Genomic DNA, 55,477 nt, shown 5'->3' with positions numbered 1-55,477 from the left:
TGTTCCTCTCTACATGTCAAAAATAAGACATTTATTGGTTAATAACAAATTTGGCTATGAACAAAGGCTGACAAAGCAACTTTTACTCTCTGCAAGGCATGCTAAGAGGTTAGTTTGTTATAAAAATTTACCCTATGAATTTCATGATAATCTATTGCATTTGCATAAGTGATTCGGTGCACAAATTGCACACCAACTACATTAAACACTATCTAAAACCAGCCTATAAAATAAGATACTCTTAACTGATAAAATTATCTTTTAGAAATCTTAAAATAAGTTTACTTACCCAGTAATGAATCATTTTTGTGTGTGAGAATAGTAGCCTCCAAGAGGTTTTTTTTTATGAAAAACCCTTTTTATCCTGTAGGTGATCATGGGTGAAAATGAGAGATGCAAATCTTAGTCGAGATATTTAAAGAAATACGTTTTTTTAATGTTATTCAACTTACTCCTTTGATTGATTTGCGCGGTCTGTATCTAGCTAAGAATTAGGTTGACCCTAAAAGGCACAAGGTCCTATGTACCCAATTAAACCTAACTAAGAATTCTGTGTACTATAAGGGGCAGCAAACATTGGTGGCGATAAAAACGGTGGTCAGCCACACCATTTAGTTAGTCATTATATATATTTTTCACAGTTTTAAATTTATGAACATTGAATAGAGAATTATTAGCGTTCATATCATTGTACCTGGTTTTCAATTCTACGCATTAAATATGGGAGATTTTGATGCTATCTACTTGAGTTTTCGGTTAACATGATAAAAAATTATAATCACTTCCTGTATACAAAATACTTTTTTCGATCTGAAGTGGGCCGTGTTGTTGATTATTATTAAGCTCCAGGGCGAACCAGAAGACTTCTAAGTGCAATTAATAGATTAAAATTAATGTATACACCTTTTAAATCCACACCTTCCTAGCCGCTATTTTATTTGCTTCTTAATGACGAGAGCATAGTTTAAGTTTTATAATGGAAACAATATATAAAATTTATCCGGGAGAAGCTGGTTATCATTTTATTAAAATAGTGAATTCAAACGGCATTTTGACAGTGCGCAAAGCAAATATGCAATTTGCTATTCGATTGTTTTTTGAAAATTCTCATGGGGCGTTTTTATTGGACGCGTTCAACAGCATTAAGCAGTTGAAAGATGGCGAGCTGGGTGGTCCGGCTGAGATCGGGTAGGACAGGTCGTTCGCTAAGAAGTTAGTATACCATTTTAGTGTGTGACATGAGTATGAAAGACATAACTATTGTAAATATTATTTAATAAAATTTTATTTCGTCATCAGATCGGCGTGGCAGCGAAGATGATCATGTACACCTGGACTTCACTAAAGGTAGGACCAAAATCAAATTCTATGATTGATGTTACGGTGTTTTACTGAATTAGGTACCAATCGGTTGGAGTATGTTATATGTTATTTAATATCCTTGCCTAATTTGTATGTTAGAAATTTTTTGTTTTATGTCTGATTCAATGTCATTGAATTGCAGATGTGTGCGAAAACACAAACGAAATCCTTAGCAATGTTTGTAAAAAGCAAGGGATTAGTGAAGAAAAGAAGTTGGCATACTTGAATGCGTTTGTGAAGCTTTTATCCAAAGTAAAAAGTAACTCAAGCTTTGGTTACAGCAAGGAAGACATTCTCTGTTGGTTGGTATACTTTGTTTACAATTGTGGTTTTGAGTATGAATAGTGAATTACTTTTTTATATAACATATTCGGATTTATCTCAGTGCGCTCTCGTTACGGTGAGGTTAACATATTTTTATAATTGTATCCTATTATTCCACTTAAAGCCCTAAATTTAGAACTTAAACATGTGGAACTTTATTGACACCATGACAAGTTTCACCGATCAGGGAATTATAGTTGTTAAATTGAATAAATAATGCTATTTAAAATTCCAATTTTGGTGATTCAGTGAAAAATTACATATCCTGACAATCCAAACATAGGACAACGATATCACCGAAGAGAATTGTTTAGTGTTTGTGTGAGCGGGTAAATAGCTTTATATTCCCCAAAAATATACTTCAACCATACTTAAAATTTATTCGGCGAAAAAGAATCTGATGACCTACATTTCGCAAGAATTTTGGGGTAAATTAATGAAACATTGGGAAGTGGAATTAGTTTGACAATATGTTAAAAAGTTGGCGAAATGGTTCTAGGAGGTGACTCAGTGATCAATATGACGTACATACACCAAGATTAATGAAATAGAAATGTAACTGGTCACATCAGGATGGATTGCTGTATTTGCACAATGTCATATAGCCAGTTCTAGTAAATATGTCCAATTACCTTGAGCAGAATTAAAAGAATAAGGCGACTTTTGCAGTTGATAACTATTTTATTAGCATTAACTTGCACATTATTCTACGGATGACATACATGACTATCATATTGTTTGGCCTTCACGGTGCATTTCTCTTTTACATTAAGCCTAAATATCAAGAGGGAATAAATGAAAGGGAAGGTCTGCCGTTCGCCCAATTCAGCTACATAATTGTTTGATCGATGCCAGAAATATCGTTATACAATGCTTTGTTGGCATAAAGGTAAACTTTTGTTTTGTGCTGAGGATGAGGAAAATTTCGTTAAAGTGTGAGTGAATAAATATGAAGGGCTGCTCAATAAAAAGGGGACATATTCATTATCAATAATTTATTGTCCAATTGTATTGTTGTCTTGTTACCTTAATGTGTCATTATATCCAGTAACAAGATTGATTGATTTTCACATTATTTGTTAAGTGGGTCGATATGGATTGTTTTATTGATGTAAAGGTGATGTATGTATAAATATGTGTAAATGTTTTTATTTATATCCAAGATATCATGCAAATTGTAATGCTTTCACTATCACTTTATTTCTATTGTGTTTTGCCATTTCTTTTGTTCTATTTTGATGTTTCTAAAACCGAATGTGTCGTGCATGTATTGAACAAGGAATTTCCTTAAAACTTTTGGAAAGTTTTATGTTCTATCTGCATTTTGTGTGTTTTTGGTTGTTATAATGGGGAATTAGTTGGTAGAGTAGGATGAGGTGCAGGGTGTTAAAATCGTCATGTGTTGCAACAGCGGCATTTATGTTGGGGTGAGAAATATCAGGGAGGAAAATGGGCCATAGCTAGGCAAAACTTGGCAATTACGCTTTTGTTTAACATAAATTTAAATGCTGGAAAAAGTATGATAATTGCTTTTTAAAGCTTTAGGTGCCTATTCGAAAAAGGAATTTTGTAGCATAACAGGGGAATCTGTATGTTATGTGTTCATATTTTGCCTTGGAATGGAATGACGGTAAGTTACATTAGAAATAATTTATATTATCAATTTTAAGTTGTGGGGAAAAATGTGACATTAAATTAAATTTATATTCAAAAGATATGCTTTTCACTAATTTGTTTAAACTCAAGTTGCATTACTTACTTTTTGTAATTTATCTCATTGGTTTTTTCTCCAACATTTAGCATTGGTTTAAATTTATTAGTATTCATGAGATTTAAGTGTTAAAATAATGATTTAATTATTTGTTGGTAAATGTCTTCCCAATTTACCGAAATGATAGAATCAGAGAGGGGGGGGGGGGTGTTTATTACAGTTAACAACTTGCGCACCACTAGTGTTGAGATAATCCAGATAAAAGTGTTTGGTGTCCAATCATTTTTTCAAGTTTCAAAGTATGCACCTTATATAGACCATGAGACCCTAGCTTAAATTAATATTAGAACGAGGCAAGCCAAATTAACTGTCATATCTCAAAACAACAAATGGGATTACGTAATCGGTAGACATTTCAAAAGCTCCTCAATTAATTTAGGTGAATGCAGTTTTAAAATGAAGTTAAGGCCAAGATATCTGCGTGTACCTTTTACATTGTTTTATGTCTAACTCCTCAAGTCAACTATTCACTTCACCATCTAAGAGCATTAACACTCCTGGCTTTTTATGGGCATATAAATTCCTATGTATAGAAAATGTTAATGGAATTAGCGATAAGAGTACAAACTTAATGCTATATTTTCAAGAAGCATTCAGAGATACAAAGCAAAAGAAAAATTAACCTTACTATAAAAAAGGTTTTGTTGGCTCAATAATGTGAGTTACGCATTCATTTGGAAAATAAGCCCATGCTGAGGATAAGCAGAACTGTTTCTTCGTTTGTTCTGCAGCAATTTCATGCCAGTTAAATTTGTAAACAACAACATGGAGCCGAGATTTTAGGCAATCCTGAAGTTATCAGGGTAATGTCATGTGAAAAGGGAAGAATGCCCACCATCTATCTATGGCATTCAAAATACTGAGGATATTCAATGTAGTTTAATGAGGATATTCCTGTGTTAAAGGAAACTAAGGCCAATGTATAAAGAATTATTTTTATAAGTTCTGAGAAAATCCAAAAGAAAAAGTAGCTTTGCAGTTAGACAAGAATCCAATAGCTCATGTCAGGAGGGCTCAGGGAAATAAGTAAAAAGTCAACCCATGGAAAAATGGTAGAAGGCCAAAGAGAAACTAGCAGTTTGTAAATGGCCAAATCTCTGAACTCCTTCCTTCAAAAAATTTTTACAGAATGGTTACCATATATTTCAACTATGTTTTTGTAAATGGACTGAAGTAGGATTGCAATTGTGGTTGATTTGGCTTTGAGGAAGCTGTAGGGATTGAGGAATATTGTTGTACTTCATATTTTTATAATTTCTCAGCTTTAATTGATTATATCACAGCAGTTATGTATACACTGCTTATTTTTTGTCTTCTTCATCTTTTATTTTGTTTCTATATTTTAGTTAAGCTATATATTCAAAAAAAGTTTTTCTTCATCTTTTAACCTTTGGTTTTCGGTGTGTTTCAATATACAGCTGAATGTAGTGGCTGGTGCTATGTTATTGTAATTATATTTTTGCTTTTGGGTAACAATATTTGTTTAGTTTAGTACATACTTTTATTTTGCATGTCCTATTCTACAATTAATAACAAGTTGTACAAAAATAGTGAAGTCAGGCTTGCAAATCCTCACTGGTGTAATGTTTAAGTAATTGCTGTTATTACTTCATATTTCATTGATCAATTCTTGTATTTTTGTGTGTCTGCTATAGATCTCTTTTGTGTATAAAGGTTAAATGATTGTCACTCGTTCTTTTTCTATATTCTGAAACATCCTTCCCATGCATTTAAATGTTTATGCTGCATTTTTTTGTAAGTTGCTGAAGATTTTGAAAACGTTTGGTTTTGTAATGATTTCTTTCTTCTCCCTAGCCTGCGGGTGGCACTGATAAATGAATCCACCCAAGTTAGAGCAGGTGCTTTGAGGGCTGTGAGGCACCTTGTTACAGGAGAAAGGGATGTTGTTACTCTCATTAGATTAAGGTTTCCATATCTTATAGCGAGGTGAGTAGTGAAGAACAGGTGGAAGCTTGTTCTTTTGAGATGGTTGTGAGGTAACTTACCTCTGTTTATTTGATGTGATCAATTTTTGATAATGCATTTGCTATAATTTACATGCTCATTGAACACACAAGTCCTGGGTTACACATAGGTTACAAAGTTTTGTACTACCTTATGAGGGCGATGTGTTGCTAGTGAAGTTTCATCCTGGACCCAGTGGCCACCTGATTTATCTTGATGTTTTTAAATTTGATTATATTACTTCTCAGCCAAAAGTTAGTTCTTATTTAATGATTGCATTCTTCAAGTGTCTCTCTTTGTTCTTTAAATTTTATTGTATAATTTCTGTTCTCCCTTGCTAAGAGGGCTGGCAAATGGTTCTCGTTTTTCTAATGTATCAGGTTTTTCCAAAATTGGTATTTTGTTTTTGGGAATTTAAGGTTAATCCCTTGACATGGAAAATTGTGAAAATCTGGGAAGCTGGGGCTTTTAACTCATCTGGTGCACTTTGATAATTAAGTCGGTGTGGAACAGAAACATGTCATAGTTTTCCTTCTCTGTCGTCAACATTATACTGCTTATATCATTTTGATTAAAATACAATGATGGCATACATGTATCCCTCCACTTTCATTCACAATCCTCGTTAACCCTTGCATCCCAACTTGAATATTTGACTACATGTGGGAATTGGGATGGTGCGGAGGCTAATGTAACTGGCTCCCCCCCCCCCCCCCCCCCCCCCGAGGTCCTAGGTTTTAATCCTGGTTGCAGCAGATAATTTTCAGTGGTATCTCTATCCCTACCTGAAGTGCTTTGCGGAGTGAGTACGCTGTCTGTCAGATGGGACTTGCTGTGAACCGTTTGGCACCTTTTGCTAAGAGAGTTGGCTAATGCCAACACTGGGTTTCACTCCACCTTTCATGCTTTCTTGTCCATCCCTAATGGTGCAAATGACCTCAGCTGTCGGTCACCTTCCAAAAAACGTGACTACATATAGTACCTGCTGTTTTGAAAAACTTACCATTTTCTTAGTCCGTAAGAAATTTTCTTACCTTGATGATGGTCACCTGTTTTGCTGAAATGCCATTAGTTTAAGAGAATTAATCTTTGATGATATGTATCTTAATTATTCTCAGATATTCACAACTATCAGAATCAAGTGTGTTAGATGTATAACTTTGTTGTTGAATGTTTGAATTTTATCTATAAGTGCTATCTCTAATGTAGTCTAATTCAAGCATATTGGGGTTTTATAAAGGGTAAAAGAATGTGCCTTGAGTCGCTGATTGAAAGGAGCTCTTCTGCTTTACTTTAATAGTTTTCATTTTGGAAGATACTCTCTTTCCTGTCATATATGTGGGTGGTATATTGCTTTATTGAGTATGAACCCATTTAAAGTAAACATAACAGTTTCAGGTTTAACTTTGCGGAATTCCTTCATTATGAGGGTAAAAAGAAACTTATCATTTCCACAAAAAAGATTTAGTATTTCACGACCATGGTTTTGTTGCTGCGAATCATCATCAGGTGATGATGTGCAGTATCGAAACAATGGTCATGAAATATTAAATCTTTTTGGTGGAAATGTTAAGTTTCTTTTAACCCACATCTAAAGTAATGCTAGTTTTAAATCACTCACATTTTTTGGCAAATGATATGAGTTTAATACATGAAATTTATTGTTCAATTGTAGAAGTGTTGATTTGGTGTTGAAAAATGAAACAGAAAGGGTCCAAGCTCTTCGCTTAGCTCGGCGAATATTGTGTGAAGCTCCCAGGCTATTCCCGCCTGAATTGATATGCTGCCTTGTGTGTCTTGCCAATGGAGGGGCTGAAGAGAAAGATCGCCTGTTTAGAGCTGCTCTTGCCACATTAGCCGAAATTTGTAAGTGTAACACCCCTTTTGCAGGGTTAAGGGTGTTTTTAATTAAAATTTTCTTATCACATGACATTGGTGTATCCATACTATTGGATTTTTAGGGTCCCATTCACTCTTTCATTGTCTGATAAGTTTCCTTTGAAGCCTACAGAATGATTGTTTATCATACTGTTTTTTGAATTACTTTTTGTGCACATTTTTATTCATCTTTTCACATCTGTTTTTTCTGTTTGTGAGCAGCTCAAGTAGGTAAATAAAGAATTTTCTGTTTGTGTAATAACTTAGTCTTTAGTGATGAGCAGTAACTGTCATCGAAAAGTGGATAAGGATTTTTTCCAAATGCTGATGATAAGGTGTCATTTTTATTTATAAGAGTACTTTTGTTTGACATACACAACCTTATGGAATATTTTCTCCCCATAATATTGGACGACATTGATTGCCGATGACTTCTAAATGACTCCATGTGATGCAAGAGCCCCAATTAGTAAAATTTTCAAAAAATGTGGAGTAAACTTATTTAAATAAATTATACTTCTAATTTTCTCTAGAATATAAGTCATAAGGATTCAATAGTACCTGGGAAGAAAACAATGGTTATGCATACTTAAGTATGATCCCATTCGTTTAGTGTTTTCAGATAATTAATTTAGTTTAAATCTGATTAAAAAAGAGCTACATTTCAGAAAATGGCGTTGTTTTTCTTTTAAAATATTGTTGTAATGGCCCAGTGCATCGTTGCTGGTGTTTTCCAGTGCACTTTATATTTTATCCTCTGTCATGAAAGTATGGTGAAGCACGATTAATATTTTAGTGAAGCATCTAGAGATGAATGTTATCTGTTAAGTTTATCAGCTTTTGATCAAATGCTAACACCATGGGACCTTTTGTCTGCATTTTTTGTCATGTATCCTTTTAATGTATATGAATGCTTTCGGATTAACACTTGACTCGGGTCCTTATAAAAAAGAACTTATTTTTTCCGTAATAATTTCCAGAACATCAACTTAGTTTATCCAAACCTGGAGAATGAAATAATTATGGAGCCGGTCCATTCTGATAATTATGATTAATTTTGCACCAATGTTCAAAGTGTAAAAATTACCTTGCCCAGGATACAAACTGGGATCTCTAGATGTCCAGCTGAGTGTGTTAGCTATTGATGCTGCTGAGGCATCCTCTTACACTCTAAAATGTAATGCCCATTAGCGGATGATTATGTTAAAAGTTACTGTTGCACAATCTTCAACTTGTGGTTATGAATAGCATTAGCAGATAAATGTATAGATGACTTTTATTTGATTGTGTTTGATTTGTTTGCATGTACAGATGATTTTTTGTCAGTAAACCTCGTATTCACTTCATAAAACTTACATGTATTCAGTCAAAGCTTTTCAGTACAGTCTCAATTTTTCTATATATTACGTCTGAGATTATGGTAACTCATACTCAGTTATCAGTGCTTGCCAATGTTCTATGGTTCAAATGTGTCGCTCTCAGGACTTTTGATGTACCTTTGTGTTAAATGTTATATCCCCTCATAAATTGTCATAGCCGATCACTACTTTCAGTGAAGTTCACCACATGGAAGTATTTGGCTAGTTTTTTATCCTGGTCTTGTATCTCAGTGCTATGCTTTTCTACTCATGATTGTTTATGCCCATGCCACCTCTGGACATTCTTGTGCTATCTTTCATCTTCTGCTGATTTAGTTTTCTGAACCTGCTTTTCCATTTTTTTAAATTTAATTTAAATCCAAGAGAAAAATAAAAGGACCTTAATCTCCTCTTTTTAAATTGTTCAGTTTGTCAAGTGGTACTGAACTCCCAACAGAAACCTCTGCTTGTTTCTCAAGAAACTTAACTTAGTTTAGTGCTTCAAACTATGTTTTCTCTTACTACCGTCCATCTTTGGTGCAGCTGTTAAAAGCTGTTGTTTTTTTTGCCAGAAGATTCCAAAATCATTGAGTGCCAATATGTAATCATGATATTGTATGAAAGGAATTACCTATCCATTTTAAATGTGTCTTGTACACAAAACATGCGGTATTCGATGAACTTATGGATTATGTTTTTTATGGCATTAATGTATTCATAATTTCAAATGTACACATGGAATATTCATTGAATTATTATAATTATTTTCTATCATATTTTTGGAAACTAAATGCTAAATGTATTTTTTGGAAGTAGTGCTGTGTCTTATGACCCATAAATAAGCCACCCCAGCCGTACTCCATCTAAATTGTATAATTATGCTTATTATTACTTTGCCTAGCGGGATGATATTATAGTCTAACCTATGTTTTAAATGGTAATCTGTGTCTGTTTAATTGGTTTTTTTCTCGCAGGTGTATTAAATCCTATTGCCTTTGTGAATTGTGGAGGTGTTGGAACACTAGGGCGAAACCTGTTAGACTGTGGTGCTCCCAGAGTGTCTGAGTCTTTGGCAGGTTGCCTTTTACATTTGTTAGATCAGCCAGAAACTCGTAAGGAAGCCCATGTTTGCTTATATGCCCTGGCTGCCCCTTACTGTGATTTTCATTACCGTCATTCTGGTGGAAGTGGAAACCATTTGGCTGATAAAAATAGGTGAGATAAAATTCTTTCCTTTTGTATGTTTAAAGGCAAATTAAGGCAAAATGTCTACTTTTTCTTCCACTTATTCAATTGATTTTTAGGGACATGTTCCTTTTCCATCTCAGAACTGTGTCATATGACAGGCTATCTTTTTTATAAACAGCTATCATATCATCTAGGATTTGCCAGGCACTGTAACCTTTCAAATAAAGGAACTTAATCGCATTGCAAGCCCCTATCGTCTCCAAACTGCATGTTGCTTCAATCTATGTCTACCAGAATCAAAACAAATCAGCGTTAATGGCTGTAGTTTACAACATTGTGTACATATGAATCAATTAATTTGCAGGACAAATTTCATCCAGATATCTCAGTTATTTCTAAGTAATAATTACTTATAAACGATGCCACTATGTAATTATCTTCTTATAAACTTCATTTGTCTGCTTTTGTTCATACTAATGTGGTGGAAAAATGATGGTAGTAAAATTATTTATATTGATTATTTTTCTCCTGATGTTACAGTAATGTTTGTGTTTACAAATTTTCCCTCCCAGAATGGTATAAAATTTGATTTAATAATGGCTTGGAGTTGTTGTAGTTTACAGACCACATATATCCTTTACCTGAGTTAATTAAAAAATCCAATGACAATTGGTAGGTGAAGGGGGATTGGGGACAGTGTATCATAACCAACGCACATTGGGCCAAAAGAAGACAATACTGGAAAAAGTATTTTTAACTTAAAAGCAAGGAAAGAATGTTTTATTGTGTATTTGATGTTCAAACCGAATATTGCTTTAAAAAGGTTTAAAAGCAAGTTGAAATTAGTATCTAGTGAGTATCCAATCAACTGACTGTGCCCAGGTAAATTTTGTTTGGTATGATTGTGGTTTATTTTTGTTACTTTTACTTTTAAGTGTCATTTTCATAAAAAATTCTTTTAACTTTTTACCGTTTTCCTTTGGTAAACTTAGCCTTCAATTTTTTACTTTCCACTGCTGAATTTTTTAGATGACTTATAATTCATTGTGCACTCACAGCCTGTCTGTGACCTTTTAGATAGGAATGTAACCAGTTTATAATTAATACTTTGAGGAAATGTTTAAATGCTTTGTTATTTCTTGTAGGAGTTAGTGATTCACACTTTCAAATAATTTACTAAAGTCAAGCATAATATGAGTGATCACCATCTAATTATATCAATAGCCTTGGGAATACCATCAGTTATTTTGCTACTTAATTCCATTTCTGGCATGGAGGGATGGGAATGGTGCGGTGACTAATGTACTGGCTTTCCACCCAGAAGGCCCGGGTTTGAATCCCGGTGGCGGCAGCTATTTTTCAGTCATATCCAGATCCCTACTTGAGTTGCTTTATGGAGGCCACTTTGAGTGAGTGCGCCATCTGTTGGATGGGATGTTAAGCTGCGGACCCCTTGGCGCCTTACGTTAAGAGTAGTGCCTAGTGTCGATGCCGGGTTTCTCTCAACCCTTCATCCTTTCCCGTCCATCCCTATGACCTTAGCTGTCGGTGGCCTCCCCTAAATACTACTACTTCGGGCATGGGGGCATGTTTCATTGTTCTTGTCAGACATAATTGAAAGTTAGCCATAAAACTTTGAACAGAAATCATTGTAGTAATCATCTTCCCCTCCCCATCACTCCCTACATTCAGGAAAGAACAACACAGAGTCCTATTAAAAATTATAAATACACCTGGAAGTATTTTTGTTGTTACCTCAAAAGAGCTTTGAGAGGAATGGATACATGACAGCTTTTTTCATCACAATAAGTTAACTCATCTTCTGTATGTCATACTCCACATCCTGCATCCTCTATCCTAAGAGTTAATCAATTCTGCCTCCATCATACATGCTCCCTCAAAAGAGTCTGTCGTCAGCATTAATGGTAGTTGACTAACACAGCACAGCGCAGTTGACTAGCATTAAGCACTGCAAGTGTTAACAAGAATTCATTTTATTATTGATTCTTGCTGCATCCTTGTATTTTATATGATATTATTTCATGTTAATTCCTGGCTTAGCAAAAAGATATATATGTTTTTGAGACCAAGTTTCTTTTGCACATAAAGAGCTGATGGAATGTCTTTATTATAATGATTGCACTTTAATTAACTCTGTACAGATACATAATTTTGTGTAATGCGTATTTCGTACGCTTCAAAATAAGCATTACATTTATGAGTCGTTTTACCAGGCATTGGCTTCAGATATGCATGTTTTTGATTTATTCATGCAAAAAAGTACTCAAATTTCTGCGCTTTAAGTTGGAGACTGCTCTTAACTTCAGATTTTGCAATATTTCAAATTAAGTAGAATTGAAATAATGTTTTACTGTAATGTAAATCAGTAGTTAGCATACAAATGCGGATTAATTGGTTCGATTGAATGAATGATTTATAATTCTCTGATGGAATAACAACATTTTGTTTTTTTATATACTTCTGCATTCTGCTTAGATGTGAAACGGTAGTGTAATCACTATTACATGGGAGTGCAAATATTGCCCCAGACCACTTCACCAAGATCAAAATGTCAGCGTGTAAAAGAATAAATGATGCCTACTGTAAAAATGCATTTCATAGTACTTAGTTGGAGTCGGAGGGTGTTAAAGGGGCCATGAACGAGTCGAGGGAGTGCCTGACTCTTCACCTAAAAAGATCAAAGCAGTGTTAGATGAATAACACATTTCAAATTCACCAGAACCAAAACCTGGGAAGCACATTCAGTGACACTCAAATCTTTGGCAGATAATCCTGTTACTTTTCACATAAATGGAAACTAACAGAATTCCACTGTACATAATATTTATAGAAATTTCTCTTTTAATATATTTTGTTTTCTACTTTTAGGGAAGATAGAGAGATGCGTTTCAATTGTAGCCGGTTAGCCTTACTGTCAGTCCTCAGATCATGGCCGGGCGTTTTACAGTTTTGTTGTCCCAACAACACTTCTGGTCTTCGTTCACTAATTGACATTCTCTACTTGAGGCAGCTAGATGTCAGGGTAAGTTAAATAGTTGATGATACTCTACCTTAATTATTTACTTCTACTAGTGCCTCAGTACCTAGCACCCTGGCAAGGTATTTCCAACTCCTGAGCGGTAATTACAATGGCACGCTTAGAATAAGATGTGGTGCATTAATTGTTACCCAAGTTGGTGGAATTCAATTTGTAAACTATTGATGCATCATTATTTAATCCTAGTTTCTGTGTGGTCACTTAACTTTTGAAGGTATTGAATCTGTTTTTCATTATCCTAAATGAAAATAGCCTTATATTGTTAGTCAGAATTTTTATGCAATGGATATTTCAAGTCAAATGATATACCATGTATACTTTTGATGAATATATCCAATTGATTATAAAATTCATCTGGTACTAGTGCTCCATGTTAATGCTGCCATATGTTGTATTCCAGAGGGCAATATTGGATTTGCTGTATGATGTGTTGGGGCTTCATGTTCCTCCATGGACTGATAAGGCTAGTGTTGCTCTGGAAGCAGTAGACCCTGGCAGCCATAAGGATAGTTACAATCTTGGTGAAGGGTTTGTTGTAGCTGAGGCAAAAGCACTCTTACCTCATATAGCACGCTTCAGGTAATGATCATTTCCTGATACAAATATTTTTAATCTTGTTTTGAGATTGATGGGTTGAATATATTGAAGTAAAAATAGTAAATCATCTCTTATCTGGACTATATAAGGACAGAGATTGTCTGGATCAGGTGGAATCTGGATTGAAATGTGTATCTGCAGATTTGACAAATGCAATCTTATGGAGCATTTTACCCCTTTTCATGTTCTTGTGATCCCTTGATTGCTGATGGCTCTAATGACTCCATATGATCTCTAGAGCCTCCAAGTTTAACGAGATACCATTTAGGTATTAAATAATCTTATTTTAATGCAAAATAAAACAATTTTCTGCAAAAGTTTATTCTTTAATGATTCCCCTAGAACCTTGGGTGAAAAAATGGTAATGCAAGTTATTTTAATGATGGTATTATCCTATTTATTTTATATATTCCTGTGTATTAAGCTAATTAATCTTTCAAGTTTTGAGAAGTAAGTGAGCTTGACTTTGGGTAAATGGCATTCTTTTGTGATTTCCATTTGTAAGGACAAAATTCACCCTTTTTGATCTTCTCTATCATATGTAAAAGTGTTCACCTGCCTTTCCATCTGCAAAGGATAATTACACTAAATTTTTTGATGTTGCTAAAATATTTAAAAATATTACAGCTAATGTTTTTTTAAAGTGCCTGGAAACAGTTTGGTTTGTGCCACTTGAATTCCAATAGCTATTAATGAATGTAGTGGGCTTTTTAAGGTGAATGTAGTTTGTTGCCTGTTGGCAAATGAGTAGGGCAGTAAGAGTAATTGTTTGCCTTTTAATTCATCTTAGTGTAAATGAATGGATAGGAATATACACTTGTTCCAATCATGGAATTCCGTAGAATTTTGATTTGGTATCTTATAATTTGAGGACTGAGAGAATAATGGAACCTGTCCGCAGAATTGATTATGTTCACTTTATGTTCACAGGAGGTTCCATTGTACTTTTTAAAGTGTAATAGTCTATGAAATTGATCTCTCCAGTGATTGGTAGCCCTGATATTGATTCTTTTATGTTAAGAATCTTTCATGGAGGAACTTATAGATCTTATAATTTCATTATTGCACCCACCATATTGTTAAGTATAGTCAATGGTACATTTGGGGAAACAGTACAAAAAGAATGTATTTATAAATGGGAATGTTGTCTTTTGGTTTTAAATGAAATGTGAATCCTCATCTTTATAACTGCTCTCTCATGTACTGTCAGATTTTCAATAATGAATTGTGCTTCCATGTCAATCTGTACTCCATTTCTCTTCTTTGCCATCTTACAATTACCCTCTCTCATTGGCTTCTTCCACTCATAAGATCTCAAATGTCTGTCATTGGGGAATCATCAAAATTAGGTTATGAACCAAAATTGATTGGATTGCTCATGATGATGGATGAAAGATCATTAAGGAAATGTATGTTGCCAGAGGATTAAAGCTCATGGGGAGATTTGATGGATTGTTTCCTACTCCAGTTTGAGATATATCTAATAGTGGAAAGCACATGTTATGAAATTTATTCCTGTATCATCCCTATTATGACCTCCAGTATTTAGAACCTTGTTCAAAGATGAATGGGGTGAGTTTTAATGTATCACAATAAGGTATGCAATGGGTATGATAGCTAGGATGGAAAAGATCCAACAGAAATCTCAGTATAAAGTAGTTTTTTAATAATTTTCTGAATTATACATGAAAATGAATCATCATCATCCTTTACATAAACTCTCTCTTTGGAGAATCCTCATGCTCTTCTTTTGTGGACATACTACTTTGACCAGTTTCATCCAAAACACTTACTACATTGTTCTACCTACTCTAGTTTTTACACTAGAGCAGGAACCTATACATATCTAGGAACAAAGTGAAGCAGATAAGTGGTGAACACATTCAGAATATTTTGTTTCATCTCTATCATGATTTATATTTGTAGCAGAATGATTCACCCTTTGATTGTGACAGGCAATCATACACCATTTATGCTAAAAATATTTATTAATTTCAGTTTGAAGAAATATTTTATTTTATTTTTGCAGGCCCAATATTGTGGAAATTCACTTGGCTTTGCTGTTAAACACACTTATGAAGTGTGGTCTATTGGAAGCATTAGTTGATGTTATTGTGACAAGTGATGCTTATTTATCAATTCGTGCTACTATACTAATGGGTAAGTTCATATTGTTAATATATCTTCGTGTTTATTTCAGAACTTGTTTGAGAAATGTTTCAGAAATTGTTCATGTCCATGCTTCAAAATTGAAAGATTACGTATTAGCATTAGTGTTGGGATATATTGTTGCTATTATTTTCTTGTCAAGTTATTAAGTGGTGCATAAATGTTATTAATATATGAACACAAAAAAGCCAAAATCAATGTGATGTTGAGACAAAAAATTGTACCAGATATTTTTTGTATTACAAACCCCTTAGTTTCATGTGATCACCACAGCAAAGAAAGTAACACAAAGCTATGTTTCTCCCTATAGAGTAATCTTGATTTTTCATTGTCAGGTTCCTATTTGCACCAAGGAAGTAGCTGTAACAATCATATTCGAAGAATCTTGATGATATTCAAATTTATGATTGCCGTAAACTCAATTATTCATGTACAGATTATCCATTTTGAGGATTATCCATGCTCTCTACCAAACACCTCAGAATATAATTAAAATTACAACTGTAAAGATAATTAAATACTTTGAAAATTCGATTTATTTAAAAAAATATAAGCTTGAAATTCCTGGGCTTTCTAATACATTTTTTATTTCACTGAATCAGAAGTTGTCGATAGTATTTAATATTTTATTAGCGTTAATATTTAACATGTTAATTTAAACATTTATGTACTATCTGTACCTTCCCAATATCGTTTCCCTAGCATTCATTAGCCCTTGAAAATTCTTTATTCTCCTTTAAGATGAGCGAGTACATAGTTTTACTATGCAATAAATATGTCATTAACCATCTACAATGCATTGTTTTAATCAGTATCAAATGATGAATGTGATCTGCATTGGCAATCCTTCTTAAAAATTCATCCGTAGCCAGTCATTGGTTTTTTCCTTGCTACAAGATTGGTTTAACTTTCTGAGGAAAATATGTTGTTGTTCTTTTTATGATAGTTCTGTTCTTTTAAGTCTATAATTCCACCCATGCGAAATGGTGCAAAAATCTGCTTTCCATTGCTAAAAATCTTGGATTAATCCCATGAAATGAAAAAAGAGAGTTTCTATGTACATGTTTTAGTTTTTTTTATTTATCTGTACTTTTTGATTATCCATGCTTCATCATGTATTCACTAGAATGGATAATCTAGAATTTACTATATATTGTTAATTTGCTTCCCCAGTAAGCTTTGACTTTAAAAAATTTGGCAAGGAACATGAAAAGGGGCATGGTGGTGTGAGTTTAATAATAATATCATGTTGTACCTCAGTTTTATTTGGTCAATAACTTTCTCCTTCACTCAAAAGCATCAATTGCCAAGTTGTACATTCTATAAGGCAGTGATTTTTTTTAAAAAGTATACGCAATGACTCTGTATTGACTACAACGTTGGCCTGGTGGATGGGCTAAGGCATTCTGATGACTTCTAGCGCTGTGCTGTCAGGTGCAATGATAGCTCTTGTCAATCCAGACCCAAGCCAGATAGGTCAAAGGGGATCAGGATGGTGTGGTGGCTAATGTACAGGCTTCCCACCGAGAGGGCTCAGGTTCAAATCTTGGAGACAACAAAATTTTTCTGTGGTAACCTGATCCCAACTTGAGGTGCTTTGTGGAGAGCACTATGAGTGAGTACGATGCCCGTCGGATGGGACGTTAAACTGCGGACTCTTGGTGCCTTTTGGCTGGAGGAGGCTGATACCAACGCCGGATTTTCTCTCCACCCTTCCTTTCCCATCCATCCCTAATGGCGGAAATGACCTTAGCTGTTGATCGCCTCCCATAAAAACTACTAACTACAGATAGGTCAAAGGGTAAGAGCTAGACAAAAGGCAATCTGAGCAGTCTATCGGTGTAAAGTCACTGCAAAAGCATCTGACCCCAGTGGAGTGGCCATTTTCGTGATGGTGTAATATTAACAACATATAGTAGAAACTAAGTGAAAACTAGCCAATGCAATCTTTATTTCTTAAATAAAATATTAAAGTGTCACCATGCTCATGGTTAGGAAAGAAGCCCCTATCACTAATCCGTGTGCCAACATGGCTGTATTAGGCAATATTAATATATGGTTTTTATTCCTTAAAAAATTCATATTCTTAAATGTTGTCTCCTTTAAGTGCCTAATGTTTGAGTGAGTAATTTGCATTTTTTTTCCTCAGGTGAACTCTTGCATTTGGTGCATATGCTCCTTCCCCCCCAGTGTTCTCAGCTCTCACCTGGCCTACCTAATTTAATTGGTTATGCAACTGTGGGTGTTGATAAACTTAGGAGTGAAAGGGGCCTTAGTGAAAGAGGAGAGGAATTTCAGCTCTGGAGGCAGCAAGCTTTAAGTGCTGTGTCCATCTTGTCAAGAATACATGCCTTCAAGGAACGACATCCTGCAGTTTCATCTCTGTTTCTTGACCAGCTTATGCAATTTGCCAGTCCCAGTGCGGGTGCAAATGATAGGGCTGCTAGGTCAAAGCTCTACCAGGTATATTTTTCTTCCGCAATCACTTTTTTGCTTGACTGGTTCTGGAGCACATTAGTTTTAATTTAATTTGGTGTTATTCCAAAGGGGGTGGGCAATTCTGATTCATGATTACCTAATTCCCAATCTCTCTAACTGACGTTAACATCTTGCTGTAGCAAGAATCACTAATATAAGCTATGATGTTTGACTGATCAGCTAGCTATATTTCTTGTACATAAGTGATAGGTCCTATATAATTCTCTTTTGCACCTTCTAGTCTATGCTACAAGGATTATTGCATGTTAGCAGATCAGAGAATTATTTTCTAGACTCAATCAATGTATCATTTGTCTTTTAAAATATTTAAACAAAATACTCGAAGCAGTGAAATATGTGCCAATTAACCTTGGCAATTGCAGAGATGGGATCTATTCAAGTCACCTTTTTGGCTTTATATGCAAATTGTTACAGAATATCCCATGTATTTTTAACAGAATTTGAATGCATAAAATATGTTTTGAGGGAAATGAAATACGAGGTCTGTGTTGTAAGGATCCAGACATGCAATATTTTGAGAAATTTAGCTTACCTAGAACAGTGAGGCCTTAGTCCCCTTTGAAGTACTCCCCTTGGGACCTCACACACTCATCCTAGCATCTGTACCATTTTTCAGAACAATAATTTCGGCCAAGTCCTTTTTCAGAATGATTATTAGCTGCCTCGCTGTATTCTTGTATCTTGTCAACGTCCAGAATTTCGTGCTGCGGTTGCAGGAGACTTGCTCTAATCTGCAAACGATGGCCCAGGTTTCCTAAAAAAGGTCATAACTGGGGATGAGTCATGGGTCTACATTATGGCTATGACTATAAAAAATAAGCCCATTCTTCTCAATAGTCAGTTGATGATATAAAGTGGAAGCAATGAGGCAGCTGATGACCATTCTGAAAAAGGATTTTGCTAATTTTTTTGAAAAATAGAAGAGATTCTGGGATAAGTGTGTGAGTTGCCAAGGGAGAGACCTTGTACATGTGAGTGTAAAGATATTTTGTGTGCTGTATCTGATGAGTATGCCCTCAGTATTGATCATGAATTTTTGCAATCTTATTGCATGAAAGTAAGCGTAATTGGTTCTTTCTCTTTTGTTTTTCTTTGCTCCATCTTTTTTTCCCCTTAGCCTTACTTTCACTGAAACATGCCTTAATCTTTTACAGCTTGTGATGAAAGATGGGGATGATGCAATGAAAGAATCCGGTGTTCTTGCAAATAAAGACCCACTTTTCTGGAAGTGGGTTATTATCAGAGCTGTTCTGAAGGTTTGTATCAAAGGCATGCTTGCGGCCAGATTTGTAGAAGTTATTGTTTTAATTTTTATAAAGTGCTGTTTGCTATATTCAACATTATGAATTTTGTTACTGACCTTGAAGGTGTCAGCAATATTTCAGCAACTCAAGTACGGGAAAAGATGGCTTGGCAATTTAGTCAATGCAATATTTTTATTCAATATTTCAATTGAATATTATTAAATTCAATAATTACATGGATGTTGAGGGTTGAAGGGTACAAAAAGGAAAAAATAAATTCCTACACTAGGGCATGAATTTTTGAACCAAAATTCATCAACTGACCATGCCCATCAAATTTAATTGTATTATCGTAGATATTGAAGAACTATCAAATGATCTTTTCTGGCCATCTAGGGTATGAATGTCATTTTTTTAATATGTATCTTAAGCTACAGCTTTATTGAGTTCCAGAATTATCTTTTGTTATCATTCACAGCATTCTGCTTTTGCACATCTTATATTTGTCCAAGCCAATATTGTTAGTACCAATTTTGGTAATAAAATGCACCGTCTTACATCAGTGGTTTACTTTGAATGAAATATATAGCGGTAGAAAATTGAATACAGTGGGTCCTAATATTGTAGTACTAGTTAATTTCTTTGGGCCACCTGTAAAGTGAGCTTGTTATAAGATTAATACAATGTTTATTTCCTGTCATTTATGATCCATTTAGTTTTACAAATGTATATGTATGAATTGAAATAAATAAAATTAGGTTTATTGTGAGGTAAATTGCTTGAAAATGATAAGCTACTAAATTCTTGCATGATTATGGAATTAATGCATGAATCAAATACCATGAATTTTTATGACATCGTAAGAAGTCCCTTCCTATGTCACATTGGAAAGGACAGCAATAATCTTCTCAAAATTTTTCTTTCATTGTATACATTGGTCATTTACGAGGTCCTTAGGAAAAAATAAAAAAAATATTTTAGCTTGATACACTTTTCCCAGCGTTTCTCAAACTTTTTTTAGCTGTCCAAAAATTAGGATTTCAGAAGGTCCTCAAAATAGGCTCCTTTGTTGTGAATTGCTTTCCATCAAGCCTATTTTTTAAGTTTGACAATGAAAAAAGTCCCTGGGGCCAAATCTGGTAAATGTGGTGGATGTTATAATAATTCTAACTTTAATGCCACAATTTTTGCCATCCAAATTGTGCAGGTGTGCGCCCGTGCATTGTCTTGATGGAAGAGAATTTTTCTCTGCCAAATGAGGATGTTATCTTGATTTCTTTGCTCAACCAGTGCAATAATGGTGCATTATACTCTCTATTAATCGTTTAGCTTTTTTACTAGTAATTGATGTAGATGATTTCGCAAGCATGCCAAAAAATTATGGCCATAACCTTGTCGGCTGATTTCACTCTTCGCCTTTGTAGTCGGATGGATTTTAGAAACCCACTGTTTCGACTTCCTTCATCTCTGGAATGTGTTAGTGTATCCATGTTTTGTCTACAGTTAGGTATTGATGATTGTGAGGATTGCGACAGAAAAGCACCGAATCATACTCCGAAATTGACTACACAATTGTGTTTATTCTCCACTGAGAGCAAATGCAGCACCCATCTTGCTGAGATTTTTTCACGCCCAATTTCTTGTGCAAAATTGAAAACATGATACCTTGTGATATGCCTGTGGCCTGAATTGTTTTGCAAAATTTGATTTGTCGATCACCTTGAACCATATCGTGAATTTTGTCAATCATTTTGAAAGAAGTCACTGCAACTGGATGTCCCAAGCAGTGGTTATCATTTGTCGACAGTCACGCTTTAACTCATTTACCCAATTGTAAGCAGTCACAAACACAGACACAGATGTTCCATGAAAGTTAACCAACTCAGCTTTGATCTCTCTGGTGTTAAACCCTTAAAGTGGAATTCTTTAATTACCATATGAAACTATTTTTTCCATTTTTCAAAGTGAGCAAAAGTTTGTTGCTTCAATCAGCAATGAAAATGAAATCACGTGATGAAATTAGCTGAAACTTACATAGCAGTCTAGTGAGAGATGAGGCTTGCTAAAAGCAAACCTTTTCTGATACTCCTTTGGAATTTATATAGAAAAATGGAGCGACTCACAGTTATTATGCTCATTTGACTGGTAGAATGGATTTTTGTCTTTTAGAATGCGTAGAGTCTTGACCCTCCATCTGCCAAAAAATCTCATGGCTCAAAACAACATTTCTTGAAATAAACGAGTAATTGAGGAAGATAAAATGCCAGAAGGAAGTAAGTGCACTGGCATATTAAGCAGCTTTTTCCAAAATTATGGTTAAAAAAATCACCTGTAATTTGTCGTCTCCGCCGTAACTTTATGGAATTTGCTTAACATATTGAAATGAAATTATTGACTTTGTAATTGCACGCACTTTATTTAGAAACACGACCCAGATTTCGATGTTGAACGCCATCATCAGGTTGTCCTCATAGAAGCAAACTTTGTATGAATGCCCTCTGATCGGGGGAGGGGCGTTCTTTCCCTCTCTGACCGACCCACCTCCCCCAATCAGAAGGTATATATACCAAGTTTGCTTCCATGAGGACCACCTGATGATGGCGTTCAACATCAAAACCTGGGTTGCATTTTTAAATAAAGTTTTTGGAATTACAAAGTCAATGATTTCAATTCAATCTATGGGATTGTTCAATAGTGAATGTTTTGTTAACCCAACTGGTCAATACTACCTATTTTGGCTTTTATCTCTCCTTTAGCAATCCAAGAAGACAATAAAAACGTGTTCGTACAAAAATGCTCCAAAAAGTAATTATAATCTGTTATACCAGTTACAAACATAGAATTCAATGGAATTTATATGATATATAGGATCGTGTCCTCGCATCTGTCAATGTAAATGGGGAACTAAAAACAATGATTTTATTATTTTAAATCATTCCTTAATACATAGAGAAATGGAATTTGAAGTTCTTTTGTTTGACACAAAAATATTGAAAATCAGACCTCCTTATTGTTGACTGGTAAGTGACCAAGTTGGTTGAGAAACAAATTTGTTCAATTTCATCCAGATGAGTTGTAAGTTAGAAAAATGCTGTTAAGTGAAGATCTAGATCCACTCTATCATAAAATATCATGTGTTTCTATGTATATGAATTTCGGAAGTGAGATTAGTTGGGATGGATCCATATTCAGCTTAGCCAAGGTCTAATCTCTATGGTGACAACAGATTAAATTCTCTTTTGAGTATCGGTACCCTCACTCACCTGTATCTTTTCACAGAAGAGAAATGTGAACTATGGTGTGAGGTTTGCAATTCCTTTTGATGGTTCACTATCTTTTGACGATGGTAAAAAATACAAAATTGTGCATGAATCTCTCAATATATGGAAAGACCTTAGCTCCTCATCCTTGATGATGACCCTGGAGTTAATTTATAACCATATCCGGGGTAATTTTGTTGTTGAGGAAGCCAACATATTCTGGCTTTTTTAATACCTCTAATGGTGGATTTAGGTATAGGATATTAAAGTATATGAGAAGTCATAAAAGGAATTAGCATATTCCATGTTTTATCATTTCAGTTCCTATTCTTAATATGCATCCAGCATTGTGCAAATGACCTCGGTCATTAAGGCACGTAATAATCAAATTATCACTACTAACATGTATGCAGCAGAAATGTAAAATCTCTGCTACATCTATGCTGAAATGGGAAGCTTCTCATGGTTTCATTATGGAGAGAGTAAAGAATTTCACTTTTCCCCCTTTTTATTAAATAAAGATAACTATAATTAATTTAATTAATAACTTTTAATTAAATGAAAGATAACTGTATGCAATGAAAGTTCACTGGACATGAAGAGCCAAAATTGTCTCATGACATTTATCAATTTCAATCTAATAATGATAATCAACATTTTTACTTCCACAACATAAAATAGCTCAGTATGTAAATGTGTAAATTGGCCATGAGGTAAATGTGCAGCTGTTTAAAGTGTTTGATTCATTCATAGTGGTGCATTTACATATTAGTCATTTTTCTTTTTTTTTAAGAATCGCAGTGAGCCATTTAAGCATCTGGAAGACTCCTCTTTGAAAACCTTCATTAGACGTCTAGTGGATTACTTCAAGCCCTCAACCCCTAATGGCTATGGGAGAGTTACAATTTCAGGTTCTGATGAAAGAGCTCAGCAGCGCCACATTCAAACACTTGTTGGAATTGAGCTTATTGAATTCCTTGTTGAAGCAGATGAGGTTGGTTTCAATGAGAACTAAGATACTGGCACTTTGCAGTATGCATGCAGTTGGTTTACAATTCTCATTTATTCCAGGCTGAAAGTGGAAAATTCTTGGGAGAGTTTCTTGCTGATCTTGCTAAGAATTTGCAGATGATAACTTCAAGTAATTCAGCTCATGATGCATTATTCAGTCCAAACCAAATGTCAACATCATTATGTCGTTATTATTTCCTGTTCTTGGGACGACTCTCTCATCATAGCCGTGGACTGCGGGCCTTAGATCGTGCTGGTGTTTTTCAAATGTAAGTAATGTGTAATAACAGATTAAACATAATTATCATTTTAGGAGACAATGGAAAATTTGTCTGGTGAATATTTCTTTGTAAAGTTTTAGTTTTAATGAGTGCTGAAATTTTATTATCTCTCCGCATTGTGATATCTTGAAAAACATTGGGGTTAATCCCAGGGGAAATGACAAATGGCACAGAGGGTGGGCTTTTATTATCCAATGCATCGATTGCACCCTTAATACTAACCGATCTTTATTAGCATCCGTACAAGTCCTGGTAGACATGTCTTCCCCAGCAACTTGTGTGCATATCACCTACACATAATAGAGTAGGATAAAATGTTTGAGATTATTTGTTAAAATAATGGCATTAATTTTATTTTTTCTTCCCTCTTCCCGCTACCTTGTAATATAGGAATTAATGTTATATTTCTCTACTCTATACTTCATATCATATCTTATCATTTGTCACTGTGTATTCTGAATTCCAATTTTCCCATTAGTACAGATGACATCAGTTGTCTATACACAGCAGTATCATATCTATGAAATTTAACTTGAAAAAATTCCTACTAAGATATTTGTATTACTATTAGTGATTATCTTAATGATTATTTATTGCAATGACTATTATGTATATTTTCTGCAATGTATACAGGGTATGATGCTTAAATCCGGACAAGTGAAACTGTTCAAAAGCAAATTTATTAAAAAAAGTACAAATGAAAATGAAAATCAAAATCTGTCAAGAGTAGCATAACTCAATGTAGCCCCTCTCAGCTGCAATGACCGCTTCCAATCTTGTCCTGAATCGATCGCATGCAGTCATTAAAACAGCACTGTCCATATTTGTGATTGCTGCTATGATAGCAGTACGTAGAGATGCAACATTAGTGTGCCTCGTCTTATTGGTAACTCTTTTGACTACACTCCAAACATAATAGTCGAGGGGGCTCAAGTCCAGGTTAATCTGGGGGTCAGAACTCCTTTGACCAGAACATGTCAATGTTATGTGAGAGCCAGTTTTGGACTAAATGACTCGTATGAGCTAGCGCACTGTCCTGTTGAAAGATACATTGTTTCCCTTAGGCCACAGTTACCATCCACGGTTTCACAACATTCTTCAAAATTTGCAGATAGACTTCTTTTGTGATGGTTTGTCCCTTTTCAAAGAACTGTGGCAGCATGATATCACCCTCGCTGGACATAACACCTAGGACGTGAACTCTCGGCAGAAATTTTGTTGGAGCAACAAACAAGACATCCTCTGGGTCGTGGGCGAGCCAGCTATTATTTATCCAGTTGATCTTCTCGTCAACAGTGAAAGTTTTTCATCAGAAAAGAATCTGATTCTTCCTGCAGTTTCAATTTTTAGAGAACACAATAGCAGGTTGCAGCGAGCCATCCGCTTCGTTCTGGCAGCCTCAGACAGCATATGTCGCATTTTAATTGTTAGGTCCTCCTCTGCCATTTAATGCATTGTTTGCTTGCTAACATTCAATTCTGATGCCAATTTCCTCAGCCATCGCCCCGGGTCCTCTGAAATCAATACCTGAGCCTTCTTGACGCCTGCCACAGTTCGTGACACGCATTTTCTCGCATGAAGTTTCCTTGCCGGGCTAGCAAAACCTTCCCCAGACTTCTCTGAAGCATTATACTCAGCCACAATATCGTTAACAGTTGATCTGGGGTACCCGAAGAACAGTACTATTTCACTGGGTGAACACCCAGCGGGAACCCTTTTGATAATAGCGGCTCTTTGATTGTACTCTGCACTTGTACGTAATATCCCGGCCATTATTATTATTATTATTATTACTTTTTATTTGCCCAGAGATCACAATACAAAAATACCAGGTGGGTGAAGTATGTACATGATATAAGGCACGTCAATGAGGAGCAAAGACACAGGCTCAGTTAAGATACATAAAAGAATAGATGCTCATAGTTACATAAGTGTTTGGTACAAACCCATGAACATCGGCTGTAACATGCACATACAATATCAAATTCAGAAAAATCATTGATCACAAACATGAATCAGACCATTACCATTGCTAGAAACTAAAACTATGAACTTACTGGTCGGGAATATTGTTGAGATATTCATCAACCGAGTAAAACATATTGCGTTGTAGATATCTTTTTAGTTTATGCCTGAATACGGCAGTTCCCTGTGTATCCTTGATACTTTTGGGTAGTTTGTTAAATAATCTGATGCCCGTTTCATTGGGTCCTAATTTCAATGCTTTAGTTCTTATATTCCCATAATGGAAGTCATTCCTGCCTCTGGTGTAATGATGATGATAGGCAGAGTTAAGAGAATAGTTGCCGATGTTATTTTTTATATATAGAATTAAAAACATAATGTAGATGCATGGGAGTGGTAGCAAATTTAATTCATGGAAAATAGGCCTTGATGGAGCATTGTAAGGTTTCCTGGCGATGATTCTAATAGCTTTCTTTTGCATTTTAAAGATGTTTTGAGAAATAGCAGCTGATCCCCATAATATTATACTGTAGGTTATATTTGAGTAAATTTCCCCATAGTACAAATTGAGTAGTACAGTTTTACTTGTAGTTTCATACAGGTGTCTTAATAAGTAGCAAGTTGAACTGAGCTTGTGTTGGAGGGCTTTTACATGAGTATCCCAAGAAATATTTGCACATAGAGAAATACCTAGAAATTTGCATTCTGTCACACGCTCAATTGATAGGTCATTGATTTTTACCAGCAGATCATCTGATATGTTCTTATTGTGTGTAAAGTTGACTATTTTACTTTTATTTACATTTAAGTCTAGAAGGTTGTCTGTACACCACTTGTTTATAGCAAGTGTGACAGACTTAGCTTTTTCCACAAGGCTGGGATATGTTTGTGTTGATATTATTATATTAGTGTCGTCAGCGTACAACACTGGTATTATTCCAGCATTATTTGGTAAGCAGTTAGGTAGGTCATTGATGTAAATCAGAAAGAGGAGTGGCCCAAGGGTTGAGCCTTGTGGAACACCTTTGTTAACTTGGTATGCTTCGGATGAATATTTTGACCCATCAACTGATAACACTACTTTTTGAGTGCGATTATGAATAAAGGACTTCAACCAGTTTAAAGGACTTCCTCTAATTCCTATTCTATTGAGTTTAATTAGTAGTCTATTGTGGTTTACATTATCAAAAGCCTTTGACAAGTCAAAAAACATTCCAAGAGTTTTGCGTTTAGCATCTAATGAATTAAGTATGCTGTCGATTGCCTGACATATGGCAGTTGTGGTAGACCTTTCCGATCTAAATCCATGCTGAGAATTAGAAAGTAGGAAGTTTTTTTCGAGATAAGATGCTATTTGCATATACATGGCTTTTTCGAATATTTTAGCAAATGTATTTTGGACGGCTATTGGTCTGTAGTTATTCAAATCATTTACACAGCCATGGTTTTTATAAATGGGCACTACTTTTGATTCTTTTAATTGGGATGGGAAAATCCCTTGTATCAAAGATTCATTAATTAAAAATAAAAGGGGTGCTTTTATGGCTTCAAAACAATGATGAACAACTTTACCAGGAATTTCATCTGGGCCAGTACTGGATTTGTTTCTGAGTGAGGAGACAATAGTTTTTAGATTGGTTTCAGAACAGGGCTTGGCAAACATTGACGATGGTGCATTTGCTAAAAGCACATTGGCTGGAGAAGTAGTTAGGCAAGGAGCTGATACGTAGTATTTGTTAAATTTATTAGCTAGAGATGAATAGCTAATGGCAGTGTTATTTTCAGGGTTACAAAGTTTTGGGAGAGTGAGTTGTGGATTTTTCTTACCTCTACAGTCATTAATTATTTCCCATGCAGTTTTGGACTTGTTATTGGAATTAAGTAACTTATTATCATTATAGGTTCTTTTCGTGGTAGAAATCAGTTTACGGTAATACTTTTGAAATTCCTTATAGAGTAACCTTTGTTCATGATTTTTTGAACTTTTACTGGAGATAGCAAGTTTTTTAAGGATAGTTGAGTAATAACGGATCTCATCAGTTAGCCATGGCTTACATTTAGTTCTATGAAATATTTTATGATGTGTTACTGGGAAACACATTTCAAAATTGTGTTTGAAAATTGAATAAAAGTAATTGAAACCTTCGTCTACTGACTTAAGGTCATAGACATTGTCCCAGTTTTGGGACTGAAGAAGGAGCAGAAAATGCTGCATATTTCCATGAGTGAGAGACCGCCTTGGGTAAGTTTTATCATTTGGACTATCCATTGGTTGGTTAGTATCGATACTTATTTTCACCATGCAATGGTCTGTTATACCTAGGTCGCAAACAGTTGTGACTACTTTTTCATGGTTAAAGTTGGTCACAGCGTAATCAATTAGGGTGGCAGATGTGGGAGTGACTCTGGTAGGATTATTGTTAAAACATTCCATGCCATAAGTTTTGAACAGATTCAACAATTCTGATCTGTGAGGGGAGTCAACTAAGAGATTACAGTTGAGATCGCCGTTCAGCACGAGTATCCTGTTGCTTGCATATAAGGAGCAAATGAGTTGGTCCAGTTTTTTAATGAATGAATGAAAATCACCAGTTGGTGATCTATAGATGGAGATGAGCACAAGCAATCCCACTGGAGTTTCATGGAAACACACTGCACATTCAAAGGTTTTTTCTTCCTTCACAGGCACGTGAACTGAGTTAATAGTCCCCTTTATTCTGCTATGCACGAAAATGGCCACACCTCCATTTTTATACGTGGCCCGGCAGAATGACGACACTAGGGAGTAATTTGAGAGTGAAATAACCTTAAGTTCTTCGTATTTTAACCAATGCTCTGTAATACACAAAAAGTCTGGTTCACACTCGTTCATAGCCACTTCAAGCAGGTTTACTTTGTTCCTAAGGCACTGAATATTTACTTGCGCGATTGTTAATGGCTGTCTAACTTTGACTAACCCTTTGCGGAGGTCAGGCGGGCCTTCAGAAAAAAAAACCTACTGACACAAACATGTTTCGAAGCTATGACATTTGAAGTTATGACTGTTTACTAGATGCCTATAGCTTTCAAGAACGCCAATCATGATATCAAGTGGTGGAACTACGATATGGTGGGAAATTCAAATTGAAATTTGTCCGGAGATAACCACCGCATCCTGTATGTATCTACATAGATTTTTATTTTTTTGACCTATTTTATTCTTTATGTTTATTTTGGCTTAATGAATGACAATATAACAGTTACTATTATTACACTCACAACTGCTTGTCTTACTACACAATAATGCCTTTTTTTGCAGATTATTGGACCTGGTAGTATCGACTACACATGACTGTTATGTGAAACTGGTAATCTCAAGTTTGGACTACAGTATTGATGGTGTTGCAAGGTTAATATGCTTTATGTTAATAAATTCATTTTGTATTTAGTAATTCTGTTGTTTTTATATTCAGGTATGTGCTACATATAATGTGGAATATTCGTCGTCTTTTGATTTCAGGGTCATCCTCAAGCGAGCACTAACATCCCCATTTGAGAGTTGTCGTCTTTATGCCACTCAATTTATGCTGGTGTTGATTCGTTCTCAATTGCCTGGATTACACAGATGGGTTACTGAGTTGTTGGTAGATCAATTGGGAGATACTAAGAGTTCTGTATCTTTAGCAGCTGCATCTATTCTCAGTGAAGCCTGTGATGATTCGGTATGCTAAATTTTAATCTTTTTATTAATATATCAAACTTTTTGACAACTTTTAATTGTCATTTTTCGTAGTGATACCATATGTGAGCATGAACTACACAATGGAAAACAAGTTTTACATGTTCAATTGTTTCTGGCTCAACCTTGTGGAAATTCATTTTAATGAAATTAAGAATACAATGTAACTTTCCATTGTCCTTTATTAGCGTACAACCGGTTTCAACGCTCAAGCGTCATCATGACGCTTGAGCGTTGAAACCCGTTGTACGCTAATAAAGGACAGTGGAAAGTTACTTTGTATTCTTAATTTCATTAAGTTTTACATGTGCTGATATTAATGGCTTCATGGTTTATTACACAAATCAATTTAGTCTGTATTCTAAGTAGCAGATGTTCTTATTCCTGATTTAAGACATTTATTGCATGAATTATGTTGGCTTATATGCCTAAAAATAATAAAAAAATAATAAGAATGATAACACTCATTCACGACTTATATTTCAGTGGTCCCAGTCATTTTCATCAGAGTAAAAGGAGGTGCTCTGTTGAAGGTGGCTGGAACAACTGAAATATAAAAGTGTTGACTGAGTGTTATAATTTTGTATCAATCATTTTATTATTTTTTACGCTAATATCTCTATATACATGCATGTGATTTATATATTTATACATATATTCATACAAATACATACAATCCTTGGAAATTGGGACAGTTTGATATATAATATTTTGACCCATATAAATGCTTTTTGGAAAAATTTCTTTATTGTGCTAAGATTTCTATGTGGTTGTTGATATTGTTCAATATGTTTCTAATTTATTTTTTGAATTTTAGGAGTTTCTAGAAAGACTGGTGTCTCTACGTCCATCACTTCTGCACCTTGGAGATCCAGGTCTTCTCCTTCTCATACGTTTCCTATCTCTCCCCTCTGGTTTTACTTCTCTGCATGAAGCCAACTTTGTCACCCATGAAATCCAACGATGGAATCAAACCAACAACTTTAAGTAAGGATTTAACATTTTATTTTATCTATAAATTTTTTGTGTAATTGGCATGAGTTTTAATATGTTCGGCTCTTTTAGCTTAGTTTCTTTTCACATTGTTAAGGCATTCATTTACTCTTCTTGCTTTTATTTGAATAGATATTCCACACTTTATTATCCCTAGTACCTTATGTGTATGTTTTACATGACATAATTTATCTTTAAATAAATAATCCCAGAGCTAAACAAACAACATTTCCTGAAACTGGCAAAATTCACAGTCAAGGATAAAGAGTGGCCAAGCATTCAACTTGCAGAAAATCAAGTCAATAATTGATATCAACTTGATTTGATATTGGGCAGTCTACCATTTAATGTAGGTTTTGAATGGATATGAACTTAATGCCTGTACATTTCTTAGTCTCACCTTACAAGACCGCCTGACGGTCTACACCTCAATAAACCATTCTTCAATTTCACATACATTATACTTCTTTTTATTCTGTCAAGCATTCCTTGTTCTACCCGCACCTCATCTGCCTAAATTTCTTCTGTCATAACAGTCTTCAAAATTTAATTGCCAATCAGAATATTTTGCATCCTCCTTCCCAGTCTCTTTCGGGTTTTTCTAAAAATCCTCTCTCCTAGCCTATTATGCCTGTAGCTAATTTATTGACTTCCCTTTTCATACATTACTCTAACATAACAGAAGGTATAAAATGCAAAAATGTTGTGCAAGTATTTCCAAATCTTATAACCTTTAAGCTGTTGTTGAAGTGTAAATATTTAAAAAATGTCTGTACCCCCAGCCATTTACATTTTAAGAATTTTGTGTATGCAAACAGGAGAGTATATCATAGGGAGTGAATGTGCTCATTGATGTATGTAATGTTTCATTGATACAGGTATGTTCGCATAGTTGAGGGCATGATCCATGATGCCCTTACCCTTCATCACCGTGGGGATGATGGCGGTTACAGCCAGCGAGTGAGTGGTGGGAACAGCTCGATGAACTCTGGAACGAATGGTGGTGGTACCTTAGGGATGCAAGGCTCAGGCTCATGGGCTGGTGTCGCTGGAGGTGGCTGGGGCTTTCACCCTCGGGGAGGAGGGCGGCCACTTCCTGAAGTATACGTTCCTCCTCACTTGTATGGTCAGCTAGTACAACATCAGAAAGGATTAGATGTGCTGGTCCGTGAAGTAAACTTGCCGCATCTCTTTCAGGTAATTCATTTCAAGGTTTTGTCATTACCACTGGGATTCCTTTGAATTTTTTAATAATATTCTTGTTTCATTTATGGTGATATTTCAATAGTTCATCTTCTGTATGTGTGACTTAAGCAGACAAGCTTATGATATGGTCATTTTTGTCCTCATATCTCATAATTAGGTATCTGATATTGTAACAATTTATCCGTTTACCATCATTTGTCTTGCAAGTAACAGATAATGGAAACAATCTTAAAAAATGAAATGTAATTTAGTATAAAGACCGCATGTTTGAATGTTCGAAGAAATCCTTGCTTTGTTCCTCAATCCTTAATTTGATTTTTGAGTGCAAAAGTGTCATCATCTGCTCAAATTCATTGGGAGTTATCTAGTTACTGGACCTACAGTAATGAGTCAAGGAATGTTTAATCAATGATTTTGAGACTTAAAGAATGGCCACACACATTTACATGATAAAGAGGGGTGTGGCAGGCACAGTATCTAGACTGATGAAATCATTCATCAATTGGACCAAGAACTGCAATCTGATTGGTGATAAGTGTTCTGGCTGATAAATTTCCTCTCTTCGGATGCACCCCTATTTACATGATTTTTATGGAAGAGCTCGGAAATCTCAAATTGTGTGCAAAGGTGGGCTCCAAAAATGCCAACCTACTAATGCAAAGAGCAAAGGATGTTAATTGGATGAGCATTTTTGGATTCTGATCAGCAAGACAGACCTTTCACCTAGTGGCTATTTTATTATTTTGCACTTGAAAGAGTGGCTTGGTGGACAATGGTTGGAACCACTTGTTATCTGATTCAATTATGAGGCAAAGAACTTCTATGCTTAGGGATTAAAGAAGCTGGTGCAACACGACGAAAGGTGCTTAGAAGAGAATGGTGATTATGTAGAAATTTGAAGTAGGTTTATGAAAAAACAAGAACCATCAATAAAAACATTTTCTATCAAATAAATTTTTTTATGATCAAACAGACCTAACTAAATAATAACCCTTGTAGTTATGCCAAACAGTGACCAAGGGGATAGATACCAAAACAGATGTCCACTTGTTGGTGTAATAGGATATGTTTTGCAGAAAAAAAATTACATTGATAACATTTTTTTACTACGTAGTAAATTCAGTGAATCAAGTTAATTTTTAAGGCATTATTTATTAATTTTTCAGGTGATAAGAATGCAGCTATGCACAATGGATGATGAAATACTCTCACTTAAGGCTGCTTTATGGGCTGTTGGGCACATTTGTACCAGTGGTCTTGGTGTTTCTATTGTGGAATCTGAAGGTGTCATCGGTGAGATAGTTCGTTGTGTGACAACTTGTCCAGTTTATTCAATAAGAGGGACCGCAATTTGTGTTCTGGGACTGATTTCTACCACTAGAAGAGGATCTGATGCTCTATCCCGTGTTGGTATGTGCAGTTATAATTCTATTACATGCTGCCATAAGGTTGGCTTAAAAATAATTATTAAAGTTAGTTTACAAATATGGAACCAGCAGAACAAATATGGAGAGAAAAGCTTTAAAATGTTGTAAAAAATAATTTCAGTAGAAGAATAAGTTATGGAAATTTTTTGGAATAAAATTCAGCAAAATATTTACAATAGTGACCCCTTGCAATAAGGTTGACTACCATTGAATTAAAGTAAATTTTGAATTTATTTATATATTTATTATTTCATCTCATTATTTTACAATAGTAATATATATATTAGATATGCCAAAGAAAAGCAAAAAAAATGTGTACATACATTTTGAGAAATGGCTATAATAAAATTACCGTGTCTCATACCTTTTCAAAAAATATTCATTTAGGTCATAATAAGTTGATTGAGAGGTAAATGTGTAGGTTTGAGAACTGAAGTATGATCGCTGAAAATACAGATACGCCGGTTCATTTATTTCATAAACAGTTTTATTGGTTGTGCAAACCGGGCATCAATACGCCACCTCATTTCATTATTTGTTTGATTTGTTGTGCAGGCTGGGCATCAATACGCCACCACCGTCATGAGAAATGGCCTGTGATAGAAGAGGATGCTGAAAGTGATGACTCCAAATCAGGTGCATCTGATCCTACAAAGCTCCTGTGGACCTCCTGGAGGGATGAGACGGATTCTTGTTCCACAGGCCCGGCATCTGGGCCTTCATCGGCCCCTGAACATTCCCCCCTGTGGTGGGGTGACCGGCACTCGATGCACGTGTCCTGTCTTGTTCAGCCAAGCTCGTCTCAAATTCCAGTGACTGGGTTCACTCCTCAGGTGGGCCGTCCTCAGATCTCATTACAAGCCCTTATCCCCGCTTTCTTATCAATGCCATTGCATTCATCTCCCCCCTTCTCTTCATCAACATCTCTGCAGGCAACCTCAAGGTCCCACTCCAGAATGAGCCTCTCTGCTCAGGGGCTCCCTCACTCAGCGAACAGAGTACCTGGGAATGAAGAAGAAATAAGCTCTGAGAACATGAGGCAGGGTAACTTCTACATCCCAGATGATGGCGACAGTGAAAGTGTTGGGAGTATGGGTTGGTGCAGAATTTTTTACATTTTCAAATTTTAATTTATTCAAATTAATGAAACCACTGGGTTGCAACCTTCTCTCACCAGCACTTGTCATTCCAAGATTACAGTTGTTCAAGTTTTTAATAGTGGTGAATATTAATTGTACCATTGTTTCTGGTTATAAAAAGAAAATTTATATGAGCATAGACGCATGACACCCTATTTTAAATTTGAATTGTAACATGTTTTGACTACAGTTGAACTGTTATTCATTCAGTTTAATGATCTCTGTGCACTACTAAAACATTTTTTGAATTGCTATTTTTATTTATTATTAATTGAAATCTGCAATAGAAACATAAATGAATTCTTAATCATGTATTAGGCTGAGTGAGATATTGCCAATATTTATTATAAGGCAAATTTATTGTGCTATTTATGGAATATTTGTCTTATAAAAGCTTTTTTGAAATGGCACTTTATTGAATTACAGGCCCTGAAGACAACACTAATGATGATTTAACCTCAAGGTTTGTGGGTATTCTTGGTGAAAAAGATTATCGACCAAAGTCATCTACTTTGCCATCTTGTCGGCCTTCGGTGGCTGGACCTTCTGTTCTTGGTATTCCCATAAGAGGTATGAGCTCCAACTGCTACCGAAGCTTAAGTGAGAGCAAAGGCCCATACATTACACATCATGGCTCAGGACCTTCTGGAGATAGTATTTTAGCGAACAGAGGATCTTTAAGGCACAGCACTGCTTCACAGGTATGAGAATTAGTCTGTAACAGGAATTAGGCATTTCCTTTTCCCTCTTAGAATGGAGTATTAATAATAATCAAATACTCTTGCTATGATCCATTGACATCACTTTAACATCCACAAGCGACTACATGTGGTAGTGTTGCTACTTAGCTAATCCTGTCCTTTAGTTATTTGACGGAAGGGAAAATTCCTTTGAGAATTCTTTACTGCTGTATGAAATTTATTTATTAATTTTAAAATACACAAACTAATATTGTACTTGTAACTAAATTGATAAGAGATGGATGAGACAACATCCACTGAGATGGGTGTTGGTTGGATCTAGATAAAACCATTCTGCAAGCACGTCCTCAAATTCCTCATTCTTTGCTGTGTTTAATTTCTTACTTCTTTTGTTGGCCTATTGTGCAGCATTTTAAATGGCACCTCTTTGCGCTTAACTAGTAGAGAGAGTAGATGACGACATGTTTTAGATCATTGCTATTTCATTTTTTTAAATTTTATGATTATTTTCTAAATTTTAAGAATTTCTAACTTCACTTCAAATGATAGAGATTTTCTCCTAAGTTTTATCTTTTTGACTTGCAGTCTGTACTGAAGACATTCCAGTGAACCTATCACCATGGTTGTGAATAATCATCCTCACTGGTTGTCGATTGTCCTAATGCTGTGATACGTAAATTAGTAGAGGGAGGATTTTGCATAGAAAATACTGATCTCCTGTGGTATGACAGAATCCTTCAATTATTGTTAGATTTTCGCGCTTCAAATTTCTTGAAGCATGCAGAACTTATAAAGCTCACATGTAGATTTCCAATTTCATAATCGTTGCATGTTAAATGCTAATGGCATTACACTATGAAGACAGTGTCAATCAAAAGAGGAGCATGCGTAAATATCTATTACCAAAATAATCATGGGTGTCATATCATTTTAAGGTGCTCCATATGCCAGAGGATGTTGAGGATACATTCTTAGTGAATAAAAATTGAAGAAAAAAGTTATTCTGTGGGATGAAGGTAAATTGTTAAGAAAATGGTGTATTAAAACAGATGATTAGTGGTAACAAATCCTGCAAAACTACAATGTGCGGGGCAAAAAATGCCATAGTTCAGATGTAATGAAATCCTGTTGACAATGAAATGAAAGGCTGGTTCCCTCAAATTCATTTCAAGCATGTTTTACTGTATTTATAAATCATCTCATTATAGGGATTTAATCAAGATGGAGCTTCAAAATTCCTGACCGAGAGTGGGGCAGGAAGTGCTGGAATTATAGTTGGTGGAGGAGGCAAGAGTCGTTCCAATAGCTGCACTGATTCCACTACAAGTGGGGTGAGCTCCTGTGACTCTGCTCATGCATCACGGACTCTTGCTGGGTAAGTTATTACCAACATTTATGTATGTAGCAGGTGATTTTGTGACATTAATTTTCAGTTTGAAAGATCAACATCTTTTCAAAGGCTATAAATGTTTAATAGAAGGCATACTTCATTGATTGTAGGATACCTCAAGGTGCTAGTGACATAATCATTTTGAAGTGACATAATCATTTTGAATGCATTAGATATTTGGTCATTATTACAATATGCATCCATAAATTTGATGTATACTATACTTGAGAATCATTTTTCTTGTTTGTTATGCATCATAGTCAGTATTTTAATATCAATTATTGAATGAAAACACTTTGACTTTATTTAATTAGAAAATTTTGCCCTAAATTGCAAGATTTCATGTTTTCTGGTGGTTGTTGTAAATTGTACTCATTCTTTGTGTATTTTGAGATTAAATTACTGAAATGAAAGCACCTTGTTCCATTTTTAAATTTGTTGAGTAACTATTGGGAAGTAGGCGTTTGTATCCTGTTTTTATCAGGCATTTTCAGTTATGGGCTGAGGATTATTATACTTGTTTCACTGACATTATGTTTTAGTGTATAGAAGCTAGTCAACATGTTATGTTGATTTAAGGTTGAAACAGGCATAAAGAAGTCAGTTATGAAATTTAACTGAGGAGAAATGTATCAGTGAAATAAATTGAGTCTTTCGACTTTATTCAGACTCCAATTTGGTCGCTGTATCATAGGAATGTATGCATGCTTCTTGTGGACAATGGATTTTCCCTTATTCAGGCAATGTTCCTAGGCTTCTATAATTCATCCATTTATTATTTTTTGGCTTATTTACCTATTTCTCAGGGGCGGTGTCCCGGCTCTGAGTTCAATTCCGAGCTCAGCCTCCCTGAATACATTGCGATCTTCATCACAACAGCGTCAATCACAGTCCAGGAAGAGCAGTGTGGGAAGGAGTAGTGTCTGCTCCCTTCAGAGTGATAGAGGTAGTTGAAGTGTTGTGCTCTTGTTATTTAGGTTTCTTTTTCATCTGTTTTTGAATAGTGAATTAGACTTGTCTTTAATGAAATGTCATTTAAATGTGTTTTTGCCTATTTTTATTATGATTGCTTCTCTGCACACTTCCTCTTCCAGTTTTCCTTAACAAGTCTTTAAAAAGTTACATAATGCTCTGTAAACTTAAAATGAACGTACCTACAGCCGTGAAACAATGGAAAAGGGAATAGCCTAGACTATGAACTTGATTGGAACTGGGTTTAAGTGGGGGTATGTAAAAAAAATGTGACAAATCAGGGGAAAATGGGGAAAACTCACACAGTCACTTGGGTGTGTTTGGGGAACAGTGACCCATGTGTATGTCATTCTCCATGAAAAAATGTCAATATAAATAAAGAAACAAGACTAGCAATCACTCGATCACTAGGATGTGTTAAGGAATAACAGTCACTCTCATGAATCACATTCACACACACACTCAGGGTTTGCAAGGATATCTAAATGGTAATGTATATTTTTTCACTGCCCATGTTTTTTTCTTCTTGAATGTTGACCATGGTGAATGGCGTCGCAATTGTATGAATTTGTAAAAGAATTAGTTTCTCATAAAATAAACCTAAAACATATGCAAATGCTACCAATGGTCTAGAAAATATTGGTTCATATTTAAAATTTGAATGAATAATATGATGATGGAAACTAATTTCATCTGGGCCACATTAAGGTTGTAAGATATATTCTTTAGTCGTACATTTGATGTTTTCCTTGTGTTTCACTGCAGGTTGTTAATTTGCCGGAATCCCATGTAGGATATTGAAGTTTAGATGAAGCGGTATAGAGTTTTGTATTTGTATTACGTAGTAATATAAATACAAAACTCTATATCGCTTCATCTAAATCTATTTGTATTATGTAGTGAATTTGTAATACAATATTCCACTGGCCTTTGGAGTACCCTTTAAACCAAAAGTAAACAACTAGCATGGGATGTTTAATTTATGTAAAGTATATATTTTGTTTTCTGGAGTATGCCCTTGTCATTCTGGGAAGGAGACATACTTTTTGACAGCTATTGTGTGGGACAGAATAAAATAGTTAGTACTCCTTTTCTCTTCTCTCCATCGCTTCAGTAGCATTCATTAGGTGAACTCAGGTGAAAAAAAGGTCACTCCCCTATGGTCCCTGAATATATGGGAGCATTTTGGTTGCTGTTTCAAAAGGGCTTTGAGAGGGAAGGGTGCTCTGGACCTTGTAAATAGGTCTTATTTTTTTACTCCCTTGTGTGGGCATTTATAATCTTCTCTTTCCTTACCTCAAGAGTGCTGCTAATATGTTTCAACTGAATTGCATTGAAAGAGTTGACAAAAACTTGCAATATGTGTAGGAATTCAAGATCAAAATGCTCTATCCTAATGTATCATATTGATATTCTTTCATCTTGACCATTCAACCTTCAAAATGAATTTAATGTGCTTTGGGTGCAGTGGGATGCTTTTTTAAGAATTGGATATCCGAAACTCAATTCTAAATTCATACTGTACATTTGTAAGTTTGCAGTGTGCAATCACTCGATGGTATGCTATATATTCTGGAAAATTTTAAAATAAACGATATTAACAACTGGCCACAGGGCCAGAAATTCAAATTTCATTGTAGACTTGTTCAATTTATCTATTCTAAAAACACAAAAAATATTAAACCTTTGGCTGAGAACTGATCTTAGCAATGCATTACAGGATATTTTGAATTAATTAGGATTTTAATAATTAAGAGATTTGACTATATGTTGAAATATGTTTTCTAATTAAATTTCATGGCTTTTCCTGCTGATTCAAAAATTAGATTTAATTTTGTTTACCATTGAATTGTTTGCAATTGAATGATAATTTATTTGTGTGGTATTTTAAATTAATACATTTTTAATATTACTATCCCATTCTTGTCGTGCGTGTACATTTGGCTGATAAGAATGAATGGTTTTTCAGAAAGTTATTTTTTGCATGCAAAAATTTTTAAAGACCATGTCACTAATACTAATAATTCATTTGACAGGCTCTGTTGGTGGAACTAGTCTCAGTGGTTGGGTTTTATCGATGGGATCCGGCTTACGTGGCAGTATGGGAGGGCTAAGTGGAGAAGGGGCCCGTGGATTTGCAATGCTCAGGCTATTAAATAGGTCTCGGCGGCCGCAGCCAACCACTCCGCACCTGTTTTTCTCTAGAACCTCTCCATTATGTGCTGATCTTGCCCTTGGCCGTGACTTACTGGAAACATGGGTACCTTCACGCCGTGGAATTGCCCTAGGTCTTGGTCTTTCTCATGGAATCCAAATAAGGCCACAGAATAGCAGGGGTTTGAAAGTTCGCTCTCTGGATCGTAACATCCGTGCAGGGTAAGTGAAGTTGCCGAACATTAGCAGATCTGGGAGAAAATTTATTAGTACCCTGAAACTACCATGCTTCATCTATGTGGTTGTGGTGGCTTTAATTTCAATTGGTGTTTCATGAAAAATTGAATTTTTGATACCTCAGAGGGTATTTATTTCAATTTTTTAATTTTCTTAATGCATGTATCTGTACTGGTTAAAAATACTGGGAGGATGCTTTATATTTTCATCCCAAACTCCTCATATTACACTTTTGGAAATGGGCAGCTCTTATTTTAATTCGATGTCACTTCAGCAAAATTAGCATTGCAATGTTAATTTTATTTCCATTTAAGTTGGTGATTTTACCGATATGAGAATCTATCTATATATGACATTTATATCTGAGGTACTTTTTTAATTTTTTCCAACTGAGTCATAAACTGCGAAGTGATGTTAAATAGGCTACAGTAAGCTTTATGAAGTACCACCATTCAGAAATTTTAAGTTATCCTGTCATTTATTAAGACACCATTGAGCAATAAACCAGCAAATAGCTGATCATTTAGTGACATGGCTAGTAAAAGAGATTTTTTTATGATCTTTATAAATACATGTATACATTTATAGGTTATTTTTGTTTGCATGGTCAGTACCTACAGGTATTCAAATATGTTAACTTTAAGTCAAGTACAGCAAACTCAATTTATTATTTAATGGAAAACTAAAATATGTGGAAAATATGGTTGCGATGTAAATGGATTCAATTTGTACGATTCAATTTGTACAATTCAAAATAGTTTTTAAAAAAAGTGACTCTGGTTAGGAAACAAATGAAATATCCTTTTTCATTCCTTGCGATTAATTTTAGTTTTTAGTTTTATTTTTGATTAATTTTAGTTTTTTCAGCAATAGATGGTTCAAGTTTCTTTCATTTCATATGTCATTTTTATAAGAGTGGAGTCATAGTTTTACATGAGCACAGAATTATCATCAAATGAATAGCAGAATATATTGCCAGATAGCCAGACCAATCAGGAAATAACAAATGATTGACAAAATATTGCTCATATGGATTCATATTTATCATATGATACTGATTAAAATAATGTATTGTAGATAATGAATGACTAATTTGTTGGATAGTAAAGCTATGGATTTGCTTAGCTGAGTTCTAAGGACTAGTGAATGTGAGGGAAACAATAATGGGAAAGCATGGTAGTATAAAAAGGTTTACATTAACAAATTAAACAACTTTTTATTTTGTGATCAAAATTGAAAAAATTTAAGAAAGCAGAGGTATTTCAAATTTACATATATTTTTTTAGTAACAAAAACTCTCAATTATCCATATGTGAATTGACTGTTTAGTGGATTATCCATGCTTTTTCTTCTAAGCACCTGAAAATTTAAATAAAATTATAATCGTAGGGATAATTAAAATGAATGCTTTGAATCTTTGATGTACTTATAAAAAAATAAATGTTTGAAATACTTTTCCTTAAAAGCTGTTACTTTCACAAAATAAAAGGTTTTCAATTGTATTTAATGATTTAATTTAATTATTTTTGTTCTATTCTAACTTTTCCATTATCACAATCACAATCCCTGAAAATTCCTTTTTCTCCTCTAAGGCGAGCGAAGACGAGGGTAAACTGATAACTTCTTGGCCTGACACAGAGATGGCATTCAAATCAGTGAAAATTTATCATTCTTGCCTGGGTGCACATTTCATCAGTTCGTAAGAGAAGTTAAAACTTGTTCTCTCAAGTAGTTTGCTTGCACGTATTGTTGCAGTAAACGTCTATCGTGTTTTTTGTTAAATTAGAAAAACTTGAATATTGTGTGGTCATAAAATACTTAGTTTTGGATGGATTAACCTATTAGGAAATTCTTCCAAAGTTGACGAAAGTGTATGGGGACTCTGCTCCTTCATTGTCAATCATTAAAAAATGGGCAGCTGAATTTAAGCATGATCGCTCATCCCTCAAAGTTGACTCACGTGTAGGATGGCCAAAAACTGCGAACACACTGGAAACCATTGAAAAGGTTCACGATAATGTGTGGAACGATAGGCGAGTTAAGGTGAGTGAAATAGCTTTAGTCGTGTGGATATCGGAAGAAAGGGTGCAAAACATCTTGCCCAAAGAATTAGGGATGCAAAAGCTCAGCGCTAGGTGGGTGCCGCATTTGCTGAATGTTGATCAAAAGAAAATGGATGGGATTGGATTATCACCATGGATGAGACATGTATCCAACACTGCATGCCAGAAACAAAACAGCTGTCGAAGCAGTGAGTGGAAGCTGGTGGTTTAGCACCAGAGAAAGCAAAGTTGAATGCATCTGCTGAAAAGGCCATAGCCAGTGTGTTTTGGGATGAGAAAGGGGTCCTGTTAATTGATTACTTTGAAAAAGGCAGAAGAATTACAGGCGAATATCGACCCAACTCCAACCTTCTAGACCAGCTGGATGCAAATTTCGTGAGAAGAGGCCTGGCTTGAAGAAGAACAAAATCATCTTTCACCAGGACAACCTACTGTAACCTGCTCTCAAAGGTGAATTGGCGATGAGAAAACTGCAGGATTTGGGGTACGATTCGCATGGCCATCCTCCCTATTCTTCTGATTTGGCATCCTCAGACTTCCATCTGTTCCCAAACTTGAAGAAATATGTGTCTGGGAAGTGCTTCGCATCCCATGAAGAAGTTGACGGGACCATGGGTTGAAATTTTCATAGCCTTCCAGACTCTCACTTCCTGGGAGGAATGGAGGAACTGATGTTGGGGAAACGCTGGACTAAGTGTGTTGTAGTCAAATGAGATTATGTGGAAAAATAGCCATTTTTTTTAAACTGAAATGTGCAGTCTTTCATTATCAGGCCAAGAACTCTTCACCCTACCCTTGTAGCTAGCCTTACAATACAACAAATAAGTTATTAACTATCTACAATGCTTTATTTAAGACAGTGTCAAGTGATGAATACGAATCTGTGTCAGTGATCCTTTGTCAATCCTTCACCGGTCATTGTTTTTTTTCGGCTATATGATTGGTTGAAAATGTTGTACCGTTCATAATGGTAGTTCTGCTCTGAAAAACTAATAAAAACAAAAAAAAATTAATTCCACCCTAATAAAAATGGCTGAAAAAATTGTACTTTCCATTGTTAAAACATGGGAAATAATCATAAGGAACGAAAAAGGAAAGTCTCTGTATAAATCCCTTCATATACCAACCATATTTTTTGCATATTTCGGTAATCTTGTTTTTTTTTATTATCAGTGCTTCATCATGCATCCATTAGCATAGATAATCGAGAGTTAACTGTTTCCAAGTTTCGAAGCATTTAATTTTATTTACAATTGCATTTTTATTAAAATTTTGAGGTGCCAAGAAGAGAGAATAACGTGGATGATTGAGATTTTACTGTAGTGTACCCTCTTTTTTGTGTTTGTTTGTTGCAGCTTACCACCGGAATTAGAGGCCCCCCTCCTTCGTGCTCCTTCCACATCTCTAAGTGCTGCATCACTAAGGTCTTTCACAATGCCTTCAACGAGTGAGAATGATGGTCCCTGTTATCGTGGCATTGCTTTGCCTAAAGACCTCCTGAGCATTTTTCCAGCAGAAGATGTGGAGCATGAACAAGATGCAGACATCCTTAAGGGAGCATCGGAGGAGGGGAAGGAAGTTGGATCAGAGCTGGAGATGGTTGATGAGGAAGAGGCCATTGGGGAGGCAGCTGAATGTGATACAGTGGGAGAGAGGGGTCCCGTTTCTTGGTGGAGGATGGGCATGGTCAGAGATGGGGTGAGAAGGAGATATAGGCATGGCCGGAAGGTTGGCAGCGGCATATATGGGTCATCCTTTGCCGAATTGATGGAGGAACTCAGGGAAACAGGTCAGTGTGCATAAGTAGAGTTCCAGTATACAGTGAAACCATGCTGTTTTGCTATTCAAAAGACAAAAAATTGGCCTTTGAAATATCCTGGCTCAAAATAAATGAATTTAGTTCCTTAATGGCACATTGGAAAGTGAAATAACATGAGAGATTTATCAATCCATTAAAGTTTGAAGCATATTTGTCTTACATGTCAATAATTCAAGTTTTTAATTATAATAATAAACTCCTGTTCATGGGAGTAAATTGTCATGCATTGACTTCTTGTTCTCTTACCCACCCATGAAAACAGAACACCACTCATGAAAAAAGAACAATTAGTTTTTGTGACATGTAAGAGGGCTGTCAAGAAAGTAACTTGTATTTTGGCCTAGCGTGGCAGTAGATAGGGATAGAGCCATCTTCTTTATGTCTAAAAGTCCCTACACTCAGTAAACATCCTGCTGTTGTAGTGTGCAGACTGTGGTTCTTCTACTTTGATCATTGCAAACTATTAAAATGTGCACTCCAATAAAACATCCCAAGAGTTTTGAAGTGGTCTGTGATTAAGTTTTTACTGGTAGGAAACACGAGCCAATTGAAATTCATAGGCAACTTTGTGAGGTGTGCAGAGATGGTATAATGAGTGAAGGTAAAGTGAGGCAGTGGTGCATTCAGTTTAAAAATAGGGGCACTAATGTTCACGACAAGGACCACTGTCGTCAGCCTAGCTTTGTGACAATTTAACTGATGGGTGGCCAGTTCTTGGACATCATGGACATTAGTCCATTGACTCTCAAACTAGCAAAACCACTGATGCACAACATTGGCACTCATCACGTAGTTGGTGCACAGCACAAATTTCCTGATTAGTGTTAGCAGCTTTGATGTTTGTTGCCATTAGAAACCTTATCACTAAATGGATTTTGCACATGGTGAGATTTCCAATTGTATTGTTATCTTGACTCGCTAATATAAACAAATGACAAGCAGTGCGGCCTCCCAAACACTGCAGCTCAAGGTGTAATGTCCTTACGTGTGTGGCAATACAGCAAACATTCGGCTCCCCCATTACTTTGCTTGCTACACGCAAACGTATGTTACTTTCTGGGCAGCCCTGTTATTAAAACAGCTTCCGTTCAACTCCTTTTTCTCTGCCATTCAGAATATTTTACCATAATCATTTTTATCCAATTTTAGCCAACCCTTTGTAGAATTAAGGGGAAATTTCTTTTGTATTTGTTGATATGGGGACAAGTGGATTAACTCTTGAACTGGAGTGATCTTATTTTCATTATCACCTAAGAAAGGAAACCTGTACTGAATCAGCACTACATTACTGCATTTATTTTAACATTTATTGTTCATCTAGTTGATATGTGCATGTTTGTCCAAATCCAAATTATCACTTCATCTTTTCATGAAGAAGTACATAATTTTTACAGCTGTAGTTATTTTCATATGAATAATTGTGCTTACAATTTGTGTAATAATCTCTGTAAGCAAGCATTAATAACAATTATAACTAAGCATAGTTAACAGGTTTATCTGCGTGTAAGAATGCTGTCCAGGTTACCGTCTCCACCTCAATTGTGCCCGGTTGCTGGAGTTTTCTTGGTATCTCATGGAGGACAAGTGCTGATACTTTGGCTTGGTTTTATGATGTCTCATTAAACTGAATGTACATTTAACCTCTGGTGAAAGCCAGAAGTCAGTTTTATAATCTCTATGTTCATTTTCCAAGAAACTGCGGGAGATGCTGCTGCAGTAACTTGTAACGGAGTTATCTGCTAAAATGCATTTCAATGCAACAATTTCAGAGTGTAAAATTTTGGAGTGTAAGAGGACGCCACGATGGCATAACTGGCTAAAGCACTCTGCTGGATGTTGAGGGATCTGGGTTTGAATCCTGGTCAAGGTGAATGATTTCTACGCTCTGAAATTGTTGTATTGAAATCACTCAATCGCTCACTGTTGGCAAGAACATTTTTGCTAATTCTGAAGTATTTTTAGTAATTATCCATTTTTAGTATATTCCATTTTTAAAAAAGCTGTAGAATTATACTCAAGTGTCTTCAGAATAGGCTGTTACTTTTCCAATTAAAAAGGTATTGTATTTATTTTCCCAGTTTTTCCAAAAAAATATTTTTCTCAGAATTCAGTGGTGAGGCAAACATTATATTTGGGGGATGGGTGGGGTGCATGACACTCAAGAATGTATGGTAAGAAAACTGTCGAGGGACATTCATCAAATACTTGGATGAAGTAAGATTCCTTTAAATCAGAAATAAAAGACTTCTTCTTTGATAGTCTGCCTATCATCCTCAGATAATGCGTCAATAAAAATCCATATTAAAAGATTGACGAATCTCCTGCTGTTTTCATGCTCGTAGAAATGGCATGAACATTGACATGCTTAACAAGTAATAATTTTTCTTGTTTTACCAAAATTGGATGAGCATTTAGTCAGGTTAACTGAGAGTTGCAAATTTCTAACTTGAATACCTATGTTCTGCATTTATCATTTTTATTTTATGATTGTGAAAACACTTCATCCTTATTATGGTGTCACTGATGTTGCATGCTTCTTATAGGGGAAGAAGAGGAAAGTGAGCTGGAGGATGCTCGAGAGATTGGAGGGGAGTTGGATGAGGGTGGAGTGAGGGTTGTTGGTACCAGTATTGATTCATCGGGCTCATCCTCCTCCTCCTCGTCACCCTCTTCCTCTGTCTCCATGGGGGAGGGTTGGGTGTGGCGTGGTGGAGGAGGGCACCGCTCAAAGAGGGGAGTGGGTGGTGGAGAAGTCTCCATTGGACCCCACCGCCCAGATCGATGCCTTGCATGTTGTGTCAAGCTGTTGGGACAACAAAGACGGAACACACGACGGTCTCGGGATGTATCAACAGGTTCATGTCGTAATAGAACTGGTTAGTTTAGAATTTTTGCTCATTTTGTGCTTATATTTCTGTGCTGTGAGATAATCATTTTATTCATTGATTTACGATCATTTTATTCATTGATTTACGAAGATACAGAGAGCAGTGGTGAGAAGTATCTGGCTTCTGGGGAGAAGGAAAGTCCTTTGGCCCGAAGGCGGAAGGGAGTTACCCTTTCAATGATCCCCAGTAGTGGTGTTAGTGTTGGCAATGTGGTGACAAGGGCCAGTGATGCCAGTGGCAGCAGTAATGATACAGGTAAGCTTTTCCTTCTAGCGTTATTATTGTTTGAAATCACCTACGGCCAGCCTGATTTTTTTCAGTAAGTTACTGCTCCTAATCAATTCAGTGGTATATTTATTATACAAGGTGCGTTCCACAAGTAATGCAATTGAATTTTACTCGCCACTCCTATTGGTCGAAGTGGGATCAAACCACTTGGAGTAGGTGATGTGGGGGGACACTAAACTTTGTCGCTAAACTGGTCTCAGTACTCTCCAAGCTGTGGAAGCGGGAGGACGTCAGTTATTGTAAACCTCTGTGTGCCGACTGTGTCACGAAAAAAATGGAATCTACTATGATTGAGCCATGTTATGTGATTAAGTTTTGTGCTAAACTGAAAAAATCTCTTGAAGAGACCCACAAAATGATTCGTGAGACTTACAGGGACTCTGAAATCTCTCTTGAATCTCTCCTCCTCCAATTTTTGAAGCTTCAAGTTAAGGGAAAAGTATGAATTCAGCAAAATACCTTGAATTTAATATTCTAAATGGGTTGCCATTTTGAAACAAATACCCTGAAGTATAGACTTCAATCACTGCTTCTATTTTGGTATAACACTCACAGAAATTAGGTAATTAACTGCTAAAATTTAATGAGTAGGTTTAAAACAAAGTGGCGTGGCCATTAGGAGATGGAAAAAATAGTCCCTAAATCATCTGGAATGGATTAGTTAATAAATAATTATTAATCATGATAAATGACCATTTTTGGAATAATAATTGTAGATTATATTCTACAAATTTAGGGGTTGAAACACTTGAATAAACTTCATTAGTAAATATGTTGTATCACACATTATGGATAATGTTGAAACTTTAAGTGACTATAAAAAATTGTAGATTATCATACCTCTATGAACAATTATAAACCATAGAATTAATGAGAATTTCTCTCAAATAAGTTCTTCAACTCTAACCATATAAGATGATTAACAATTATCGTAGCACAAATGAAAGCCATGCTATTTCCCACCATAGTGTGTTATTGGTACAACTCTACAGGATAAATAGAAATAATAGAGTTATTTCTCTATGTGAGTCCATTGATTAGAAATTATCTGTTGTATTAAAATCTAGTGACAGCATTAAGTCTTACCATTAGTTACATCTATTGATAATATTTTTGATGGTTTTTTGAGTATGAATGTAATCCTTCCCAATATTTTCCCCAGTATTTTGAACAAAAAGTGGGGGAATATGACAGGAATATATGTAGCATAATTTCACTAGGGGTATTAATTTTTAGTTTTTCATATATTTATTAAATACCTATAATTGAAATATAATTTATTTCATTTGCAGGAACATTTCAAAAGAGTGAAGAAGTTGTGGATGAAGTGGATGGCTCAAACTCAAAGTCTGTGATACGTAAAGAAATTTTGAAATACATCATGAGAATGAGCAACCCTCTGTGGTGGAAGTTATCGAGGCAGACGTTGTTATTGTAAGTGAATGGCATTAAATGTTGTAACCTCATAGAAAGGTGTTTTGGATCACAGTGCATGCGATTTTTTTATAATGTTATATATGCTTTATGATATATTAATGGCAATTATTTTATTTTAGAATGTAATATAAATGTCTTAAATGATTCTATAAATTAAAATTAAGTTAATATAATTTAGGTAATCGGAACATATACACTCAATATTGATGTTTCAATGTGCTTCCAGCACCAAATTGTACTGATTGATGGGCACTGCGAGTATATTGGCAGTGGTCTCAATTGTTTATAATGGTGATGTATGACAAGTGACCATGTTATTGTTAATGGTAAAGATTGTGTAAAAGTGAAGCTCCTAGTGGTGGAGTGGAACAAAGTGGAAAGGGTTTCAATTTACAATGGATCAATTCCATTGTTTGAATTGAGAGCAGGTAATTGGGTTCAAGTAGTTAAAAATTTGAAAATACAGGGTGCGTCAGATATCTCTGGACAAATTTCAATTTGAATTTCCCACCATATCGTAGTTTAACTGGAGGTCACAATTGTTGTTCTTTAAAGCTATAGGCATCTAGTAAACAGTCATAACCTCAAAATGGCCAAGATGTTATTTACGAGTGCAGAGTACAATCAAAGAGCCGCTATTATCGAAAGTGTTCCCGCTGGGCGTTCACCCAGTGAAATAGTACTGTTCTTCGGGTACCCCATATCAACTGTTCACGATATTGTGGCTAAGTATAAAGGTTCGGAGAAGTCTGGGGAAGGTTTTGCTAACCCGGGGAGGAAATGCTCAGGCGCTGATTTCAGAGGAATTGTTCAATGTTTTGCAAATTATGAAGAATGTTGTGAAACCTGGATGGTAACTGTGGCCTGAGGGAGACAATATGTCTTTCAACAGGATGGTGCACCAGCTCATACGAGTCATTTAGTCCAAAACTGGCTGTCAGAACTCCTTTGTTCAAAGGAGTTCTGATGCCTGATTAGCCTGGACTTGAACCCCCTAGACTATTATGTTTGGAGCATTGTCAAAAGAGTTGCCAGTAAGACAAGGCACCCTAATGTCGCATCTCTACACACCGCTATCGCAGCAGCATTCGCGAATATAGACAGTGCTGTTTTTAAGAGTGCGTGCGATCAATTCAGGACAAGATTGGAAGCGGTCATTGCAGCTGAAGGGGGCTACATTGAGTAATGTTACTCTCGATTAGATACCACTACTTGTGTGTGAAAGGATTTTCATTTGTATTGTTTTTCATACATTTGCCTTTAAACAAAAGTTTCAATTGTCCTGCTTTTACTGCCTTACCCTGTACATTCCATTTCTCCACTTCCACTTCTCGTACAAATTTAATCCAAATTCCTCCTTGAATGGGAACATTTGTAGGTATTGGTATGTGAAACCTCTGGCATGACCTTCTTTGGATACGAAACTAGTATGGGTACTAATAAATATTTAATGCACCAAATCGAAGAAGCAGTAATGGAACTGCAACTTGAAGTGCTTGGGTGTATTCTCATCCTTACCTCTAATGATTTGAAGTGCAGGTGAATCAGATTGCTGTTCCATGTCTGCATGCTTGTTCCAAAGTGCTTCTGCTGAATGCATCAGTCATTTTGGTTTTTGTGGTGCAGGACTAGGTGCAATTTATCAAAAGGTACCAGCAGGACTGTCAGGAGTGTTTCAATGAGCGTTGATGTAATGGGAATGGCAGAAAATCCCATCAATCCATATTAATTGGGAATTGCTAACAGGCCCCTGGCGATTCAGAGAGTAAATTTAAAGGCGTAAATATTGACTGAGTTTTTTTATCATTTGGACTCCTGGATGCAGAAATATATCCTAATACTAATATCTGTCGTAGATATTTCTGTGGGTTTAAAATGTTCTAATAGAATGCTAGATAATATTATTAGTTCAAGATACCTGTCAAGGTAATGGCAGTGTCTAATATTAAATATAGTGCTGAATAAGATAAGAATTAGTGTTCTTAAATACTTGTGTTAATATGTCCTGAATTTAAAATTCTTTTGTAACTCATTTGTTTATTTTAATATTCAAGACATTTGTAATGTTAAAATTTGTTAATGACATTATTTTTTATAGTTATCTATAAATTAGACTCTCTTTCCTTTGTACCTCTATGGTTTTCTCAATTACATGCTGATTGCTGTTTAAACTTGTCTATAATAATTGATTAATTATATAATTTTTATTTGGAGTATTTTTATGATGGTTTAGTATGGCTGTGATTTTTCTCTTTTTTTCCTTTGTATCAGGTTAAAGCAGAAGCATCCAGAGTCATTCCAAGATGTTTGTTTGTATTCAGAGGTGTCAGCTTGTTTAGGCTCTGCTTCTTATCGATTAATTTCAAGGCATTTCATCCAGGAACTATTTTTTGACCTTACTTTTGATGAGGTAATATATTATTTTATATCTATTTTAAGTAATAGTTTGAAAGTTTATATTGAAACATTTGTTTAGATTCTTTAGTACTTGTAGAAGATGCGTTAGATGAGGTCATTAGTACAGTATATCATTTGATATGGCCACATTTATTCTTTAAATATTATATTAGGAAAGAACAAGCTATTATTATTAATGTGCACAGTGGGCAGTTGTAAGAGCCATGCAATTGGAGTTACCTGTAGAGGACATTATTCATTGGGTTGAATCCATGTTGTGCTCATTCATTACCCATGGAAATGCCCTCTTTGAGTGTTTCAAACAAACCATATTAGTGAATTCAGTTACATTCACCATTTGCATAGAAAAATAAGTTGTTAAAAACTGGAATTAACTAAATTGGTCTATCGATGATATTTCAGTTGGTTGACACTTGCAGTGAAATCTAGTTATTTCAAAATGAAATGGCCCGAAAAAATTGACTTCAAAATATGAGTTCAAAATGAACTGACTTGTAAAAAGTCCTTATTGGTTTGTGTTTTGCCAGTGAAATCTCGGAGGTATTTCTACTTTTTTGAGCCTAAAAGTTAAGGAAGAGTCCAGCATAACCCCTTTTGGGAATCATATCAACTTGGGAATATTTACATTGTGTATGGTGTGGTTGAGTGATGTTGAGTTTTTGTTTTGAGTAAAGCTTATGTAACATTTTTCCTCATTTACCGGCAATAGATTATGCTGGAAATATTTTAAGAGTGTGTTGGTGCTATTTCTTCAAGTATGAGTTGGCTAATTCCAAGGGAAATTTCATGACGTTTACATTAACTGAATCATTTACTTATGTTCAGGTGAAAGGCATGATCAAGTATTTTCGCAATCTTTAAAGCACTTGGCTGTAAATCAAGGAATTCTGGTTTTAGTTCTAGGCAATTTAAATGAATTTTAGCCTGTAAAATTTCAACATTTTTATCAGTTGCCTAGTTTTCAGAACACTTATAATTTTTGAATTGTCAGCAAAAAGATGGAATTTTATATCATTAATGGAATTGATAATATCAGTGTATAAATTAATAAACAGACTTAATGGGACTCCTGGTAATGCTCTAAATTTATATGAGCACATTTTATAATATCCAATAACTCTATGCTTCTAAAGATTACCGCTTTATCAACTCACGATAAACCATTTATACAATAACATTTGAGCTTTGAAATAAAGAGGGAAGTAGGCACTTAATTCTCTCGAAGTAGGAACTTAACTCAAATACTTTGGTTACTTCCTCTGGGTGGCTGTTATCCAGATGCACAGGAAACCCAAACAAATGATAATTTTATAAGAAATTTTTTGTAGCCTTAAGATGAATGGGAATAATCTATATTAAGTGGATGTATACTCATATATCCACTTAAATGTTTAAATTAAATTGTGTACCTAGCTTTCCATGTTGTTTTTACTTTGAAATTTGAACATGTTAATCTAAATTCTTTTTATAGTTGTATGAGCAATCAGCGAACATACTCCATTTGACTGAATCCAGTGGTGCATCAGTCGCAAGTGGAACATGTAGTGCCTTGCCTGCTACTCCCCACACTCCTCACTCGGTATCATCTCCTAGTCAAGTGGAAACTGGCCAGAGCTCAGGTGGCAGTTCTGAACATCAATCACAAACCCATAATTCGGTTCACTCCCCTGTCAAAGCTAGTTCTGGATCTTCAAATGTTCCCCCAGTATCTCTAATTCAAATGTCTCCCAGTGGTGTCAGGACAATCTCTGGTTTGCCTTCGCTGGCAGAAGAAGAGACTTCTTGTGATAATATTGGTTCAACCATTGGGAAATCATCTATGCCAAAGGACACCCCTGTCCCTAAAGCTGATCCTCCACCACCATCTCATTCTCTCAAAAGTATAGAAAAGAACAAAGCTGTCAGTGAAACTAGCAGTGCTGTTGTACCATTGGGAGGGAATGTGGCTCGAAGTACTGAGGGTGAAAAGTGTGGTTGCACCAATGATACGAAGTTGTCTGTGGTAAATGCTATGGGTGATAAAAGCAGTAAAACAATTTCTGTATCCCATACCATTGGCTCCTCTAGTTGTAGCATTACATCAGAAGTGAAAGCTTTAAGTGATAAGAAGGATAGTTGTCATGGAGTCAGCAGTGGTCCATTAGCAGCTAAGAATATGGGCAGTGCAAGTGATAATGTGGCATTGCTAGGAAATCTGGGTGGAGGTATGAGTGGTAAGAAGTCAATACCAACATGTACTTCAAGTTATTCAAAGGTTGAAACTCCATCAACAAGTTCTGCAGTTCAAATGGGTTGTAACAAGGTGTTAGTGGCCACCCCTGAAAGTAGGGAGGAAAAACAGGAGACTTTAGTTGGAAGCAGTGTTTTATATAGTGGAACAACATCAACCACAAAATCTAGTGGTAGTATGATAGATAAAATGCCATCAGCAGCTAATTATGTTGGTGATACAAGTTCTAAAGTCCTCTCAAAACCTAAAACTAGTGTTGGATCAAGTCATAAAGTATTATCAACCCCTAGTAACATTAATTATGCCACAGATGTTAAATTATCAGCGGTTAATGTGGCTGGTGATAGCAACATTTCAACTGCATCATGTGTTGCTAGTGGTTCCAGTGGTGAGGCATCATCAGCCACTAAAGCACTCAGTGATGTTAGCACCAAAGTTCCGCCAAGAACCAATCCTGTTAGTGATGCAAGTGGTAAAACATCATCTGCGTCCAGTGTTCCATGTCTCTCTGAGAAATGCAATGTGGCCAGCATTTCTGGTGTTGTCTATATACCCCCTCAAGTTCCTACCTCCACGGTATTATCTACAATAACTACAACTTGTTCTGTTGTTGTAACTCAAAGCTCATTGATTGCAACAAAAACTTCTAGTCTCACAAAACCTACCTCATCAGCCATCACCTTGCCTTCTTCTTGTATTATGCCTACCCTCAATGTTAGTGTGAGGTCTTCCTCTGTCTCTCAATCAGCTCGTAATGAAGAAAAAAGTAACATCGTGAAAAGAAAAAGTTTGGAAAAAAAATTGGTCAACAGATGAAAATAGATATGTTACTGTAGGGCTATTGTGTTAAAATCTTTAAAAAAAATTGTTGGGTAGGCATTAGACAAAAAATATAAGCAAATGCCTTAGGTACTTTAAATATTTACTAGATTTTTTATCTGTAAACTTCCTTATAATAATGACAAGTTGAACTTTGTTGATTCATTGTTTAATTCTATAATGCCTTTTACCATTGTTATATGAATAAATGATTTTCATTAATGTTTATCCTTATTTTCATTATTATGTTTTTTGAAAGTCAGACGACCATGGTAACCTTTCTGTTTATTGGATACAGTCTTAGACGTTTTTACTTCCTGGAGTCATCTGTTAGTGAATATTATGAGAAAATGCTGCGCAATGCAGTGGATGTATGAGATATGAATGGTAAGGATTTAGTATTTCCTATGGTGTAGTTTCTGTGGTCAAGGAATTTATGGATGGAGTAAGGGATTTTGTTGGGCTTTATGATTTTGACAGTCAAAACTGAGCTAGTGCAATCCTCAGCATTGAGGCTTGTAGTAGTGTCTGAATCTTCAAGGTGGGGCATATGGATCGTTGCACATAGATTTTTGAAGAATGGGCAAGCACCATTTGGTAAGGGTGAGGGTAATTATAGAATATCACCAATTTAGTGACATTTTTATGTACCAAAACTCTTAAATGTCTTGAAAAATTTAGTGTCAGACCAAGGGTTATGGTAATGCAAAATCCTAATTCAACTTTCCTTATCCTATTTGGTAAGTAGAGTTGAAAGTTCATATTAATTTTGCATTACCTGTAAAATTGAAATGAATTACTATGATAATGAAGCTTCTATTTAAAATTGAATCAAGTGAAGAATTGATTTTCGGTCTGCAGAAGGAATGTGCTCAATCCGGTGAAAGATAGGTGGTGATCTTCAAATGTGAGAGGAGAAATTGCAGAGATTCAGCCTTAAAATTTGTGCCAAACCACAGGTGAGGAATGCTCTGATTTTCCATATGGTTTTGCATTGTGTACAATGATTCTCACCTCTCTGAATACATTCAATGTCTGGTAATGGTGTAGGACTATCATTTTCCCTGGGTTTTCATAACGCATTCCAGGATTGTAAAAATATCTTCAAATGTTACAAGTATGTGTGTAAAATATGTGTTAAATGCATGAGATTTGAAATGTGTCATGGTTTTCCTATGTAACCATATGGCTAAAAGAATGAACCATATTCCATTCCCTGATGGAAGTGTAGACATGATGACCGGCTGGTGGATGTTTGGTGAGCATTGAGCCAATTAGCTTGAAGCCATCCTTGATTTCCACCATGTGAAATCTTTTCTCTTGTATTTCAGCTTACTAAATTTAACAGTGGCATGCATTAATTTCTCTATGCAAACTGGACTCCAATTAAATAATCAAAGACATTTCATATCCATATCTGTATTCATTTTTAACTATACATTATTATAAGTTATTAATATATATAATAATATATATATACATATACATATATATATATATATATATATATATATATATATATATATATATATATATATATATATATATATATATATTTTATATAATGTATAACATTTAGCACTAGTGGACACAGACAAAAGCACACAGAAACACAATAAAAAGAGACTCACTATTTTTCGAATTTTTG

The 55,477-nt window shown here is 35.4% G+C and overlaps 1 protein-coding gene across 2 annotated transcripts; it reads left to right on the top strand.

Moving 5' to 3' along the window:
* The first annotated feature begins 1,115 nt into the window (after positions 1-1,115).
* On the top strand, positions 1,116-54,008 carry rictor (rapamycin-insensitive companion of Tor). 2 transcript variants are annotated; one of them, XM_071587678.1, is made up of 30 exons: positions 1,116-1,212; positions 1,300-1,347; positions 1,505-1,664; positions 5,273-5,404; positions 7,098-7,288; positions 9,633-9,873; positions 12,736-12,889; positions 13,305-13,483; positions 15,531-15,661; positions 17,820-18,133; positions 19,324-19,425; positions 23,467-23,667; positions 23,745-23,953; positions 29,229-29,318; positions 29,430-29,631; positions 30,466-30,635; positions 31,520-31,838; positions 33,014-33,257; positions 33,830-34,107; positions 34,207-34,369; positions 34,840-35,114; positions 36,323-36,489; positions 37,311-37,450; positions 39,513-39,852; positions 43,286-43,719; positions 46,293-46,625; positions 46,734-46,892; positions 48,218-48,359; positions 50,634-50,772; positions 52,252-54,008. In XM_071587678.1, exons 1-30 carry the CDS (start codon positions 1,158-1,160, stop codon positions 53,824-53,826), a joined length of 7,287 nt encoding a protein of 2,428 aa, XP_071443779.1. In that variant the 5' UTR covers positions 1,116-1,157; the 3' UTR covers positions 53,827-54,008. The 2 variants fall into 2 exon arrangements, with proteins under 2 accessions (XP_071443779.1, XP_071443778.1); XM_071587677.1 differs by having other exon boundaries at positions 46,728-46,892.
* Positions 54,009-55,477: the final 1,469 nt, after the last annotated feature.

This window comes from Hetaerina americana, unplaced genomic scaffold (assembly GCF_022747635.1).
Source record: "Hetaerina americana unplaced genomic scaffold, ioHetAmer1.1.p SCAF_3, whole genome shotgun sequence".
Taxonomy (NCBI): Eukaryota; Metazoa; Arthropoda; class Insecta; order Odonata; family Calopterygidae; genus Hetaerina; species Hetaerina americana.
Note: the sequence above shows the minus strand (reverse complement) of the source record. Positions and strands in the feature narration are given on the sequence as shown.

Coding starts and splice junctions, on each gene's coding strand:
- rictor (XM_071587677.1), top strand. CDS start 1,158: ATGGCGAGCTGGGTGGTCCGGCTGAGATCGGGTAGGACAGGTCGTTCG. Junction 30,636..31,519: donor AATCAAACCAACAACTTTAA/GTAAGGATTTAA, acceptor TCATTGATACAG/GTATGTTCGCATAGTTGAGG. Junction 46,626..46,727: donor TTCATGTCGTAATAGAACTG/GTTAGTTTAGAA, acceptor TGATTTACGAAG/ATACAGAGAGCAGTGGTGAG.